Genomic DNA, 72,089 nt, shown 5'->3' with positions numbered 1-72,089 from the left:
ACCAAGATAAACCATTTCAAACTTTTTCCACCATTAATTTGCTCTCTAACCTCTACGACGTGGAAAAAAAAACTAATCTTGCGGACAAATTCAAACTCATATTAAATGGGAGTCAGCGAGGCACTTGACACCCAATAAAGTGCCTCTGATTAACGTCTGCTAAAATTCTAGTAGGCTTTGTCTGACATTTTTGCAGTCACATTTGACAGTAAAAGCCGCAGTCTGCAGAGAGCGTCCACAGCATTTGAGCGATTCCATTATTCAAATGCGTCAGTCGGGTGAACTGCACAAAACTGTCACTCAACAGTGATGTTAGTAAGAACTTGATGTCCTTCCAAATTTGATGAAAAGATGGATCATTTCTGGCAAGTAGTAGCTGTTTAGTGAGAACAATCTACCTTTTTCTTCATCTTTCTGGGCTATGGGGTAGTATGGCAAGAGGGACACATTGTCTTGCAAAGAAAAACAACTTCAAACAAAGTGGAAAAGAGTTTTATGATTCGATGACACCAAGGCTGAGCTCTTACGCCAAAATTGCAAAAGGTGGGTTTGGTGCAAACACAGGACTGCTCATCACCACAAAAATTAGTATACCGGTAGCTGCAGTGACGCATGGTGGCTGGTGGCGGCGTCATGTTGTGGAATTTTCTTTTTTTCTTCAGCTGGACCTGGGGCCTTAGACGAGGTGGAAGGAACTAGCAACAATTCCAATTAGTGACTACTTAAATACTTAAATTATTAAGGAAGGTCATGCACTGGATTCAGTTATGCTTCCTTTCTCTTATAAAACTTGAAACCCCCATTAGATTCTATTGACTTATCTAAGCTTGCGTCCCATTTGTCTTCCTGCTGCCTTATGAGCCAAGAGTTCTACAGGAGTTCCAAGCACTTATAATTCCGTGTGGGAGTAAGAAGAAAAAAAATCACGGATCACAGTTGATGTTGACAGTAGTAGCCTGGAGGAACTGCTGCTTTAGAATTTTCTGCAAATGACCTAATCATTTTCTCCTTCTTAGTCAGTCATTCATCTTTTTTTCACAGACGCTCTGAGAACTCGTGCCTGCTTTCCGTCAACGTGACGTGACCGGCAGGTAAAAGCACTTTCCAAGGGACCACTCTGTAGGTGATTTCAATTATGCCATAGATCATGTTTTGTTTTGGGGTTTTTTAAATGTCATCTCTGGATTCATTCACAAACATGTTTTAAAGTGGGTTCGATATCCTAATATTTGTGTGTTAACCCTTTATAATGCCAGCAACCGGACTTGGTCATCTAAATGTAGATTCACATTGGCTCCCTTTGAGCTAGCACAACCAACCGATAATTTCCCCAACCAATCAGCAACCACAATTTATGTCTTTAATGAAAAATGTTTATATTGTTACATTATTTCCTCTCTCTCTCTCTCTCTCTCTCCCCCCGTCCTTCCGGCCGTGTGTGCGTCCGGCCGTCTGTCTATTTTCAATGCAGGGTCATGGGAAGGTTTAGGATGAATTGTGTAGAGTCACTAAGTCACCCATTATTCTGCCACTTTTTTTTTCCTACTTTCCAGCTAAAAGATACCCAATGACAACATAAAGATTCACTTTAACTCATAAGAATCCCTCAACACAGTAGCGAGTCCCCCGAGGCCTTCCCTAAGTGAGCATTCAACAGAAGGTGGAGCGTTCCGCCATGTTTTCGTCCAAGTCGAACCACACACACACACACGACTACCTTGTGCTGCTTTGCCGGAGGAGCTGTCAGCCTGGCCCATGTTTTATAGCTTACTCCATAGACAAAACACCTCTGCGGCAAATCCCCTCAACGACATCTGCTGCCAATTTAGTTGAAGCATTCCTGCAGCCTACTTAATATTCACAGGGGTCAAGATCTGCCTGGATGGGGTTGGTGGTGCTGGTGGTCAATGGAGGGGTGATCCCTGGGTCCGGGCGTCCAGACAGAGTGAAAAATGAGGGGTTAGCAAAGAGTGATCTGGAGGAGGCGGCTGCTCGAAACAAGAGCTAATTTGCTGGGATAATAATAGTGTTCATGCCAGGCCAGACTGTGCAACCACACAAGAAGTTTGCAACATGGCCCCGCGAAATCAAAACACATTTAATCATCATGCAAGCAGCTATTCTGGAGATGAAGACTCATTTTTGGTGAATGGTGCCCAACAGGAATGGCCGATCTGAACCCCCTAACAGTCGAGGGTGTTTAAATGGATTTTTATTCAAATATCAAAGGTAAAACTGCTCCTACATTTACCCGTAGCTCTCAGCGTAAATGTAATTATTTTCATATGAAGCATTAAACTGTCTGTAAATCTGCATGCATTTTGACATCAATGGGGGGGAGGGGAAACAAGATTTTTAAGGAGCACATGTGTGCATTTAAGAGGGAATAAGAAGCTAATTAATTGATCTTTAAACCCGAGGCCCTTTTTAATAGGCCCACACAATGCCCGTGTGGATTATTGAGGTAAGCAGCAAAGGAAGCAGATTTGTTTGCAGGCGCATTTATGAGAAATATATTTTATAGCATGGCGTTTTTGTTTAATCCAGAAGGAAATAACCTCTAAAGACAGAAATGGTTACACTGTATTTGTTTTCGGGATGCACTTCTCAATCATGGGAACATTTCAGAAATCTTCCAGCTTCAATAACTAGCATTACATGTCAAAACAAATGGAGTCTATCGATCTTTTACATGATATATAAACAAACCTGGTCTGTATTTTACATGACGTGTCCGTATTCTCACACATGACAAGACGCTCTTTGAGCAGTTGACCCAGTCTAGTGGCAACTCTCCTGAGAGAGAAATGCCTTTGCTGCACCCTGTTGCCATGGCGACTGCATCAACATGTCTCTAATCGTGCCGGTTGTTATGTATAACACGCGTGTGCATGGTGATGAGCGGCATCATAGTTGATATTCATACTGTCCTTGTGCAGTGTTGAAGCGCATGCATGATGAATGCATGCATAATGACAGGAAGAAAAGCAGAGATGGGAGGTTGTTTTCCCCCACAATTTACGGTGGTTCAAAAGTGTCTTAATTTAAGCAAAGTACCCCAAGGTTCAATAATTACAGCATCGTATTACACTGTACACGCTTTGTTTTGACAGAGGGCCAGGGGGCGGGGTTCATGTCCCATGCAAATTAGCCACTCTTCACGCCATCACCCATACTGGACCCCCCCCCCGTTTGAAAAAATGTTAAAAATGACTGATGCAGTTATATTATTATGTTAACAATTTGCCAGCGTCTATTTCGGGACATGCTATAGATACTACATCAGTGTGTGCGCATTAACGAAGCTTCTGGCTCGCTAGATAACACACATTTGGAACATACAAGGAAGCATGGGAAGGAAATAGTCGATCTAGCAGAGGTCACGTGCTGCTTTTGAACCCATGATGACAGGAACACATGGAGTTGGCCTCTAGCAACACACACACACACACACACACACACACACACACACACACACGCATGCGCGCACACTGCACTCTGCTCTGATAGTCACTGGTGATCCTATTGAATGTCCTGTCATTGTGGCATCAACATTTGGGTGTTACCAGACGGCCACATGGCTGACCAGTAAAATCTTATCGACCAGAATGGCTGTAGGTTAGACTTTAGCCTTGTTGTTGTTTTGATTGGCTGGCAGAGCCTTGATGTGGGCTATCTGCGTTAGTGCTTCAACGGCTTCTTGCATGTGCAATCGTTTGAATGCAATATACCTTTGTAAACTTTTCAAAAGTTTTTTAGATAAGTATAAACCACAATTCCAATGACATTGGGATGTTGTGTAAAACGTAAATTAAAACCATATACACTTATTTGCCAATCCTTAGGAACCCTTATTCAATTGAATTCACAACAAAAATGTTCAACCTGATAAAAATAAATATATATATATATATATATATATAGTTTTTGGGGGGTGCGGGGGGCAAATATTCACTCATGTTGAATTTGATGTCCGCAAGGCTGCAACACGTTCCAAAAAACATCTGTGAAATTGAAATTGAATTCCTGAAAAAAAGCAGAGCAATTTGGTGACCCAGTTCACATTTGCAGCAGGTGCAGTGTGTTTTTACAATGTGCCTGTTGTGGACACACAGGCTTGCTTTTTGACTGTAGATAATAGCGGTGAACTGATCAATCAATGCCGATTTCCTAAATTTTTAACAACATCCTTTGATATTTTCACACCAACAGGGTCAGCTCATGAATTTTTAAGGGGGGTGCCCATCATCAATATGTAAAACTAATGCATCAGAACAGTGCAGTTTTCCACAAAGTGACCCATAGACTGATGAATGAGATTATTAACTCATTCAGTACCAGCCAATTCTGGACCAAGTCTGAAAAGACATTTAAAACGTCTTCGGGAGTGAATGAGTTAAGTTATGTGTCAAATTAAAGCAGCATCTGCAGTTTGCAGAACTAACCAGCTGCACCTACGTCATACTCGGCACGCTGCAGCCGTCCTGACTCATCTCACTTGTGTTTTCCTTGGGGTCAGCGAGCCATGCGTATCGACCGCATATTGCTGATGTGCATGCACGCCGACTGCAAAAACACCCCCACACACTCAAACACATGCACAAACTGTTGCCGAAGAGGAAATCAGCTATTATTGTTTGAAAAACAACTCGGTGCAGTTAATTAGCTGATAAGACGCCACTTTGATTTACTGCGGGGACTATTGCCTGCGAGCGCAGTCTCTGTTCAATTAGCATAATGTTGAATTTTTAATCAATTAACATCCTGAAGGAGAAATGAGAAGGTGTTGAGGGGCTCCAGCGGGAATGTGCAGCCAAGGACAATTCTCCGATATTTGCATATGGCTCTTGTTTGCACTTATTTTACATGTACAGTTCCAAAAAGAACACTAGCAAAACTTCCATAAATGCTTGTCTGGAGTAATTCTACATATTTACTGAATTGCTTCTGAAAACCAACAATGGTTACGAACGGAATGTTCCATCTTCTTCTGCAGGTGTTTAATAAGGTTTAAATCAGGGCACTTCAGAACAGCCTGATGTTTTGTTCAGTCATTGTTGGATGTAGTAAAGCAGCCCCAGAACTTAACTGAGACCAAGCTTTCTGACTCGGGGCAGAACATTTTTCTCCAGAATGCCTTGGCAGTCTGGAAGTTATGATTGTACTATGCATGTATTTAAAATACTGTGTGCCATGTGGAGCAAAGCAGCTCAAGAGCATCACTGACCCTCGTCCTTGGCTGCATTTTCCCAGAATATCATGCATATTTAATTTTAATCTCCTATTACACTACATTAATTGTAAAACATATTCATTTAACATTGCACCATTATCTATTCATTAAAAAAATAAAAACAAAACAAGAATCTCTTAAAATATGAGATTAAAGCTGCCCGCAATGCTTTGTGGTCTACATTACCTGTTGAGTAAGCACTGACAGTCACTACTTTTTGAAGGGCATCGTGGGTCATTTTGAGTGCACTCGATTTATTCTCTGGACATTCCGACTCTCCTACAAAATGGCTTGACCTTTATATAGTGCACGATACAGGGCACAGTGTGGGCATTCGGACACAGCCCAAATGTAAGGGCACCTAAGACACCCAAGTCTTCCATCTAGTGGTCATTAGTGATATTACAACTTCAAACTAGAGTCATCCCTTGTATATTTGCAGTTTGGCACCCACAGATTTGCAGATTTGTTTTTCTTTTTCGATGATGTTTTCATATGTTGGATTTTTCCTTTTTCTTCGGTGGGTTTTGCCCCTTTTGCCCCTGTTTTTCGTGAGCAAAACAAATATACAGAATGTTTATTAGCACTTCATGAAGAATTTTCTGGGTTTGTAAAGGAAAATAGTTAGTTAGTTAGTTCCGCCCGCTCCTATTTGGAACATTGGGCGACGAGCCTCCTCCATTTGTTCCGGTCACTGGCGACCCTTCTTGCTCCATGCCAGCTGACACCCATCTCACTGAGGTCTTCTTTGGCAGTCTGTCTCCACGTCTTCTTTGGCCTACCTCTCTTCCTCTTTCCACCCTCTGGCATCCAGTCCATGGCCACACTTGCCGGTCTCTCTCTTGGCAGCCGGAGTACGTGGCCGATCATTTTCCTTCTCCTTTCAGAGACAATGTCTGACAGTTCAGCCACTCCTGCCCTCTTCATCACCTCCTCGTTGGTGATGTGGTCTCTCCATGAGATCCTCAGGATGGATCTCAGGCAACGCCGATGAAAGACATCTAACTTGTTGGTAATGTTGGCTGTCTTCATCCATGTCTCACAGGCGTAAATCGCTGTTGGGATAACCACTGACATATAGAGGCGTAGCTTGGTGGTCGTAGTGATGGCTTTCGATGACCAGATGTTGCGGAGGCGTTGGAACACTCCCGCAGCTTTACCAAGTCTACTGTTGACGTCTTTCTCCACACCACCTGTATTTGAGATGTTACTCCCAAGATATGTGAAGCTGTCGATGTACTCTATGTCATGTTGGTGTAGAGTGAGTGGTTGAAGGTGCTGGTGCTGTCCGACGGCCATGGCCTTGGTCTTTTCCTGGCTAATTCGTAAACCGACCTTAACTCCGTGCTCATGCAGATTGTTGGTCAACTCCTGGAGTGCGGGCTGGGTGTGACTTAACAGAGCCAAATCATCTGCAAATTCCAGGTCAGCTAGTCTGCTCCCTCCCCACTTGATACCAACTTTTTCCCCTGTGATGGCCTTCCTCATCACAAAGTCAATTATGATGATGAAGAGTAGGGGTGACAGAATGCAACCCTGTCTTACACCAGTGACAATGTCAAAATCATCAGTTGTGCCACTGTTGGTTTTGACACAACAGGTTGAGTTGTGGTACAATGACCTGAAGATGTTGATGTACTTGAGGGGTACACCATACAGCTGGACGATCTGCCACAGTGACTCCCGGTGGATGCTGTCGAAGGCTTTCTTGAAATCGATATAGTTGATCATGAGTGGTGTCTGAAGTTCTTGGCACTGCTCTATGATGTTTCGAAGGGTAAAGATCTGTTCGGCGCAAGACCTTCCCTTCCTGAAACCGGCTTGCTCTTCCCTCAAGATGTTATCCACTTCATCTTTAAGGCGATGTAGCAGGACACTGCAGAATACCTTGCTGGGGATTGACAGCAGTGTAATGCCCCGCCAGTTATTGCAGTCTGCGAGGTTTCCCTTCTTAGGAAGCGTGACAATGACCCCACGTCTCCAGTCGGCAGGAACCTCTTCAGCATGCCAAATCAGGTTGAACAGGTGGGTAAGGCTCTCCACAACAGCGTCTTGGCCGTGTTTCAACATCTCGGCAGCTACCTCATCGAGTCCCGGTGCCTTGTTGTTCTTAAGGCCCTTGATTGCTTTGGCAACCTCAGTCTCGGATATCTCTTTCGATGTAATATTTAGAGCTGGAGCTGGTGTCTCTTGATCGAAATTGAAGAGCACGGGAGGCATTGGTTGGTTGAGAACCTCCCTGAAGTGTTCCAGCCATCTTGCTTCTTGCTCCTCGTCGCTTAGAAGTGTCCTGCCATCCTTGCTCCTGATTGGCACGCTAGAGCTGCTCCCGGAGTTGGTTAGCTCCCGCACGATCTTGTATAGGGTCGTCGTGTTGTTGTTCTCGGCTGCTTCCTGTGCCTCTCTTGCTTTCTCTTCTAGCCACTGTCTTTTATCCTTCCTGCAACTCTTCTTCACTGCCCTGTCCAAGCGCCTGTACTCCTCGTCTTCCATCCTCCAGCTCCGGAGCCTCCTCTTTTGTTCTCTTTTTATCTTGGCCACTTTCCTTTCATCAATCAACTTCCAGGTGTTGTCTGTTATCCATCTCTCTTTGTTGGTACCCCTCTTTCTGCTGATAACTGCTTCTGCAGTTTCAGCAATGGCACAAGAGAACATACTCCACTGCTCCTCAATGTTTGCAAGGTGTTGTGATACCTTGAGCTTCCTACTCAACTCCTCACAGAAGCTTTCTGAGATGTTGTTATCCTTTAGCTTGTCCACTGCGTAAGGTCTCTTGGGCTGCACCTTTTTCACCTTCTTCAGCTTCAGCTTGATTTTACTCACCACAAGGAAGTGGTCTGAACCCACATCTGCACCTCTGTGGGAGCGAACGTCGAGCAATGACGAGCGCCACCTTGTGTTGATGCAGATGTAGTCCAGTTCGTTCTGGGTCCCGTCACCAGGTGAAACCCAGGTTACTTTGTGGATCCGCTTGTGCTCAAAAAAGGTGTTGCCAATGCTGAGGCCGTTGGTACTGGTTAGCATCAACAGTCTCTCCCAGTTGTCGTTCGTGGAGCCTGCAGACCCATGTGGTCCAACTGTGGCATTCAGGCCCCTTCTGTCATTATCCAGTTTTGCGTTGAAGTCTCCAATCAGCATTTTGATGTCATGTCTGGGGATTTCCTCAAGCACGGTCTGGAGCTGGTTGTAGAAGGTGTCTTTATCGTCCGCTGAGGCAGCTTCGGTTGGGGCATAGACTTGTACGATGGTTACTTTGGCATATCTGGTGTAGAGCCTTGCTGTAATAATCCGTTCATTCACCGGCTTCCATCCAATCAATGCTTTTGCTGCACTATTGGAGAGGATGATGCCGACTCCATGGGAATGGTGGTCTTGCTTCCCAGAGTACAGAAAAGTTGCTCCATCAACCACGAGACGCCCTTGCCCCGTCCACCTCATTTCACTAACGCCTAAGATGTCCAGGCGATAGTCCCTCATATTCTTCAGCACCTGGTCCATGCGACCAGACTGGAACATTGTGCGCACATTCCAGGTGCCTACTCTGGTGTTGGTTTTGGTTCCAAAGATCGGGGTCAAAGGAAAATAAATAAAATTAAAAAATCTGAAAATTAATCAAGGGAAGGGAATACTCACAGTGTGGTCATCAGTTGCCCATCCCTGGCATAGGATGCAGAATTTATGCCTACGACCATTGTTTTATTAACGGGCTCAAATTCACCTCCCCACTTCTTACCACTCAGATGGTTGCATGGGTAATTGTGCTAGTGCAAGCTTGCCAATGGGCACACGCATGCTTCTCAGCTGCGCGAGCAGATATGAAAGCCAGCAGAGGCAGAGCTGCTGATTCGGGCTTTTATTCCGAGCAGCTGCAAGTCTGCAAGCTTGACTTGCACTAGACTCGCCATAGTGCCTGATGGCTAACAGCAAAACTTTTGCAGAGCATCCTCAGATGCCCATAAAACGGTGGAGTTTGGCCAGTGATGTAAAGGAAATCTGCTACTATGTTTAAATAGACTTCGTCTAATCTGGGCTGGCACATTATTCATTCACAGCTGGATGCGGCCCAAATACTTTCCAGTAAACTTTTCTCCACACGAATGTTTGATTTAGAAAAGCGCAAATGTTTTTTTGGCAGCCGTGATCCTGTGGTTCAAAATTCAAGCATGTTCAATTCCCTCAACCGTCATAGACATTTAGGGCTGATATACCCTCGAGCAAGGGACCAAATTCCTCCAAATACTCAGTAGAAAGCTGCCCACCGATTCAGTGCATCAGTAATGATGTTTTCATGCTGTGTTCATTAGTGGGTTGCTTCGCACATCTTGCCATGACTGTAAATTGTGGAAATAGCAATATGAAGATCTGAATCAATTTTTCAGTCAACCACCAAGTTTTAATCATGTGCATCATGACCTTTAAGTGAAGTAAATCCAAAGTACGTATTTATTTTTCATCGAACAAAAATAGTCATCGTCTATGGTACAATGTACTTAAGAATGTCATCTTTATTATGTGATAATGTTTTTTATACTTCATTATTTTTAGTGTACACTATATGTTGATTATTATTTGTCATGAATGTTTTGATTTAGCTGAACTATTTGCTTTTAAAGAAATAAGTTACAAAAATACAATTTAAAAAAATATTCATTCATTCATTTTCCGAACCACTTTATCCTCACAAGGGTCCCGGGGTGTGCTGAAGCCTAAACCAGTCATTAGGTGAGGTACACCCTGAACTGGTTGCCAGACAATCGCAGGGCACACAGAAAAGAACAACCATTCGCGCTCACACTCACACCGAGGGAGTGTTCAATCAGCCCGCCATGCATGTCTTTGGAATGTGGGAGGAAACCGGAGGACCCAGAGAAAACCCACGCAAGCACGGGGAGAACATGCAAACCCCACATAGGAAGGCCGGAGCTGTAATTGAACCCGGTACATCTGCACTGTGAAGTCGACGTGCTAACCACTCGACTACTGGGCCGCCCTAATTTAAAAACATACTGTAATGAAATAATGTTTACTAATTACTTCATAATATTCAATCAACAAAAATCAATCAATTCCAGGACTGCTTCATCTACTTGAAGCACACTTATGTGTTTCTACCATTTTTCCAAGTCACCCTTCTGCTGATTGGAGAATCACTTTGATTTGGAGTGGGCATCTGACAGCCATTTGGTGATCCTGGGCAATTGCAAGACAGCCCTCATTCCCCCTTTAGGGCCACGGGGCTCTCCGAGAGGCGGCCAATCACTGGCCCTGTGTGTAATTAAAGGTCAGCCGTGGCCATCCGTTGTCGTCCGTTTCCATATTTGTCTTCTGGCTCCCCGTGCAATCAGTCGACTGCTTCTCTTTCCTACTCCAAGTGTGACTTCCAGGCGCACAAATGGACTGAATGCTTCAATGAGGAAGCAGAAATTTGTGACTTATTCTACCAATGGAGGATGGAATTCAGTGCCCAACAGCACAAAATATCTTGCATTTTGCACAATGATCTACTGCAGGGGTGCCCAAACCTTTTGGCCTGAAGATCTACTTTTCGATCAACTAACCTCCCGGGATCTACCCTTACCGGCACGCGCACGCGCACACACACGCACACGCACACGCACACGCACACGCACACGCACCATGATGAGAAACAGCCTGAAACTGAGGCATGCGATGAACTTTTGCAGCCTGTTAACTATCGTAGCTCACACGTACGGTTTTAAAGTGCTTCCCTGGGCCCCCCTAGATTCCTATTCTTTGCCCGTGCCCTCGAGGAATTGTACACGAAGCAAACTCTGAATGAAAATAATGACGATAAAAGATAGAGCGCAACAGCTCTGATCACAAGCTGCAATTGCAGACTGCTGAGCGCTAACAACTTCCGGTGACATAATCATGCGCCATCGTAAATTCAAGATTTACCTGCTTTATTTTATTTTTTAAATATTTTTTTGTGAAAATGAGACTGATAGGATGATTAGGGTGCAGCGTACACTAACAAAAAAAATATATATTACTAACATGTACCAAGACACACAAATGGTTGTTTGTTTTTTTTCCTCCTCGACACTCCTCGGATCTACTTGGGACATGTCTTAGATCTACCGGTAGATCAGGATCGACGTAATGGGCACCCCTGATCTACTGCATGTCACACTTTTTCTATTCAGTCTACCAGTGATGTTCTATTTGCACAAACTGGAAATGTCATTGCTTGAGATGCCAGAGAAAATCAAATCCATTTTAATCATCAAATACTATTTATCCTGCTCATCTAAAAGCAAATGCACTTTTTTTCTATATTTTTCTTGTCATTTTTCATCCATTTTTGTCCCTTTTCAATGTGAGTCAGTCGGGTAGCACCCGAGTGCCTTCCATTGATGAGCCTCCACTAAATGAAACATGAATGTTTTTGGAATCTGGACTGACCTGAGAAAAGCCAGACATGCACCGGGAGAACCTACAAACACAGAGATTTCAATCAAGAACCCCAGGACTTTGAGGTTAACCAATGTTGCAAATGAAATTACAATAATAACTTTTTTTTCTTTAATCCAATTGGCACTCAATAAAATTTCATTTAATGTGCTTGTTTTATGTATGCAGCCGTGAAAGTCATTTGAAGTAAATGACAGTAATCTCTTTCTCTTTTAGTTCATCTACTTGCTGACACAGTGAGAACTACTTTGTACAATATTTATTTTCTGGGACTGACCATTTGCTTGTGCTCTGTTTATTGAACAAATCTTTCTTCGTCATCTTTCATTGGTATTATTTTTTTTCATGACGAAAGAACTGAGGAGACTGAAATGAATACAGTCCACCTATTTGTTGAGCAATTGGTAAGCTACTCAAATATAAGTGGCGAGATCGTGATAGAATGGAATCTACCTGATGGAGACCCAGTGTTGTTTCCTGTCACGTTGCGTGGTGGTCCCCAAAAAGCAGGCAGGAGGGAGGAGCAGGGTGTACTTGACGAATTGTATTTAAAACAAGAAAACTAAATCCAAAACAAAGTCCAAAGTAACAAACAAAAACCATGACTTAAACAAAAACTATCAATAGCCAAAACACTACTAGAACAAACATGACAGCAGCAAAGGAACAGCAAACAAACAAACATGACAGTAGCAAGAGCAAACAATGACCCGACACTGAGTGTTCGGGCTGGGAGTCCTTTTAAAGCCCTAATTACCTATGACCAACAGGTGTGCAGCTGCCGGGGGAGCCCTACAGTGCCACCTGTTGGTCCCTAAACCGAATCATGACATTACCGATTTTGGTTTGCAGTCTCAGACAGGAACACCTGCACGTCCTCACAATGTCGTCTTGAAAGGCCACGAGGAGATAAGAGGGAAATACCTTCAAGTCAGTGGTGGGATTGGCGTAGCTGTCTGTTCTGTCTGCCTGACACTGTTAATGCTTTCGTGGTTCAACGACAAAGTGACGCCTACTGACAGGTTGGACTCAGTCATCAGAGACACGGGCTTTTAACTGGTCTTAACAAGATAATACTGCACGTATTATCCCCCATACCATCATGGGCAAATTGTTGCTTTGGGGTTGGGAGAACTAAAAAATTGGCAAAGCTAAGCGCGTCCTGAGAAAAACAATGCCATGCATGCCTTGGATAAACATGTGTTTTTTGTTGGGCATAGACCTCAAAAGCCTCGTTTCCGCCAAGTTGAAAGATTCACTTCAATTTGGGAAGGTATGCATTTAAAATTTAGTTAAGGAAATTGAGAACAGATCCTCAATTGCAATGCCGACCTGGCCTGAGACAACAGAGTAAAACAAAGCCAAAATGAAAGCAATACAATGCATGTCATCACTGTCAGGCGGAAACCCCTTACCTCCCAACATGGTCAATCTATTGTTTTCACAAATCGATTTTATTGGTCTGTCCCGACTTCATCTGTTATTTTTATATAAAATTAACTGACTCAAGTGTTGAAAATATCTTGAGAATAAAGCTATTTCAACTCACAAACGCTCAAAATCTCTGAAGTGCGATAAAATTCCTTCTCTTTCCTCACATTGTGGAAGCCGTGCGGTAGAATTGAATGTCTGGATGTTTTTTAGACAATTGCATGAAAATAGCATGGGTGGACTGGTTTGTATGGCTTTTGCGTGATGGTAATCGATAAAAACGAAGCAAACAAAAGGCATCTCATTTACAAACCACACGCAGATGGTGAAATGCTTTACAGACCACACTGCCAAGCAGAATGCTGATGGCATTTTTGCATATTTATTTGAGGTAATATGCATAGCTTTGAAATTGCCCACCTCCATGCAAATGAGCCTCATTGATAAACAATATCAAATTCACTAACACCAGCGCTAATTTCCACATGCAGTTTGAGTGAAGCCATTAACAATTCTAGAAAGCTTGATGTCAAATTGGCGCTCCTTTGTGGAAGCCTGATCATGGCAGCAGTCGCACAGAGAAGGTATCGTCATGCCAGTCACATCCGCTCTCCAGACACGCGGTTCGCGAACTGTGTGGAAGGCCACATCTGGGGGAGGAGGGATGCATTTTGTGTGAAGGGATCAAATTGCGACCTGCAAAGGGCTGAATGACAACTTGTACATTCGAAAATTCGTAAGTTGGGACACTCGTGTCTTGAGGTACCACAGTACTTTTTTTTGAACTTTAAACTTGGTTTCTCTTTTATTCATAAAGGTGCATCGCAATAATTATTTCAGCTTCTGAGTTCGACATACAAACAAATTGGCGGTGTAATGCACCTCACCTGTGTTGACACCGGCAGCTTCGTCAGCGGTGACGAATCGTAAAATAGATGTGGGGAAAGGCGGCGTGGTTGGGCAAACACAACACAGGAAGGAGATGGTGAAGGGCAGCTCGAAGGAAAATGCTTAACTCAATCAGCCTCATAACTTTGCCATCAGTACAATGTTACACCCTGTTGACAGACAGGCCTTCGCTGTAAAGCTCTATACGTCCCACGAGCCCCAAGTCAAGTGTCCTCTTATTGGGAACTTTCTTTCCTCTTAAACCCGGAAACATTAGCAACCGACTATGGTTACATGAGTCTCCAGAGACCTATGGACGAGGAAACACGAGCCGCTTTTCTTACAAATTTGAAGAAAACAATTAAAGCCCCGAGGATTTAAACCGAGAGACCCGAAAACTGAGAGCCATCTCTGCAGCTCCGAGTGATAAAGTTCAGTTCGGTTTGTGGCAATATGGGATGGAATAAACCCTGAGATCGTGTTTGAGATCTTCTGGAGAGATACTGAGTCAGCTACTTTAATTCTTACTTCCATTTTTACGTTGCACTGGCACATAGAAGTAATTCTCTATCTGAATGCCTACCGCACATAACTGAACTGAACCTTACAGCTTTGAAACACATCCAGTATAACATGTACTATTTGGAAATAGCACTGCTTGGAATACGGCAACAAATACATACCTTACGAAATGGAGCTATTTGGAAGTGTTCAAAAATGCAGCCCTCGCAAAACTGAACTGAAACAAACCGCACTGCTAGGAAATGCTGAGAACGGTAATCCTTACCAAACGGAACTGCTTGGAAACGGTGAAAAAAAGCCAACTACTTTGAAGAATGTCTGCCTGACTAAATTGTACTGATTTGTACTGCCTCGAAACGGTAAAATACTCAACCAGATTTAACTGCAAACGAAAAAAGAATAAATGGAGTGTAATGCTCGGCAACGTCCTGTAATCCAAATTCAACCACATGTACACCGGTGACAATTTCAGCGAAAATAATAATTAGTTAGCTAACAAGTCATTGGCCAAGAAACCGGCATGTGGTGATATTATGTAAATTAGATGCAACTTTACACCAAAATCTGACGAAGTTCAGAGCATCCCGCTTCCAGACACATTTTCATAAATAGGCAGCGGACGAAAGATGTGCTTGTTTGTTTAATTTCACACTTCATGGGTGGGCAAGAGACCCATACTGTGTTCCTAGCCACACATTAAAAAATACATTTCCTTTTAAAGCAAGAACAGTGCTTCCTCGAGATACAAGTGACCCGATTTACGCATTTTTGGAGGTAGAAACCATCAGTTGCCTTTTTTTATTTATTTTTATTTTTTGCTTTGATTTGTGAGTGCAGACTTGTCATACGAGCCTTGTATGAGGTCAGGGAACTCAACTCACTTCACAACAGGCAGCTCTTAGACAAATACTGTCGTGAACAGTTCTTCAAAAAGTGATTCGAGCTGTTTGCGACCCCCAGTTGAAATTTACTGTCAAATTAAACTTAAAACAAGGAAAATCCCACATTTTATATTCAAAACAAACGTAGCCTTTAGTCTGCTAGCTTAATGCTAATAATAATAATAATGGGGAAATATAGGCAAATAAGCGCTTAAGTAAATGCGATTTGAACACACATTATACCAACACATGTAGATATTTAATACAACAGTACTCACAGTCATATATTCTGTATCCTCTGCGTGGAGTCGAGCCAAGTGAGAGGAGTTTATACAGCCATGGTTTGAAGCAGTACAATGGCCACTCAATTGATGCAAAGTGTGACAAAAACTGTTAAATTTCTTCTTTACATTTAAATATTTGTACTATTTTCTTAAAAAACAACAACACTTTTTAAAAGTCTGGAGCAAATTAATGGGAAGTGATTTGAGGCATGGGACAAATTTGACTCATATAATATGAACAGTAAAATTTGATAAGGATTATTTTCTGAAGGCGATGTCCCAAGTTGTTAATACTGCAGCAAAATTAATAGAACATAAGTAATTTACCCCCTTAAATACATTGCAGTACCCTTTTAATAGTTTTGGGTAACGCGATGTTGTTTAGAAGCCTTTGGATTATTCCAGGCTAGACTGGTATTGGAGAGAGCCAAAGTATTTATATTTACAATGGAGTGAAACTAAAATTTAGACATCACATGATATTTTGCGATGATTCAAAAAAAAAAAAGCTTTTACAACAGTGTCAAAATGCCATGAATAGACACAAAAAGAGAACTGCGTGCAACACCTGCTGGTCATTATGTGACACATGGGATTGATCGTCGCTGGGCTCGTGAACTTTCGCTGTACAGGTGCTCGGCTAGCTGCGTAATGTCGGTCTTTGGTGGTACCACGGGTGAGCCAACAACACTAAAGGTTTTTATGATTAGGCAGGAGTTGTTTCCGGGAGTCACTGCCAAGCCATCCAGATGTTTCTTCTTGCATCTGTTTCAGCTACACACACGCACACACACACGAATAGAAGCAGTGCTGTTTTCATATTTAAAATAATAGCAAAGCACAGATTGTTTAAATGGGCAACATGGCAAAATAGATCAGAATTGCTGAATTTATTTTTTTTCTCAAGTGGCCACTTGTTGCTGGTCATCAGGCTCAATTGTCGCTGCCTCAGCCAGCCAACGAATCACCCAGCTTTGTCATGATTATGAATTTTCCAATTGAAGACCTGCATTGTACTTATGAAACACATCATAATAGTAAGAACAGTAGAAATAATATTATTAACACTTTTATGCACCCTGTAACCCGATAACATGATAAGCTGTCCACTGCAGTAAACGTTGTCCCTGAAAGGATTAAATTAATAAATTAGCAAATGATTTCATGACTGAGGGCTGTCATGAAATCCTGTGGAAGGTAGGGGCTCAGCCCCCATGACACAGTATGCACAGGATATTGGCTGAACTCTCAACTCAACTTTGTTTATAGATCACAAAATTAGGCACCACTGTAACTAAGAGCTGTAACAGAATGAGTGAATGAACATAAATAGAAGAGAAAGCCTTTATGGCCACTGTATGTTGCAGTTGCAGCAAAACTGAGGCTATGAAATCATAAAAGACAACCAATCATAAAATTATGACAAGCCAACGTATCAGGAATAGGACGAATGTTCCCATATCTCGAGAGTTTCTTGATCCCTTTGACCGCAACGCTGCCAACTACGAGTGACATTAAAAAGCTTAAAGTCTCTTTTTTGCAGAACTGTTGACCAGATGCCAAGCTGTTTTTTGTGAAGTAAGTTGAGATGAGTTAACTGCCACCATACCACACTCACATCTCAAGTTTGAGCACACGAATCAAAGTTATCCGAATGGCGGCTCGTTTGGGTCACTCGTATCTCAAGGCAACACTGCAATAATAATCATGACAATGATTATACCGGGGGTGAAGAAATAGAGACACAGTGCTGACTTGTGAAAGTTAACGCGTGAAGAATAATGTGTGTGTAATGTGTCATGTCAACCATTACACTGCAACTGTGTCTTAGTATCTACACTGTAGAGGACCCAGTGTTTTATTTTTGTCTTCCAGCCAACCAAACATGGACCGCCAAGCCATCCCTCCCCTCAGCAGAAGTCTAGTGGCTGACAGGCAGCGACACGCATTCCAACAGTGACAGTGAACAGGACCCGAGTCACAATGCCAGATGGACCTTGAACTCTTTCAAGGGATGTTTGGCCTCGCAGCAATGTCCCCCTTCCCCCATAGCGCCCTCCACCCTCCCTTCCCAAGACCACAAACTGTAACCCTATAGCTTCATTGTCACGCTCCATATCCTCCTGCTGACCATGGGCACAATTATACAGCTGACCCAGGCTCGATGATATAACCTCGGGCGTCTTTTGGGGAGTGCTGGGGATCAAGGGGGTCCACCTCTTGTCGATCATGACGTGTCAGCCCTGCGTGCGTGTTAACCAGACACTTCCCCGAGTGGGCCCGGTGGGGATTATGGGTAGGAATAGTGTCTCCAATGCAAGGCCTGCTCCATTGCAGCATGTTCCCATAAAGACCCCTTTTGATCAACAATGTGATGATTAAAAAGGGGCAATGGGACCTCTCTGAGATTTGTATTTTTGCTTTTTTTAGTGATGCTCACATGTATTCTTTTAATGGAAAAAAATACATAAAATATACAAAACACAATCTAGTATTTTATACTGTGGGGGAAAAAAAACAAACAAAGGTCAATATTAACATAAAACCCGAAGGCTTCTGCTAGAAATGACAGGAAAAGTCAACTAGAGCAGTTGAAAAGTATTTGAGGTTATTCAGAGGCATTTTAAATGCTGGCAGTTGCGTGCTGGCTCTCATTTAACATGGATTTAAATGTGATTGGGGGCGGCCCGGTGGTCTAGTGGTTAGCGTGTCAACCTCATGTGTTCTATCCTGGCTCCAGCCTTCCTGTGTGGAGTTAGCATGTTCTCCCCGTGCATGCGTGGGTTTTCCCCAGGTCTCGGGCCCTGGTTTCCTCCCACATTCCCAAAACATGCATGGCAGGCTGAGTGAACACTCAAAATTATCCCAAGGTGTGAGTGTGAATGCGGATGGTTGTTTGTCTGTGTGTGCCCTGTGATTGGCTGGCAACCGGTTCAGGGTATCCCCCACCGACACCGCGACCCTTGTGAGGATAAAGTGATTCAGAAAAGGGATGGATGGATAAATGTGATTGGTTAATTCTGAATACAGCCACATCATCAGTTATGAGGGACAAGGGGGCTGGTCTTTGGTGTGCACAATTGACAATGGACTGGCCATTCGGGAATCTCACGAAAATTCCCACTGGCCTGCATGTCATATTAATGGTGGAAAAGGTTTGGAAATGACTTGTCTTGTTCTCTATCTCTCTCTCTCTCTTTCTCTCGCTCTCTCTTTTTACATCACAATAATCTGGCAATTGAACACGGTTGTATTGAATTTTTATATTCACTTCATGCATCTTTAAAACCTCATTAGATTTATAGCTGCACAATATTGTCGCTGTCCAACGGGATTTGACCTCGGATAAGCGGAAGAAGATGGATGGCGGGATCTATTGTTTTCAATTTGCCAATGTTTGAAATTATTAAAGTATTGTCACTTTATTGATTGCATGACATGCAGCTGCATAACACTGTTCAGTATACATAGTTACATTTTTTAAGTCACCACAATTATGGGTTACAAATAACGCGTAAAGCATGACTGTTTCATGTGGAAAAAACGGCAGTAAAAATAACTCTTAACACACCCCAAACCACAGTATGATTACTGGAATAATCATTTGGAGACATTCAACAATCGGATGTTTAGTGACTTTTATAGGAGTTGGGAAGGGGAGGAGGGTGTTATATTTTGGCCTGAGCATCGATATATCTGTGTGTATACCCGCTTAAGTTACCGGTAATCATATAGCCACTATTTTTTTAAACATGACTTATTTTCAAAACATGCAGGAATGAACTCCAAAAGCATTCTGTCAACCACTAATTGATAGAAGTAACAAACCATGCCAAACTAAGCTAAGCTAAATTTGGAGGGGATATGGGGGTCTGCTGCTACTTGGCAATATTGTCTTTTTGGACCATCAACGGTTAACTACTGTATTATGAATTTTCTGGGGGGGGGGGGGTTGTTTTGTTTTTTAACCTATTCTATCAGCTGCTCAGCACCTGCATGAAAGGGACCATGTCATTTTGTTTGCTTTTCTTTTCTCAGCCAAAGACAACTCCACACCATATTTTCTTAAAATAAGATTTTTAATATTACTTATTATCATAAAGATATATTTACACACTTTACAGAAATAGAAAATAAAAACACAAAGCTACGCATGAAAGGAAAAAAAATCAAATAAAATAAGTACTCCAAGAGCTAAAGCTTATCTTTTATAAATTAGAAACCAAAAGTTCAAATATGTACACAGTATTTCAACCATTTCTGATACACTTGTTTTATTTTATTTGTCATTTAATTTTGCCCAGTTCAACATCAAAACAGAGACAGGGGACTGTACATTTGGCCTGGTGAGTAATATTGCGCACACACCTTAAAACAGAATATAGGAGTAATACATTGTCTTACTGCTCGAGACCTAGTAACACTGTTATGCCAGCCCGCAAGTCTCCCCGCGCGGTGGGCGTAACGCTTTTCACATGGATTGAGAATGTGTCACAATCAGGGCAGGAGGGGGGCCTGTGTGCTATTCTAGGTGTAGGCAGTCTCATTTGCCAAGCTCCGAGATAATGTCAGTTCATAGTCGTTTCCCACGGGAGAAAAAAAAAACTAGTTATCCTTTGGGTGGCCCTAACGATTTGAATACACAGGATTAAACGGTACCCATGCTGAAGGCTGACATGATGTGTTTCGGTAAAATGATGGAATGTCTAGTGCGAATTTCTGTCTCTAATTTTGCATTATTTTGTAAGCCGAAGTATTAAATGATACTGGGTTTAAAACAAATTTGCTTAGTGAAACTTGTGTTACTTGACGAATAACACACAAATCATTGTAAATTCTCACTCCCGATCAAATGAATATGAACAACAAAAACGTGGGGGCAAGGTGTCAGAACAAACATTTTCGAGAAGGAAAACATGCTAACAAGTGCATAGGAACATTACTCGGTCACAGAGATGAAGAACCGGAGAGAACAGTGAGAGACAAAGTAGGGTTTCTCTTGTGTAAGTCTTGCTGGGGAAAAAAACCATTAGGGCAAATGGTTTAGCTCCTCGAGCATAATGTATTGGTTTACCATTTCAGGCCGAGCCCGAACATGCTTGTCCTTCCTCACCACAAGGCCCATTAACCTGATGTGCTCTGGGCTACGTTCTACAAAAAAAAGAGGATGCCTGAAAGCTTTCACGTTTCCATGACATATTGTGCTGCAGACTACTTTTCTATATTGTCACATCCACAAAAGATACAACGTTTCAGACTGTAGTCAAAAAGGTAAGCTTTGGACAACCAGCTAGACAAAAAAAAAAACCAAAACAAAACCAAAACAGACAAGATAAAATCGTCACAACACACTGGAAAACCATTTCAAACCAAGGGACTCTTGTTTTCAGGGTGTATTTTTCCAGCAGCATAATGTAATTGCAAAAGTGCAGCCTGGCGAGCCCATGCAGAGAGGCCTTGGCGTAAAGCCACGCTTATTTGTTGAGATTACTTCAAACCGTATACTTTGGATCTGTGTGATACGTGTCTTTGAATTTTGGATCCAGCAAGATTCCAAAAGCGCTGACGTCGGTTTGCTCCGGTCTCTTGAAGGGCAGCGCGGCTGGTGCAGATGGTGAGGATACATTCATGACGAACAGTGCGGATACAGACGTTCGGCTCCATTTACAATAACTTCCGAGATGGGGTGGGGGGGGGGGGTGGCAGATATCAATACGAACCCCTTGTCACGACTTCCAACATCAGGACTTTTGTCCCCCAGCTATCTTCCCCCATCATAGAACACCTCACACCCGAGGAGCGTTAATGAAATCTACATCTCTGTCTGAGAGGATATGAAAAAAAATAATTACGGCGGAACTGGAATTATTACGCTTCACAGTGCTCCAGGGCTGAATACATTTTCGATCATGGTATAATCTTGGCAGTGTTGACTACCACGGTGTTTTTTGGTGCTCTCTTTATCAAGGCTTATGAGCCTATTCATTTGATGAAAATATTTGCATGAGACACAGTGACAAAGAGCGAAACTGAAACGGAGGACTGGGCTTGAAGTTAAAAATGTTATGTAAACTACGGTACAGTTTGCGCTTTGGTCCTCAATGCCTAACAAATGGCGATGAAAGGTCCTTGTGTTTGACACGGTTACACACTGAACCAGTGACGGAGGGCATTGAGGGATTGGAGTTGAATGCTGGGGTTCCAGTCTAAGCCAATTTAACCAACAAATTCAGTCTACGTGCTCCCGGTCAGCCTCGAGCAGATCCATCTGAGAAAGATTAACTCTGAGTTTTAATGAGGGTAAGGATCAAAGCCTCAACCACCTGTGCTGTGGAAGAGCTGGTGGACTGGCAAGGCAACTGTACCCGACTCGAAGTAGGCAAAAGATCACCTCTGCAAAGGGCCCCGGCGTGGATACATGGTTATATTGTACTACACGCAATGAGAATAATGCTGTTTACGAAAATATGTCGATTATAAGCTTTAAATGTTGCGAACTCTATGATTGTTTTATATGATAGACTGCTCTAGTAAAAGCCTCTATGCTAGCACCCTGAGGAAAAAAAATAAAGACCGAAACACAAAGCGAATAGATAAACAGTGATGTATTCCAGTATGATGCAAAGGCATATTGTTTGATCAAAGGTTTAAAAGTCAAGATAGGATTAGACAGCAGGACCATTAGTAATGGACTAATCTAGATTTGGCACATGAGCCAAGGAATAATGGAGTAAAGGTGGGTGAGTATTCTGCGAGATTTCTCATTTGTGTGGCTTTCTTATAAGTAATGCAGGGCAATAAATCCAGGCATCAAGAAGATGACTGTTTTTGAAGGTGTAGAATTCAACTGATCCAAACCAGAAGTATTTTGGACAAGGGTGTAGTGCCATTCTAGTTATTTTAGTCAAATCGAAATTATATAGGTCAAATTTGAGTCACCCCTGACTTGAAATGCATGTCAGTGTTTCAAAACTCGAAAAACAGAGGCAACTTCTTCACAACCAGTCAACATTTGTGAAGAGGCTCCATTATTTGGCACTTTATTAAAAGGCATGGCGGGTCTGTCTGTGGCGCAGACCGCCCCTGCCAGTTAACAGTCATGTGGCAGGAAGGTACTCGGCTTTTGGAGTCAGGCTTGAAAATGAGATTTGAGTTTTAAGACTTATTTGAGTTGATGCATACTGCTACAGAGCTTGAGGGCATTTCCGAACACCAAACAAGCTTCAGATTTCAGAATCTCCTAAACATAGAAGAAGTTCTGTCATCTAAAGAGACCATTTGGATATTATGTGTGACACAGTTCCAGTTGAAAATGAAGCTGTATGTGGATGGCATTCGAAGATGCAAAGCACAGTCAGATGCAACACTCCTGCTTTTATCATCGCGCATGAAGTAGTAGAAGAAATCCAGACCTTCAAATGATGATAAGAATAAGAATGATCTATACCTAATTAACCATTGTATGATTAGCGCCTTCTTCCTTAACCATCGCCATTAAGCTGCTACAAAGTGACAAAATCGGGGGCCACAGTAACCTCAAGTTACACTAACTGAAGGAAAACTACACAATGGAGAAATGGCGGATGCTGTAAGAGAGAGAGTCTGAACCATGTCATGCTAAGTGTGTAAGACACAGCTATGATCGTTGTCTAAAAGGTAAATGATAGGAAAAGAAAAAAAAACAAAATTTGCGAGAAAACAGAGAGCTCAAGTCATTTAAGGTGACAGAGGAATAGATTCAGATAGCTAGGGGCTCAAAAACTCCCCCTTCCCCCCGCCCTCCAATCATTGCCTTCTCTCATTCCTCCTTCGAGCTAAGGATTGAGCGGCTTGTCCTGATTTTTTTTTTTTGTGGACAGAGTTGCTTGAAGACCCAGCAGGTGCTATGGACATCACTCTTCAGGCTGGGCAAGCAGAGGCCCTTTAGCAGCAAGGCCCCCCATGGCAAAGGAAGAGCATAGAAATCAGAACCTGGGGGAGGGCGCTTAAAGCAGTGCCTACAAAACAGAAACACAAAAGTATGATCGGCACGTGCCTTCTTGTTTCTTTCTTTTTTTGTTGTTGTTGTTCATGACTCACACAGACATGTCAATTTCCCGTCCCGTTGAGCGACATCAAACAGAACTTTCTTTGTGCGGCACCACGTGTTGCTTTGAAGAAAGAGTGATGTAAAGCTTTATCCAGACATGTCTCAACCAGATTTCATAGGGCCTTTAGTCAAGAGTTCCACAGTATATGTCTCATCTACCACACAAACCCAACTTTATTCTACACCTGCGACACAGGATCAGCGCGTCTCCAAAAGGATATCTTTTATCTTCCTTTAGCGTTTTATCTTCGCCCAGCCTGTGATCATTTCCCAAGATTCCCTATAAGTTTGAGCTCTGTTGCATGAAAACAAGTTGCTTTAACTGATCAGGGCCCATTCTTTTTTCTTTCAGGTTAGCATAGTTCTGCAGTCATGTAATGCCCACTGAATTGACGCGCATGGATCTGATCTGCGTAGAGTTGTCTACCTATTTTGTTTGCTGGGTCCTCATAATGATGTCACTACAGCTGCTTGAGGTCATACCCCTTATCCATCCATCCGTTTTCAACACCGCTTATCCTGAACGTGGTTGCGGGGGGTGCTGGAGCCTAACCCAGCTGACTACGGGCAAAAGGCAGACTACACCCTGAACTGATCGCCAGTCAGTTGCAGGGCACATATTGTGACGAACAACCATTCACACACACAACCACAGAGTGGAACCGAACCCCTTATCCCAAAGGAGGACTTGTAGAACGCCTCTTCATTTTTGATGGGAAAAAAAAAAAATCACTGGAGCATTAAGCACAAAGCTTTCTCACAAAGGCCGTCATAGGGCTTCCAGAAATCGCCCGTGGCTTCAAAATGTGTAATATCCTGTCGTCCGTCTGGCTTTTCGACGCTTGGCTTTTATCAAATTGGCCGAACGGAATGTTTGAATGTGAGAGCTTGCGATCAAGAAGATGTCTTTCATCACACATCTGGAACATGTCAGGATGAGACGTTCACATTGCCCGTGGCGTCTCACAGAATAAAAAATGATCTGTCCAAAGATCATCGGATATTCGGGTGGCGAGATACTGCTCAATGGCACTCAGAGGGTGGATGGGAGCCACCAATATTTGACTCGGCTGTAGTTTTGGATGTGGTTGTGATTGTACATTCTTGGCGTTGAAGTCATTGCAGCCAAATGGACTCATGGATGCAGGAAATATATTCCCTTTTTGTCCTAAAATTGAGGAATACACAGTGATGACTTGATATCCGAAGCAAATGAGATTTAGTCTCTTTTGGGGTCCTTATTCCAACAATTTTACTGGTACTACCAGGCTAGTTCTACGACCCCACCCCTAGCCACCTAACCTTTTCCTATAAGTCTGTAAATTAGCAGACTTTGATCTAGAGAGGGGTGTTAAATGATGTTTGCAGAGACAGCGTTGTGATTTACTGAAAGGGAATGGCCACTTTCTTATTGTGTTGCAAACACTGAGCAGTCACAAATGGTTCTGAGGGTTCTCACTTTTTCTCTTTTTTATGGTTCGACCAAGAATACCGGGTGACTAAGGTTCTGTCAAATGCGTGTTATTTCTGAATGTCACTCATTGTTTAGTATTGTTCTGCGCCCTTGAGAGTCCTGAATGGAAGGCACGATAATCAACTTAAAAGGAACTACGACTAAAAAATAGAAAAACACAATGAAGATCATAATTCTCTGCGGATTGTAAAACCTCCGCCTCACCGTTCACATTCCTCGAAACTGATTAACCATGCCAAGACATCAACAGGCTGCAGCCTCAACTCACTTGAATTTATGGTCGGCCTCTGCAGGTCAGTGTTTTGTTTTTTTGCATGGAACCTCCTGGGGAGTGGCGGAGTGTTCCTATGTTTCTTAGCACATTTGGGAAAGATGCCCTCATGCATCTTGTGTTTCTGAACGCATACATACGAACATGTTGCTGTTGCTTTACATTCAGACATTGCGCAATGTGCAAACACTGGTGAGTGCATAGGCCAACCATGTGTATACACTATACATCTGATCATGTGGCCTCAGCATGTTTTAGTTTCTCGGTGACTCCTCGTCTGTTTTCTTTTGAAATACAGGGAGTTTGCTTTGGTTCAGCCCAGAAAATCAAACTGAATAGGTGAGAAGTAAAATATTGTCTCAGATTTTTGATCAGGGATTTTTCACACAACGGCTTGTTTGGCTTGACAGCAAAGTTAAACATTCTTTTAAGCACCGGAGGTTTAGATGAGAAACCCAACTCTCGAAAGTGTTATCTCTGTTAAAGTTATTTATAATTGACTCGGTCCGCTGGACAGAACCCATTTATTCCAGTGCAATCAACCCAAAGGTTAAGTTTCTAACAATATCAATCTCCCATATGGTTAAATGAATGACATTGCCGAAGGACCCACCTCTGTCACACAATAAAGGCAAGCGAGTTCATTAATCTGTTGAGACATGCCCTTTCTTCTCAAGTCAACAATAGCATTCTTTTGGTGAATTCAGACTTTCCGGGACTATTGTGACATTTTGACTGTTTTATGCTCAGGAACCTTTCAAATTGACTGAACGCTGCCCAAGAAAGGTGACGAGCCTTCAACCTCACCTTGCTCTAGAACGGCATTGGGCCCTTGTGGGAAAGACGGGGCCGTGGGCGTCTCCTCTTCCAGCCGGCTGGCCTGTGGCTCTGACCGCCCCTCGAAGGGCTTTGCTGCACCAGCTTTCTCACTGGAGCTGCTTCCTCCAGCTCTCTGCCGTGATCCATGGAGGCCATTGGACCTGCAAGATCCAACACAGATATATAACCAATAAATTCCAATCACATTTTGATGATGCTCTACTAACCGAATGTGGAAAAAAACCCAAGGAGATAACGGGTGAGGCCCCATGAGACATCTATAGGTATTTTCATTTTTTTGAGCCTACCCCGCATCATTGTTCATCTACTGTGTGTGGCGGGAGCTAATAGAGAGCAAATTTAAACAGCTCATCTCTTGTGTTTCATGTCACGGTCACTCTGCCTGTAGATTCTAATAAACACCTCACAGTGACAGAATCTTGCCGAGGTGGACCCTGTCGCTTTGTTAGGTCCCAAGATTAGAAATGAGGCTGAGTGTGTGTGTGTGTGTGTGTGTGTGTGCGCGCGCGCGCATGAACGCCGGAGTGTTTGAGAGTAATCCCAGATGTTCTTAGCCATTGCTGAAGTCTGGCCTGGTTTGTGTAAGACCCTGTGGTCCACCTCTGTTGTGCCTCGGAGTGCTCAAAATTTCATAAACTGAAAACTCACTGATTTGCAATGGGATATTTATGGTAATCATTGACTCCATATCAAATTTATATCACCCCATAGGACACATGTACTCTGGGGTGTTTACTACAACTGAGCTGAGCTGAGGAGAAATTTTTGTAAGGATTGATGCGTTTCTATTCCGATTTCTAATTTATTCTTATTAGAAACCAGTTCAGTCTTCCATCTGTTTCCTTTTTTCAATTTTAGTTCACCCATCGCCCATCTCCTCTGCATCCCTAAGACTTCTTCAAAACAAAAACAGAGAGAACACCAATTCCTACTGGGCACTGTCAAAAGCTGATTCAAAGTACTGACATAGGGGTCATGACATTCCTGTTTGCTCAGAGACACTGGCACCATTTTTAGAGCTCCCAAAGTGTGACCTTTGGAAGCTTTACAAGGGCTCGCTTGAGGACACAGCTTGAGATAAGACACAGGGTGGACTGCAGAGGTGAGGCTGGAAGGGAATCAGCAGCTCAAGTCAGAGAAAACGTTTGCCTGAAGTTTAAAAAAAAAAACCTGCTGCATTTTTCATAGAATTGACATTACTGAATGTTAAGCAGCTGGGATGTTGTTGTTGTTGTTGTTTTTTGGTTGGTTGCTTTTTTTTTGCCCAATTTTTGGTGTCAAGTTGCCAACCTTTCATTAATGGGTACGTATTCTACCAACATTTATACCTGGCAAGTCTCCTCCGATACACTTATAATTTGTGCTTTGGTGAGATACACACAGCAGTTTCCTCTCTTAAAGTCAGAATAAATTCTGAATAGTGATGCCATTCTAAACATGGACAAAATATCTGCGTGTCTGTTTTTGTATTCAACTAAAGAGCATTACGGTCTCTTAATATATGTCATTGTCAATGCATGCATAAAAGATCCAGCCTTCAACGAAAAAATAACCACAAACCGTGATATTTTTTTCTCGTGCAAAAAGGTATCAAAATTACCATTCAAGGACAGCACAAAACTGCTGAGTAGCAAACTAACTCTAAGTGCAAAATCAACTCACCGAACATTTGTATATGCATGTCATTCCAAAATTATTAGGCCTACTCCTGTGTAGGGTGGGAGAAGACTCAGTGTAAGCACTACCAAGCGATGTCTTCCATCGAGTGCCGAATGGTGACATTACAACCTAAAATCGTATCCCTCGCATTCGTGAGGTATAGGGATCTGGCCAGCCTTCAAATCGCGAAGATCCGCATATAATTGATGCCCAGTGAAATGTATGAGATTGTTTTTGTTTGTTTGTAAACGCTAGAAATTCTTCAGAAAAAAGAGATGATAAACCACAAATATGAATTTCCCAGGGAAAATGGAGGTTGTCCATCCTCCCAAAACAGAAAAAAAAAACAGCACAAAACAAACAAACCTCCCAAAAATAAAAGTTTCAACAAAAAAATTTTTTGAAAAGAAGCAGCTTCATAATTCACACTTGTCAGTGTTTTTTCAGGTGATGTGAGGCTTTAAAGGGTCAGTGGGGGCTGCATGTGGACCACCAGTTGCCCATCCCTGTCCGAGGGTGTAGATTGGTAGATTGATTTTGAAGGTGGACCCCCCCCCCCACCCCACACACACTTAGCATTCATATATAATGCGAGTGAAAGCTTCATACTCTCCAAACATTCTTCTGTAAGGTCCCCGAGGTTGATTTTGTGAGTGGTTAGAATGGCTTTTGAAGCTTTTTCTATGATTAGCAACCTTCAGCTGCACCATCTGAAGAAGAAATGTCAAAAGAACAACTGGGAGCATTTGAATGGCATTCATGAACTGTGTCACTGAGCTCGTTCATTGAGTATTTTGTACGTTATCCCTGAAATGCCAGACATCTCGAGTTCCATTTCCACACTAATCCCCTTTAGCAAGCATATTACACGCTATATTTGTGGCAGAACACTAGGCTAATTCACAGACTGGGGGAGGGAAAAAAAATCTCTGTTGCACATTTCCGCCTCTAAAGCCCATCTTTACCGCAAGGAGCTGTAATCTGCACATTATCCTTTTGTTATTGTTCCTCGATGCAGAATAAAAGAGGGACGTTTGCATATTCTTAAAATATTTTGATCATTTCTTTCCAATCCATGAGGCTGAACGTTAATACACGCCTTGTTTAGCTAGGTTTTAGGGCAAATTGAAGCATCCTGGAAGGATTTAGCCTTTCGTCTGGTGAAGAAACTCATTATCTAGGCACAGTAAAGTCACCTTTAAATCACATACACAACATGCTTGCACCATTCAAAATTTTTAAGGTGTCCACTTGTGCCTCAAAGACACCTGAGGAGTTGGCAAAAAAGACAGACAACTACATAGCTAATGGTGGCAATGACGATGTTTCTTATAGGAAAGTTTGAATGGCACTAGAAAGATTATCACAGATTTTGGGAAGAAATACACATTCTAAATATAACATATACCATCATTTAAAGATTTGGTATTGCACTTACAGCGGCCATCACACCTTTATGTCCAGTGGATCAACAAAATGACACAATCAGGCCACCAAAACTCATCTGCAGTCCCAGTTACTGATACTATCTCATCCCAGGGCTGCAATGAGACAATTTAGAAATCCACCGGCACAGCAGCCTGTCAGCAACCGCTGTGCACTGGGAGGAACATATTGGCCAATCTCAATAAATCCATTCCGTCAAAACTGCCCAGTGATCAGACTGGCAATATAGATAAACACGTGCAACCAGTGAAGAAAGTATTACAGTGTGACTTATTTGACAGACAGCAACATATCAGCCCTGTGCAATACAGACGAGAAACAGGATATGGATTTTTGGTTGTTGTCGTGGGAAAAAAGATGTGTGTGTGTGTGTGTGTGTATGTGAGAATATATATATATATATATATATATATATGCACCTAATGCATAGTTTATCTCCACAAACAACTGAAATTGGAAACAGTCCCTTTATTATCTGCTTTAATATTTTCCCAGGAGAGATGCCCGTGTTTCTCTTAAGCTGCAAAAGCACAAAGCTCGCCGGGTAACATATGGCTGACATCAAGAATCCTCTTAGCTCTTCTCTCTGATGACCTTGGACACCCTCTTCTCTCATCTCTGAACTCTTATCTTCCCGTTGCTAATTCTCAAATTAAAGTTTCATATATGGAGAATTTGAAGAATGTCGGTTGTTTCAGCGGAGATGGATACAGCGTGCGATGGTAGGATGCAAATTACGTTTAAGTAGGGTGGCGAATAGTTGTCAGAGCAAAAGATGAGCTGCTTGATTCTCCGTTTTGGTTTCGAAACACATCCCGAGGCGATCTGTTTCCTTTCTTCAAATGGCCTGCTGTCCATCTTATCGCGGTTTGGGTGCAAAGAAGAATGCTGACAGCTCATCCTTGATGCGCTGTCATCAGCATCACAGCATTAAGGCGTATAATATATAACTTCCAGGGAAGGAAAACGACCATTCTCTGGCTTAATGCCAAGTTCATCAGCTACCCTCATGACTGGTGAGAACAAACTGCACATCACTATGCCGTCAATGGGCCCGAGCTGCTTATGAATAGTCGTAAAGCTGATTTGTGTGAACCGAGTGCCAAAACAACCACAAAACAAACGACTGCGCTCGTAAATGGAGCGACAACACACATTTTTCTGTCATTCGAGCAGCAAAGATTAACAGACACAAGACGGCGAGAGAAACAATAGCGGCGAGCACACAGAGGCCGCTGTGTTCGGAGGTAACGTGGCAGCAAATGTAAACAAGCACCGTAAACCGTGGCCACCGACAGTTAATCCACGTTCCATATTCTCCCATTGATTGTCGCTCGGATTTTAATGGTCGTTTGTTTACCCGCCTTGCTCGTCGCTCTGCTGCGTCCGACCAAGTGTGAATCAACCGTGTCGCAATCGCATTGATCAAATCAAATCTCACGGTTGGATGAGCTCCTCACAAGCGATTAATCTCTCTGCTGCGTTCACTTTACTCTAGTCACATCGTTTATCTGACACGTCCGCGACACAGACTATAGATTAAAGAGATGTGTGCGTGATCAAACTGTGAGAAGAACATGGAATGTTGCCATCAGGGTGTATGTAACTTTATGTACTGATTTTAGGCACCGCTAGAAATGCAAAAATACTTTTCAAGCAGCTATTTGACAAATGCGGCGTGGCTATAATGCCAAGCCAAGGTGTGATTTGGCACTTTGGCATGTTAGTCAAGAAATACACAAATAAATAAATACAAATACATTTAAATTCTTATTCTGTACGTTCAAGATCAGTGATGCATAACTGGTGGCCTGCGGCCGTGTTTTGCTGAGTCACTCCAGAGTAATCCACCATCATACCCCCCAAAAACGTTTTGGGGCCCAAATTAGACACATGTTTCCTCTGCTGCAGCGGACTCCAGCATACACATGCGGATTTGTTTCCAATATTTTAATTTGGTTTTAATTCTATTCAGATTCCAAAAGTTTTTTATTTTGTGTGTATTCTGGTTTATTTTTGGGGAGCAAACCCCAGTGTTTGGTGGAAAATGCATATTGAAGGGTTATCAACATCTATTGTAGAATTTTTTTTTTTGGAATTTACAACAAAAATAAAAACAAAAAAAAATCCCAATAGATTTCAGTGGCCATGAATTACACATGGATTTTCACACTGTTGGCTGGCCAGCACATTTTCAGTCCATATTCCAAATGGCCTTTTTGTCGTGCATCCGGTTAGGAAGTGCGTGGTCCTACGTGGTCTCCGAGTAGCGCTGATGAAAAATTGTGGCCTCCTCCATCATTTAAGTAGAACATCCCTGCATTATGATCATGATTCAGTTGCAGTGGAATATTCAATAGGAACGAAAGTCAACACTTCCAGCTGTTTAATTCCACTCCCATTTGTACTTTATTGTCAAACTAAACTGAGAAGAGAATTACATGTTGTGTATTTAAAACAAACATATCCCCCATGATAAAAATAGTGGTTCACTAGATCATACAGTACGCCGGCCCTCGGAACAATGAGTTGATGACTACAACACTGGTTCATAAATATAATAGGTGTGATTCATCCCGAGCTTACGAACTATGGCGGAATGATATTAATTTTGCCTTTGGTGCTTTTGCAAAAGCAATATATATATATATATATATATATATATATATATATATATACACATGTATAAAAAACGTTCAGTGTTTGGGTTGGTAAAAATCAGGGCTTACTCCTCTGAAATGGGGCATACATTTGGTATTTGATTGAATTTGAAATCCCTTTGATAGAAGGATAAAAATGGTCAGTACAAAGAGTCTATTTTGGTCACACAATAGAATTGAGTGTCAATGATTGTCTCTCTGCAACCGCACAATTACAATTTGTTCCTGACAATTGTTGATGATGATAAATAAAGAAGAGAAGAACACGCTCTGCGGCCGCAGCCTATTATATGAACAATGTGCAAACCTTCTGGGTAAACAAACATCATTTGCCATCACTGTGTAGAGGAAGAATGAGTTCCCTGGAGGGTGTAGCCATGGTTATCGCGTGACGTCGGAGGAGCAGACCCTCTGTCTCTACCGTTTGCCTCCCTTTCTTCATTAACTAAAAGGAGGTGAGTGGCATTAGCCGGTGAATCCACACCGTTAGCAAAGACGCTAACCCGCACAGTCAGACGGATGCGGATGCTTGCCACCGAGTAAGCGCATTAGCGGATGAGGATGATTTAGCCGGGATGAAGTGTTAATTGAGTTCGAAGAATCCAAACATTCTCTTAGCCTTTAATAAGCCCTCGCGCTGTCACAGCTTCGCAATGAGGGATTTGTCAGCTCTCGCCGCAGTTCATCCTGCACATACGGGAAGGTGTCTAAACAAGTAGGGGGCTCTTCACAATCCAACATTTAGTGTCTCATCACAGACGCTCATCCCCTCACCTCCCTCAGTAATTCTGGGCCTCGGCAGAAAGTGGTACCAATTGCTGACACGTTACCATGGCAGCCACCATGCAGACGCTCAGTTCGGAGCAAAATCAATCACACTGTCGGTTGAAGTCATCCAAATTATAATCCAGGGGTGTCCAAACTACAGCTCGTCATCCTTTTTTAGCTTTCCTTTCCACATGCTGCAATTAACAATTGACACAGCCTATGTTGTTTGCTAGCATTGCATTAATTGCTTTCTGCACTTGGTGGCAAAAAGAGCACATTTGTTCTCATCTTTCACATCGGCAGTCACGCAATTCTAAATCTTGACCGCTGTGAATGGGTCAAGGTCAGATTAGTTCAGGTTGTTCTTAATTTTGTTCAAAGTCATCAAAATCTGCACTCACACCGACCCCCTGACTATACATAAAGTCTTGAACAACCTTGAGCATTCAGCATTTCCTAAACTGTTTCTCAAATTGCTTAGAGTCATGAGTCATATAATAATTCAAATGATGAGCTGACCAAGCAGTTTAAAATGAAAATTTGAATCTTCACACACTTACCTTCATGGCTGACCAGTTCCTTCTTTATCAAAACATTAAAGTGACATATTTAACAAAACAGGGTTACTCAAATATATCTTACCTAACTATTTTCACATGTTAGACTTCAAAAATATTTTGTTATTATTGTTACTGTTGTTGGCTCACTTGTATGAGCTTCGATTTGAAAGTCTGGACTACTTTCAATCCTGGCTCCCACAAGTGAGGGAAGGGGCGGAATTTTGCCAAACTTCTCAGACTATGCATCATTCAAGAGTGTGAATAGATTGTTTCCGCAAGCTAATTTTAAAAAATTACTTTTTATATCTTTACCTACAACAGGGATGTCAAACTCAGTTCCTGGAGGGCCGCTGTCCTGTATGTTTTCCAAGTCTCCCTGTTGCAACACACCTGATTCAAATGAACAGGTTCAATGTGAGGCTTCCGCAGAGCTTGCTGATGATCTGATCATTTGAATCAGCTGTGTTGCAACAGGGAGACTTGGAAAACATGCAGGACAGCGGCCCTCCAGGACCTGAGTTTGAGACCCCTGATTTACAATGATGGATGGATTTTCGCATCTTCAGACCAATTATTTTTACTCGGAGCACAGTGCCCGCTAACCTGAAATTTTAAGGGTGCAAGGACAAAATTTAAGGCCACACATAAATCACAAATCACCTTGCAGAGTGAATATTCACATTTTCACCTTATGGAAATGAACTGAATCTGATACACGTATAGCAAGTTTATCAGCAACACCAACCAAAAATATTCACAAACAACTATTGTTTTTCTATATCAGCAGGTGTACTGGTAGCACCAGTGCAAATAGATGATGAATTTAGTTGCACTGCATCAAATTTTATGGGCAGTCTGCACCTCTGGCACTGGGAAAAGGAGTTTCGACACCCCTTTTCTAAACTCATAGATTTCATCAACGTGCCAGCATACCTTACAGTTGGAATTAATCTTATCTGTGATGTTAAGCCTCCTCTGCAGCCTCAGGGGGATTTGTTTTGTGTTGTCTTTGATTTTGGCTGGGAGCTGTTTGATATGCAGCATTGTTGTGCTGCGATAATGCTGCGCTTGTGGTCGAGCTGAAGGCCGCCTTTGTCCATTAGGGCGCCAAAGTGCATGAAAAGTTTTTCCCGTTTATTGCAGCTTTCTAACTCAACCCCCATAATACCCACAGAGTGACGGTTCAGAGAAAATTCAGATGAAAAACAAGCAGCCCGCTACTTTCTGCAGATGTCCCTTTGAGTCAGCCTGCCTGCCTTGTGCCCGAATTAGAGAGCGTATGAAATGATGAGGTGTGAGACGGCGTGCTCACCGATGATCAGAGCGCTGCCAGTTCAAAGGGCCGCCGGCAGCAGCACTGAGCCGGCTAATGAAGCTCTCGACTACCCTCGCTACTTGACTCTGCCTGTCGCTTTATTCCCAGTCACACTTCTAGTTGGAAGGGTGAATTTGTGGCTACAAGGTTACTGAAGGTTGGGGGCCTTTGTGCTTCGGCAGCAGGACTAAGTAACTCCTCAAAACTTTTCTCTGGCAAAAGAATCTGAATTCGCTCCACCTGCTGAGAGCCCAAACAGCAGTTATCGAAGATGGATCCAGTTAAAGTCTACAGTCTTAGAAAAAAAATACATAATTACCACCAAAAGTAAGACCGAAGAAATTGAAACAAGACCAAAGTGATCCACCAACGAGGCCGGCAACCATTCCTTGGTTGTATGGATGGAACCAATGTGGTAATTGTAGTCTGTGTGGGTATATGTGATTACAGACTGCTGTTTAAAGTTCTCATGAAATGTCTCATATCCTCCATTTTTCACTTCGGGATAGGCTCCAACACTCCCGCTACCCTCGTCAGGATCAGCGGTTTGGATAATGGATGGATGAAAAGGTCTTGACTCAAAGCAGTTGTTTTTGTGTGCAAATAGCTGTTGCAATATGGGGATTACAGGAAATCCTACAGAAACTATGAATTACAATGCCCAGAAAATGTTTTTAAATGCCTGTATTAATCGTTTATAATAACTCTACCACAAGCTGTCATCCCAAAACACTTCAATGCCATTTAAAACTCCTAATGTTGCGCTTCAAAACAAATGCTTTGCAGATGATTTACTTTTGAAAATGAAGCACCAAAAGGGCAAAGACTCTCTGTAACTTCCCCTAACAACATCGGCGAGACTTTGCTCCTCCCCCAAAAACCTAAGATTTTTGTCTCTGTGTCCAGATGTATCACCTCAACATACTTTTCCGACACCAATTACTACTTTCTGATTGGCCAGAGCATTGACTGCACTCTGTAACGTAATTGAAAGAGCCCCATGAATGGGAATAGGTCAGTTTTTCACAGAAAAAAACACATAGGTGAACTCTTGAGATTTAGCTACATGTCCCTTTTTGGCCTGAGAAAAAGGAGTAATAGTTACCATGGAGAAACGGGTTTCACAGGTTACGCATCACAATTTAATGCTGCAATACAATTACTTGTGCTGCTCTTTCTGGTGTGTCTTGGCCACCTAGTCGCAGATACGAGTCATGCACACACAAACAAAGAAGAATAGTACTTCTTCCTCTCCAACTGCAAATAAAAATGAAACTACAATTGTAAGCCGCCCACGAATATGATGTCATATTATTCACTTTTTGCAGAGGATAAATAATATACAGTATGTCTGTGAGTATTGTCATATCATCCATCCATCCATTTTCCGAACCGCTTGATCCTCACTAGGGTCGCGGGGGGTGCTGGAGCCTATCCCAGCCATCTCCGGGCAGTAGGCAGGGGACACCCTGAATCAGTTGCCAGCCAATCGCAGGGCACACAGAGACGAACAACCATCCACGCCCACACTCACACCTAGGGACAATTTAGAGCATCCAATCAGCCTGACATGCATGTTTTTGGAATGTGGGAGGAAACCGGAGCACCCGGAGAAAACCCACACAGGCCCGGGGAGAACATGCAAACTCCACACAGGGAGGCCGGAGCCGGAATCGAACCCGGTACCTCTGCACTGTGAAGCCGACGTGCTAACCACTGGACTACCGGGCCGCCCATTGTCATATCATCTCTATCTAAATGTGTTGCTCCATCATGTTTGTTCAAATATCAATTGCTTCTAAAATCACAACATTTGATGAGAAATAGTTTTTGTCAATGACATTTTTTGTCTTTGCTAGCATTAAGCTAAGCGTTCTCTGCTAAGGCAAAGCTAGAATGTGCAATTGTTGTTTACAAGTCAAAGCAAAAAAAACTACACAGAATGAAGCCGACTATCTCGAAAAACTCGTAAATCGGGTCACTTGTATCTCAAGGCACCACTGCACATTAGTGCAAGTTGGATCTTGAGGAACAGGATTGCAGTCCCACGACATCCAGAATTCTGAAGCTGTCTGAGAGGCTAATATCCTTAAAAACGGCATGTCAAGGTCAAGGGAAAACACGACCCCGCCCTCTCCCTTTCTCTCTCGCTCTCTCTCTCTCTCTCTCTCCTGTGTCATCATCATCCCACCTCCCCCTGGGCTGTGGACCGGCCTTCTCCCATTTGACAGGCTGGAGGAAGAGAAACAGGAGGGAAATGTCACTATGCAGGGGCCTTGGCTCTCCCCACAGCACCCTGTATATACACTTGTGATGACAGGAAATAGCAGCCACGTTGCATCAGACTGCGTCACCAGAGGAATATTGTTGGCTCAGATGCTTAACCTGGGCACAATGGGCTTAAGATGCTGTGTTGCTTTGAACCATACACGTGGATGTATTTGTACTTATTAAACCGAACCCAATTATCTTTGGAAGTCATGGTTATCTATAACTGACATGGATGATTGTGTACATCAAAAACAGATATGAATAAGATGGATAGAGATTTAAGATTACTTCGGTGACAGCCACCAGCGTTGCAGATGAACCACAAGGTCTCCCTTGGAATAAACTGTTTCCATTATGTGGATAAATGTTTATAAATGGATTTGCTAATTTTATAAACATCTGTTTCCATTCTCCTGGCAAGGGGCCCGGTAGTGATCCAGGGGAACCACCTGTGCATAGGCTAGACCTCCACTATTATTCAGTGGCAGGTCATTTGACTGACAAGATTTAAACAGTGAAATAGTCACCTGACATACAACAACACATGCATTCCAACGTTGCAACGAGTCTGATGAATAATGCACGATTTCATTCTCCGGTGAGTGATCTCCAGTTACATGGGGAATGGGAGGGATGCTGAGATTTTCAAACGTTTCATTCAAAGTGAGAACACTGCGAACATGACAGTTTGAAACCACTTGAGAGGCGCCACAATAGCTTCGTGATGGAAACACGTTGCCCAAAGCTCCCTGTCACACCACAACCCCCGCGGGGGAAACTTGAAAAATTGAGACCGAATCCCACTACAATGGGGAGATCTCCTTTCTTTGCCCGCATCTTTATTCTCGTCCCAATTCAGACTAAGAACAACCGGCTGTGCGTTGATTTTTAGCCACATCTGAATTTGTGAGCCTTGATGAAAAATATGTATGGGCTTCTACCAAAAACGGCATGCCAAAAGCAGTTCTTTGACGTCTTTTTCAAATGAGCAATTAAAGCACCTGCATTCCCAAAGAGCACAATATTTATTCTGTGGTAGCTTGTTAATAAAAGTGTCCACTCAGATCTTGATCAGGAATTATTTCTGCCAGGACTACTGCTATAAACGTATAAACACGTAATATTTAAACAGAGGGTCGTAAATAATATTTTCACTGGGCACTGGTGGAAAGCGGTTAGTGCGGTGACTATCTGGCTCTAATTAAGGGAGAACGGCAGGCCCGAAGGAAAATTTCTGATGATCACATGAGGTCTGGTTAGCCAGAACCTGACCCTCTCCACTCCATACGGCCCCATGCCCAGCTCAGGTTATGCCCTCTCCATTTTAAAGGGGGATTTATAAGTTGAATTGCTGCCCCAACTAATCTCATATCTTTATGTACTTGGAAATGAAATAATTCCCTGTTGAACTTGAAATGCTGCTAATCTGTTTATAAGTAAAATAAATGATAATAATAATAATAATAATAATAATAAGACTAAGTGACGGTTTATAATTCTAAAAACTTGCAAGTTGGGGCACTCGAAAATCAAGGCATGTCATGCTTTTTTTCAAAATTCACCCAAGAACCGGAATGTGGCTGAAAAGCATGCCACATGTAAATGGGCGACAATGTCAGGGTCAATGGCGAGTTTGGATTTGTTGCTCAGATGACAGGGGCAGAACATGACAGGCATCTTTACCCATGGAAGTGACAGTTCATAGCCTACATTGTCTACAGAAGATTTTTATATGATCTGTCTCCATGTGTTGCTACATCATTTGTGTTCAAATGGTTGCCAGCCAAACGCAGGGCGCACTTAGAGAAACATCTTACAATCACACCTAGAGACAATTAATTTAGTGTGTTCCATTAACCTACCTCTGCACCATGATGCGGACGTGCTAACTAACTAGTTGACCACTGTGTGATATTACATGAAAATACGGTGCACTATCAAGACATTACGTTTGCTTGCTGTCAGCAGTAAATCCCTCCATGCACCAGGGCAAAGCACCAAACTTCACAGGTGCTTTGTATCGTCATTTAGAACCTGCTTCCAGCCCCTTGACCCCTCACTGAAGAAAGGTCCTACCTGTCGCTTCCTCACATGTCATGGAAGCTCCTCAGTCCCGGTACGGTGCACACACCCAGGCAAATGTCATTTAGCACTTAACTAAACTTAACTGCTGAGTCCCAGCAGAGGGTGGTCAGTGTATTAAATGACAGGGATGATGCACGTTTAATATTGATTAAATGAAACATCAACCCTTCAACGGTTGGAATGGAACAAATCACATCTTTCTGTGTTCAAGTATTTTTGAATCCTGTTACCAAAAAAATGTAACGTACCTGACGCACCACATGGCTCAAGATATGCAAGTAACTTGAAGCATCAAATCATGATGCAAAACCTGTAAAATATTTTACTTTCTATTAAATTATGTTATTAAGCCCTTGCCTCTAATTATGATAAAGCGCAATATTAGAGTGTGATTCATTTATTATAAAACACATTTCAAATATTGTTGAAGTTTGGAGCAGATGAATGGGATTTTCATTTCATTGCAATGAGGAGAGGTGATTAGCGATATGAGTGTTTTAAGTTATGAGTATGATCATGGAACTCGCGTCTCAATGAACATTGTATGCCCTCCAAGGTGCGAGACTGCACCACATATCCACAAAATCAATGTCAGCTTTCTGCTGGCTAGAACCATCTGTGCGATTATCGATGAGACAACCCTCCGAGCTCCCACATAGCCTTGCTCCCAGTCCACCCTTTTATTTTAATGTTCCTCAGCTTTTCTTCTGTAACTTGTCTTTGCCCCCGCCCCCACTCCACCCCCCTCTTTCCGCTGCATCTGCTCTCCAGGGAATATCTAAGTGAGTAGATTTATTCATTCAAAGGGTTCTGAATTGCAATATGGCGACCCGGCAGTCACATATGCCAAAGTCTTCACGAATCTCCTGGGTGCGTCGACCCAAAGGTTTGCCTTAAATCCCGACCAAATGCCTTATGATTTTTCTCAAATGGTTTCCTTAACTCCCACTTGCACCGGAGCAGCGGTGGGTGCCATTCACAAAGCTTGTGTCAGCCAGTATTATACAGACGTCTGCATGGCTTTAAAAATGTGCTCATTTGAGCCCAGAACGTCTCCATTGGGAACCCATTCTTCACTTCAAACACTCGGCCACAATATTGGGTACACCTGGTCTCAATCCCATGCCATTCAATGCAAGAGCTGGTGAACAAGCCAGCATTTACAAGGACGACGATGATGAAACTTGGTATGAATTGTATCACGCTATTGGAAATTGGATTTTGGCTAATTTTTATAAATGTTTTCCTCTTAAAATAGTACTCTATAGCAATGTACTGTAAAAAAAGAAATAACAATTAGCTGGGATGTAAACCATTAAACAGTTTGTGTATCATGATTTAATGTTGCAATCAAATTCATTCAGCTGCTCCTTCTGGTGTACCCAACTTGGCCACTGAGAGGCAGGATATTACTGTACAGTCATGCCGATACAATCAAAGAAGAGTGCTACTACTTGAACTACTTATAATGATGCAAAATGATTGGAATTAAGTTCACTGCCACCACATAGCACTCATATGTCAAGTTTGCGTACATCAGTTCAAATCTCCAAGGTCCGGTCTCTCATTTCTCAAGGCACTGCTTGCTGTACCATACATCACATATTGCATCACCATTTCTAATATATTTTTTAGCTACATGAGAAGCAATGCATTTTCACAACAACTACAGTGATAAACACTTTTAAGTAATGCTAACAATACTCATAATATAATTTCTAGCTCTTGTTTTGGATCTCCTTGGTTAGAGGTGTACCTAATGAATGGTTGTGTATGCGTATCTTGCCGAGTCAATTATTGGCTGCCATGCAACCCATTTTGCTGGCTCTAGTTGAGGAAAATTGTATTCTTCCTGCAGTGGTCTAGCTCTGACCCACTATGTTTATTAGTGACATGATATCCAGTGCATATGTTTCACAGCACCTTCATTTCTCTAATAATCCCATGATAACATTCTTCCAAAGTGCTGCCTCACTTTCATACAGCACTTATAAAGATATTGCTAGGCATCTGGAAATGTTTAGCTGCATTTGTTCTCTCCTCAGTCACCGTCAGCACATCCAAAGGCACAAACACCCCCTTTGCATTTGCACGCCCCACATAATGATTTACACTTGCCAATCAGTCCAGACCACGCGCTGTTTTCTGGCCCCTTCTGAGATGCCTCACTGTTTTGGGCTGTATTTTGACCTGTAACACTCGGTTGAGCACATGAACGCGCTGCGGTGCGGTGCCTTATGCGTGCATCCAGCCCCAACAATACATCAAAGTTTCATACGGAATAATAGCAGCGCTGACAGGCTCACATGATATCGCCCGCTTTCCAGGCAGCCGATTTCTCGTTCAGATAAAAGCAGACTACCTCACCTGTGTAACCCAGCTCGAACAATTACATCTGTGTGTGTGTGTGTGTGTGTGTGTGTGTGTGTGTGTGTGTGTGTGTGTGTGTGTGTGTGTGTGCGTGTTCCAGCTGCCATTATGTGTTGCTATGGGATGCAGAGAAATGGATGGCTGCTCATGCGACAGACACAAGGAAGGACTGTTTACATCTTAAGACTCAGAGTGAGAAAGAGCGATTGGCCACAGGGATGAATTATGGATACCTCATGTCTAAAGCTGGAGCTGACTCTTGAGCCAGAGTGCTTTTCAAGGAAGGGTAATTGAAGTGCACAGCGAGAGGATGGCAGTATTACATGGAGAAGGATGCTCCTTTTTTGTTCGATGATTTTGAATTTTACAAGGTGCTCAGCTACCATTTCCACAACACCAATTTAAGCTGAAAATTAATTGAGTTCTTTTTTTTTACAAGTGTCTTTTTGGCCATTAGTTTTCATGGCAACAGTGTTTAAGAGAGTGAAAACATTTTAAAAGGCGCCCTAAAGTGGAGCTTTTCAAAAAGAGATTCTCAATGAAAATGAAGCCTTATATGGGCACTTGACAAGCAAAAAAAAAAAAGGAAAAAAAAGACGAAAAATAAAAGCAATGTTTTTGTCGCATTTGTCCTTAGATCACTTCTCAAGTGAGGTGATAAATATCTGCAGTGGATACAAAAATTCTACAAATGCCAGGTTTTTGTATTACAAAAAAATGAGATCTAGTTATATAATGTAAAAAAATGTTTCATACCATGAAGGTGACCTATAACGTGTACAAATCAATAGATTTAAAAAAATCATTCTATGAATGCGGTTGCACAAGTGTGCACACCCTCTTATGGGACGTGTTTTTTGGGAGTCAGCACACATCTGACACAGTTTAAAGATAAAGCATCCTCTGATTAGCCCACAATAAATTTCAGCTGTTCTTGTACGATTTTCCAGGGTTTTTTTCAATGTTTTTCCAAATGTTTTTGCAAGGTTTTGTTCAAATGAATTTTAAGCAGAGCTGTTTAACATGTCAAAACAAATATAAACCAACAAAAACATGTTTTGTAGCCCCCTAGGGGCTCCAAGTAGTGACGTAGTTTGAGAAAGCCTTTGACAACCTCCAAAACATGGCAAATTCTTAATTTATTTATTTATTTATGGGGGGGGGGGGGGGGGTTAAAAAACACGGTTTTATGAATTGCACTTTTTTATTGTTGTCCTCAATTGATTTATTCCCATAAAAACAATTGTTGACTAATTGTATTCAAACCATCACATAGTGTTCATTCATAAACTGAAGTCGATGACGATTGGCCGGTCACATGCTTACAGTGTTTTCAGTCGGTTTCGCAAGGAAAACGTTTTGTCAACGATGCTACCATTGTTGAAACCTCTCATTGACAAAATGATGCTTTCCAGTCAATATATCCTCTGGCTTAAACACCACCATGAGTATAAACCTGAAAATCTAGTCTCACTTCATAATTCAACACTATAATTCCTTGGATGCAGCTTCCCTGTGCATTTTGCCTTCTTTCACACACACACACACACACACACGCACGCACGCACGCACACACACACACACGCACACGGCTTAGACAGATGCCCAATGAATCGGAAGAGCATTTGTCTCAAGATAAAAGACTTCACACCCACTGCCTACATGGAAGAGCTTCTTCTGACACCTTTCCGTGACGGTGCATGCTGCTTGTGCCGAGCAGACACACTCCAGCTAGTATCCCTCTCCACACCCAGCACCGTCGCAACACACTTGCCTCCCTTCAGCTCTACCAGCTCCCTTTTTTCCCTTCCTCGCCATCAATGGAGTTCTGGTACTATACGGTAGCAGCCCGGGAGTTAGGAGGGCTAGGAATGGGAAGCACATAAGCGGCATGACTGGAACAAACACTAAGACGGATAAGCAGTGGTGAAAAGCCCTGTTTTTTCACCGTGGAGCTACGCGAGGTGGCGAACATGCTTCGCCACACACAGGGGTGCGAAAAACGACACTGGCCATGATGCTAGATAATTGCTTCTCATTTAGTCGTGCGCTCAGTAGCATCGGACAAAAATAGCGTGTGTCGCTGTACGGAAAATGTGCAGGGAAGCATGGGGAAGTGGAAGGTGCCGCTCTGGCGGATCGATATGCAGAATGGAAAGCACCCTGGTTGCACAGCCTCTCTTTTCTACCTAAGTCTATAATTTCAGGCATGTAGGCTTATCACTGCAACCAAAATGGACTCAATCACACCTCACGGTCTAAACCCTAATCACCTAAAGCCTGTTTTTGTCTTCCCAGCAAATGTAGTTGGGAGGTAAGTGGTAATCCCAAGAATGGCTTGGACGTTTACACAAGGCCTAACTGTTGTTTTTTCACACCATAGTGTTACCTGCATCACATCTGTAGGCTTGGCCCATCACCACCCCCCCCCCCCCCACCACCCCAAAGAAGCCACCCCTAAACCCTCCCAAGGCAATACTATGCAACATTACACTTTGCAGGCATCCAGATATAGTCCAACAGTGGCTAAAGTGGCATTTTACGGAAATTTACTCTGACAAGGCGTCAAGACCGAATCCCGGGAGAGAGGATCCACGCATCCGGGATGTGTGTGTTCCCCTCACCGACCCATCCAACAATTGTACAGTCCTCATTACCATCACCACAGAATGCTTCTATAGGCAGTGTGTTGCTCTACTGCACAATCAAAGTCATGGAATAATCATCATGCAATGCAGGTCAGATGGAACACAAGTCGTCAATTTGTCAGATTACCTCCTGGGCTTGTGGAACATGTGCCATGCATAGCATACATTTCATAACAACACTCTGCCATGCATCCATCACCCGACACAGACAAGCCCTCAGTTTTCCATTTGCAGCTTGGCTTCACATCAAGGTGAGACGGGGGGATTCATGAGGGGACGATAATGATGCACCTATGCCAGGAGAACAACATTCAAGTTGAAGCCTTGTGAACCACCGCAGTGCAGTACTGTACCCAGCCAGGTGCTCCTATAATCCTGCCGAGAGCCCACACATGCTGGGTAACTGATCAACCAATCATACAAACACAGATCAGCCTGAGCATGAGCACAAACAGGACAGAAATAGAAGAAGGAGGAAAAAGAAGAGAAGGTGCATGAGCGGTGCCTCGCTTCTACTCACCAGCACTGGCAGAACACAGCAGAGACACCAGGAGCACAATCACCAGCGTCAGAATCTTCACATTCATTTCTGCACTCCCCTCTGGCTCGCCGCTAGTCGCTCGCTGATATACTGTAGTGCTGTGTGTACGTGTGTGAGTGTGTGTGTGTGCGTGTGTGTGTGTGTGTGTGTGTGTGTGTGTGTGTGTGGATGGGAGGGAGGAGAGAGAGAGAGCAAGTGAGTGAGACTGTTTGCTCTGCTCTGTGTGTGTGCGCGTGTCTCTGTGCGCGTGTAAGAAATGAGTGTTGTCTAAATCTGTATGTGTGTATCCTTGTGTGTTATATGTGACAGGACCACTCCAATGACTGGAGGCACGTCTCTATCCAAGCTCCCCCACAGTGTGTGTCAGAAAATGAGCAGCCAAGTTCAGCGGAGCTGTGAGTGTCTCTGGAAGTCCTGCTCGCCTCGGATAAGGAGGCTGTCTGGTCATGTGGCTTATGTATCTCAGACCCACTAGGTCACAGAAAAGCCACCTCCCCCCCAAGTCAGTAAGTGTGCATGGGCTGGGAGTTGGCAAAAAGGGAGGGAGGGGTGTGAAGAAGAAGAAGAGGAAGGAGTGTGGGGGGTGCATGCAGGTTTATGATAATAGGCCAACAGATGCTCTTGTTGAAAACTCTTTTGAAATTGCAATGCAGGGTGACATGCCAGGAATTCGGGGGAATGAAAATATGCTAGCAAGCTATCGCGGATGAAAGAAGGGAAGGTGCGAGATGAGCTTCCTGCTTTTGTATCGCTAACCCTCGCTCCATTCTTTCAGCAGCGTGCCTCCGGCTAAATAGGTATGGATGGCTTAAATCACCACGCGCCGTTTGAAGTCGGCCACCGTGACAGTTGGTGAGTCACTGCCGGAAAATACGTATCAATTATTGCTCCCCACCTCCTTTAAGCAGTCATTTTTTGACATTTATTATATTCTTTTCGCAAACAAAGGCCGATAAGAGACCAACTTATCTCATTTTCGTTTGTTTACCACACAATAAACAGGAAAGGTTGATTTTTATTGCAATGAATTGTGAGAATTGGGAGTTTCCTTATCGCATCGTGCCATGTAGCTACAACAAGGCCACGGGCTTTCTGCCTCCACTATCGGTATTTTTCCCCCCCACTAAAAAATGTTTTCAAAAATGAACAATATGTCAAACATTAGCAGTGTTTGATTTGCATCATCAGGCTGGTCATCTAGTTGCTGTTGTCGGGTCGAAACATGGAAACATGTGGCAAACTCCCAGTTGAACTCAATCTAATGCTATCCAACACAACTCACAAATGCACCTTAAGCCGAAATAAAATTTTTGTTTAGGGATCCACTTGGAACAAATGCCAAGACAGAATGAAGTATCCAAAATTGCATTTGTTTGCAATCAAGTTACAGAAACCCATTTGCCCAAAAAGGACAAATTGAATCCGTTATTTAGGCTACTCACTGAAATAATTGGAAACTTAGTGATCTGACTTAAGAGTCTTTCAAGTTATGAGTTGTCATTTGATTGAGTTTTTACTTTGACTTGCAAGCTAAAATTTGAGGTACAAGCGCTTCGACTCTGTTCACTTCTGAACTTCTGAACACTTCTACAGAAAAGAAACTTCAAACTGTTTGCCATGGCAAGTTGTCCAAACCCCAGTCCTGCAATCAAGTTGAGATGTTGTATAAGACGTAAATAAAAACAGAATACAATCAATACAATACAATACATCCTGATTTCTATAGTCATTTAAACTTATATTCAACTGAACACACTACAAAGCCAAGATATTGTTCAAACTGATGAAGGTTTTTTTTTCTCTCTCCACCCCCCCCCCCCCCCCCAAAACGTTCTCGCAATTTGAATTTGATGCTTGCAACACAGTCCAAAAAAATCTGGGACTGTGTCAAATGGATAAAATATATATATATATATATATTTATACTCATTTGGAACACTCTAAGGGTGAACTGATTGATTGAAAACAGGTCAGTATTGGGTATAAAATGAAGGATCACTGAAAGGCTCAGCACATTAGTTGAGCTCACTGCCTCCATACAGTGTTCGTATCTCAAGTTTGCAAAGCAATAAAAATCATCCGACTGACAGGTCATACTGTATCTAGAAACAAAAATCTCAAACCAGGTCACTTGTATTTCAAGGCACAACTGAACTTGGTACATTGGTTGATTTGTATCAATTTGATGTACATTGGAATTGAGCATTATCATGATCATGAACCTTTTGATTCATCTTTTGCATTAGATGTTACATTGTGAAGATGTACCTAATTAAGTGAGCTCAAATGGGATCTGCTCACATTTGGGGTTGTAAATCCGAGTCCCCAAAGGCACGTAGTGACACTTGATTGATGGGCCGCCTTTGGGTCCCACCCTCCGGACCCTAACCCCCCTATCAGCGAGGCTTCTTTTATGTGTTGTGACTAAACAGTCACACTTTAGTGGTGTGGACCTAAGAAGAGGGGTCCTGTGTCCCTCAACTCTCCAACTCCTGTGTCACAACAACCCGGCCATTGTCTGCGCCAAGGGTCCCGTAGGGGCAACAGTGGCTGTGCCACCCACTGCAGATACAACAGGAGGAGCACCTTCCATTTTTACACGCAGCACTTGAAGGCAGCCCCTGTTCATGTGTTGAGCTCCTCTTGGGGTCCCTCAAGATGCTTATCTAAGCCCTTTTTCTTAGCCAGGAGATAATTAGCTTGGTTGCTTTTAGAATAATTTGTTCACGACATCTTCACAAATGTGCTCACTGATCACTGACAGAAATCCTTCCCAATCGTCGCTAATGGTGGATAGATGGGGATTACGGCGCCATTACCAGCCCACTTAGTAGTTAGGAGTAATTCCAAATTCAATTTAATCCAACAGTCATGAAGGATTGTAAAGCGAGCCAGCAGAGATATTTCAAATGAACAGTAATGTGCTTGAGTGGGCTATTAAACAGTTGCGCCCAATCCAGGTGTTTGAACACCCCCCGCCCCAACCGTCGCCCCCACACCCACCCACCATCTTAATAATTCATGACTGTGGCCTTAGCAGTCATTAAAAAGTTATATGGATATGGATGAGAATATGGCCGACATTGTAAAGTTGGCAGTACCAGCTCAGACATTTGCACTCTATTAGCTTTAATTGTCTTAGCTCGGAGCAAAGCCGTGTAATGAAACTGTAGCAGATGGCGTTTCCTCACTGTGTGTCGGTGGACGTCTGCCATGACGTGAACCCTAAGCCAGGGAATGGCTGCGCGTTTACATGCGGGGGAGCGGGGTGCTTCGGGTCAACAGGACACGGGTTGAGGTCGGAAGGCAGCAATAGGGCCAAACATCTGCCTCAACGCAGGAAACACTTGGCTGTTTACAGGAAGCGCACATGAAGGAATGTCGTGGATGTCTGCATTTGATGACCTTTCCTGATTCCTGACTTCTTCATAATAGACATTCCTCAAGTAACACGTACTGTATGATGCGAATGGCATCTTTTTCCTCTTTTCCAATGTCAATGTCCGCAGCAGGAATCGTCAACAGGTGGCCCCTCGATTCAAGCGGTGGCTAAATGAAGCACATGAGCTCATGATTGTACACAAATAATTGATTTTTCCTGTTTATTTTCCGCCTCCATAAAAAATTGCAGATTCCCGGAAATGTTAATGAAGAATTCGGATGTTTGTTCGTATTGTTGTTTGGCTGACTGAAGACAGACGTTGATGCTGTTGTTGAGAAAAAGTGAAAAACCTCCACCACTGTTTGGAGGGCGGCATTTGGATATCGAAACAGTGATGACTTGTAGTCAGGTCTTTCATGATGTCTTTTGAGAAATGATGACACAATGTCATCTTCTCTCGAATGGTTGTAATTCTGCTTTTTCCTGATGAGACGGGAGATTCATTTGTGGTGTTTTGCACTTCTGAGGGCGAAACTGTGTCCCCTGCTTTCATCTAGCCATGAAATGTCTTGGAGGACAGCATAGCTTCTAAAGGTCATACAAGTCCATTTTAAGCATTTGGTGACCAGTATTCCTCTAAAGTTGCACGAGAACTCGCAGTCTTTTGCAAAGCTCAGTTCATCGAGGATCCCCCAGCAGTCGAAGCTTTATGGCAGCAGAACGAAGATATGACACAGGACAAGCCTGAGTCATCGCTGACTATTTGAGCAGAAAGAAAAGTTTGAAGTGTACTATTGAATACAGTTTGGATGTCTGCCCGACTGTGTCAGGAAAAAGCTCCCGCAGGAGAGGAGAGGAACAGTTAACATATTTTACATGTGTATGATGGTAAATAATGAAAAATGTTACTGTACAGTACTTAAAAGACCACCTGCACAGTTAATAAAAGCTTGAAAGGACTTATATCATGCAAAATCCACTTTTTTTTTTTTTTAGCTTTTAGCCATGTTAAAATTCTAATTTCTCATCAAAATCACCCCCCAAGTAGTGTTTTCCTCCATTCGCCCATCTCTGAGCATTCCTGCTACACCTGCGCTCTGATAACCAGCTCCAGCCAATCCAAGAAAATAATTAGGTACTCAATCTTATACGTGTAAGATTGCGTGAGCCAAACCCGTTCCGCTGCTGCAGACCAAACACACACCCGCTTTCTCTGAGCCAGCATCGAGATGCTGGACAAATATATCTGGGAGAGAACTGCTACGAGCAGCCATCTTGGACAGTGCTTAAGTGGATTGGATGGGAGATTAAACCTTAAAACTGCCGCAATTCCCACAATCATACGTGCTGGAGAGGGCAGAGCTGTCAGTAAATTAAACCGCGAGCTAAATGATCATGTGTTATTCGCGCGCTTTGTTGTCGAGCACGATACTGTATGCCAGACGTATTTTGTGGTGCAAAAATAAACTTACTTGTTAAAATCATTACTATGTGCATGGCGCAATGCTGTATGAAGAGTGTCACTTGACTCTGGATCAAGGGCATCAAGCTCCATAATATGTTCTTTCATCTTTACTAATTAATACTATTTCCTGTTTAGTCGGTGGTGCTCTCAGCAGCCTGCGTTAGGGTGATATCATGAGCGAAGCTGGGATTACATGAGCCAGCCGTTTTATTTCCGGATGAGAAAACTACCCACCAAAATAACTCAGATTTCATGAGATATCAAATCACCATCGTGCTAAAGGAAACATACAATTACATATATGCCTGGAGTTAACTGCCTAAAGATTAGCATGATATAAGCCCTTTATAGATGAAAACATTTTGAGCCTGATAGAGAGTCGTTCAATTTCCATCATTTCCTGACGGATGAATTGAGTCTAAATTTGACGAAAGGTGGCATGTCATTAGCCATATCTGTCTTTACAATAAGAATATTACTAAATATTTTAGCCTATAAACAGAAAGAGTCTCCAATCAATCTCATATACGCGTTTTTGGAATGTGGGAGGAAGCTTAAGTTCCTCGAGTAACGCCATTCAAGCATGAGGAGAACATCTGAAATCCACACAGGAATGCCGAAGCTGACATTCAAAACCACTGCGCCGTAATTTGCGTCACTCGTATCTCAAGGCCCGCTGTAAAATGAACACATACACTTCCATCCCAATGAGCGTGGACAGAACCTGCTGCAGACCCTCATGCGCGTGTCAAAGGCAGATATTACAGAACAACAAATAGCCACTGAATCAGTCTAATCAGAACACGGGATCTCATGCGTGTATGTGTGTGTTCAGGTGCCAGGTGATAGCAGCACCATCCTGTTCCTCCGCTACCGTTGATTGCCTCTTCACTTGTCAGCAACCATCTTAAGCTCGGCCTTTAACCTCACCCGTGTGCGTCGGTATGCGCGCTGCGGTGGGGGCAGCCGGTGGCAACGTCCCGGCTTCAGGGAGCTCCTAACAGCCTTTGAGGAAAACACACCAACCTCGAGCTTCCCCCAGTGCTGGTGTCCTTGTTTCTCAGCAGATCCAGCCTTGTTTTTCATTGTAAAACGGCATCAAACAGTCAAAACAAGCTAAAAGCAAGGAGGCGTTGTCTCCAAAGTGGCACTCTCTCTCGCTGTCCAATATTGTTGCTCTTATCAGACGTGTGATCGGTTTAGAAATGGCTGATTTGTTTTTTGTGGACGCTTGAGCGTGCCAGGGCCTGGGCTCGTCGACTCAGGCCGGGACGGAGAGATGTGACGTGACAGACGAGAGATAAGCAAATGTTTTGTAGGGAGGAGGTACTAAGAAAAAAGACATGATGTGTCTTTGAAAGAGATTTTGTGCCGCTCAAGTGGAGGCACTGAAGAAAACAGAGCTCATTGAACCTTCGACGACATCCTCTTAGGCCTTCCGCCTTGAGCAGCAAGACAAAGGGTCTTTTTTGTGGTTCGACATAAAACATGAGCACCTGAACTTGTAAACCCTTTTAATGTCAAAAATGGGGTTTTATTTTATTATTCTTCATGATTACTTATTATTACAAGCACGTAGAGGCATACTGCATTCCATTTCAACGGATTCTTGCCATGACCTGTGCTCATAGCTGATGTTGACATTAAGACATGAGGTATTTGTTGTTCTTTCATCCAAAATCTTTGTTTTTCAATCATGTTTAGGGGTGGCACTTTGCAAAACTAATGTGAATTGCCAACACTGTTAAAGAACATCGTAAAACCAAAGGCCAACCAGGCCCCACTACCTGCACACATCCGATGTATTCATAAAGTGGCTACATTTCTGCATCACCATGGTGAACATGGTCACAAACAAAATGCGGCAAATCCATTTTTTTTCTTGTCTGTGACAAAGTGTAAAGAATGAATGGAAAACAACTTGCCGTCGTGATGAACGCTTTCAGTCAAGCGAGCAAGAAACAGGAGAGAAAAAAAAACTTTCCAAAGTGGCTTCTTTTGTCCTTTTGTGTTCTGTCTCGTTGTAAAACTTGTCTTTGTTTTCTTTCCTATTATGAAACCTCGCCGTTCCCTCGCAATCCCACGTTTCAACATCTCCCTTCTTTTTTTTCCCCTCCCCTTCTATTACGATATGAGCAATCAAATACACTTATTATCCAAGCATTCTTGGTCTATAAAGCCGAAGCGGCGTCTAGTGGCTGCTTCATCTTTAGCTGCCTTATGGGCCACTTTATTAATGACACAGGAGCTTTTTTGTGCATTAGGCTCAGTTCGTTGCTCTTTTATGAGAGAGAGTCCAGCTTACCTGGCTCCATTAACCAAGATGGGAGGCATTAAACCGAATTTTAAAATCACCTGAATGAGGAGCACATGGGGAGCATCTGATCGGCGGTGAAATATTCCTCAAATTCTCTTTTTATTCTCATTGTATTTGACAAACACGAGAATATTTATGGGTTCCCCTCTCAAAATAAGGAAATATCACGCTATCTCTTTATTGTGTTGGCACTCAAAGAAATTCATATCCGACTGTGAAAAGAGTCTAAGGGGGGGTGAGGGGGGTTGAGAAAAAGAGGAGAAAGACAAACAAAAGGCAGCAAAGGATATGGTGTCCTTTGTACTTGACATGCTGCTTGATGAATGGACGTCTGTGAAGCAGTCACGTCTCCACAGAGGACGTTTGACCTCCTCGCTAACACAGCAGCCAACATTTCCTCTATGGAATTTTATTTCATTGTTTTGTTTGTTTGTTTTGTTTTGTTTTTATGTGGGAAGTGCTTCAAATGAACGAGTTCTTGGGAGGTACAAGCCGCCATCCGACCATATTCTTCCTTTGTCTTGCAAGCATAGACTTGAGATAGGAGTGCTGTACGGTGGGAGTGAACCCAACTCACGATACCATAAGCCAACATTCAGCAAATAGTGAACAATTCTTCCAAAAAAAGAGTCTTCAAGCTGTTGTTTGACATTCTCACCTGACGTTGATTGTCAAACTAAACATGAAACAAAGAGAATGACACCTTGTATATTTAGGACCAGGGATGGCGCTGTCGCCCATCAGAAATCTCTGTAGCCCCAGTTCAACCTCTCCATCATTTTATTGGATATTCTAAAATTTATAAATTCTATGGAGCTGTGCCACATGCTTGAGTCTTCCACTTAGCCAGCTTAATGTTATTCCTAAATACCAATTATGTTGCGGTGCTATAATTCAACATGCTATTATCTGACATCATCTTCCACTGTAAATCAATCTTTGGTGCGCATTTTAAGCTCAATCCATCAGAGGTATATACAACTACAAAAATAAGAGGAAACAACGTCTCTCTGAGCATTCGTGGAGTTGCTGTTGTGAATCTAAAATCCGAATTGTTCAACATAAGTGATTTCGCCGGAGTGTGTGCGCGTGTGTGTGTGTGTGTGTGTGTGTGTGTGTGTGTGTGTGTGTGTGTGTGTGTGTGTGTGTGTGTGTGTGTGTGTGTGTGTGTGTGTGTGTGTGTGTGTGTGTGTGTGAGAAGGCTCTGACTGCATGTCACTGAATAATATGGAGTGCTTCTCATTGAAATACAAAACATTTTTTTCTCTGGTTAAAGTTGAAATGGATTGATGGCATTTACGTTTAAAAAGCCGTTTATTTATCTTTAACAAACACGCTTCGCTGTTGTGTGCCGAAGTGAGAAGACATATTTTCATTGTACAGGAAATTTAACCCTTTCCAGGACAGTGGTCACTTGTGTGGGCGGCTATTAAAAAGTTGCTTTCTCCTATATGAAAAAAAAAAGGCAAATCTTGATGCAGGTTCCAAATATTAATTTCATATCAGACATTTTGGAGTCCTGGAACATATAAAATCACATTACATAATTTCCTGCAGAAAATTGTTTTGAATCTCAGCTGAATGGATTGTGTTCAACTTTGGAGTTCCAGTACAGCATATGGTACAGTATATGGCTTCACTGAAAGCCAGGCGCTGTCTTTTCTGACACGAGATGACACATGCAATAAATGGCTAGTGAGCGCTAACTCGCATTAACACACGTTCACACACACATCAACGCAAAGTGGCTGGAGTGTTTCAATCCGTAACCCTGTTGAAATCTTGAAAACCTTGGCTGGTGCTTTATTGCAGAAGAAAGATACACATGCCTAGGCATCTGTTAAAGCAAACCTCCAGATATGTTTCATGTCATTCCAATTCCTTGACTTTGATTCAAATGCTTCAGTCTACCAGCCAATGTAATGATGTAAAGATGCTTGCACTTGTTTTGCAATGCAGATTCACTTACTTTTCTATCATTGTAGTTTTTAATGGATGTTGCTTTAATACTCAACTGGCACCAAATCCTCATTCTAACGCATGTTTCATTTTAGCTACTACCACAGATAAGGAGTAAATATAGATATGGCATGGGTTGTGAAATTAGATTTTATTCAAGCACATTCATTTGTTTGCTCATATTTTGAATTCTGTGAGGCTATTTTGTGAAAAAAGGGGGCATTTATTTATTTTTACTTGAGTTTACATTGCAAGAATTCAACATTTTTCTTAAAGATGACATAATGTGGAAATGAAAAATAACAGTGTAGAAATAAAACACTTGCTTTGACTTTTTTTTTTATCCTTAGATCTTTACCAGCCATCTTTTTCCATCCATCCATCCATCCATCCATTTTCTACCGCTTATCCGGGGTCGGGTCGCAGGGGCAGCAGCTTCAGCAGGGAAGTCCAGACTTCCGTCTCCCCAGCCACTTCTTCCAGCTCTTCCCGGGGAAATCGGAGGCGTTCCCAGGCCAACTGGGTGACATCATATCCCAGCGTGTCCTGGGTTGTCCCCGGGGCCTCCTGCCGGTGGGACACTTCACCAGGGAGGCGTCCAGAAAGCACCCTATTCAGATGCCCGAGCCAGCTCATCTGGCTCCTCCAGCTTTTTTTTCTTTTCTCTAAAGTAACTCTGTCCTGGTTCTCCTTTCATGCAGAGTTTCAAATCTTATGAGTCTACCTGAACTCGCAGACATCTAATCTTGTCCGCATGTTAGCACAGCAGAGCACGTGACGGTGACCAACTTTTAAGGCAAACCGTCTGCTCTGTACTTTCACGGACAACTTAAGCCAACCAGACTCCGACCACATTTGAGCATGATCAATGTTTTTATAGACTGTGAGGAGTAATAATCGGATGATTTGTTTGCATTTACAGTAGCAGGATATGTATTGATCAGGTCAATAAACTATTTAATTAATTTACTTTGTCTTCAAAGGTGAAGTTGCTTGATTCATACTGCACATTTCATACACAAGGTAAGTTATTGTGCTTCACATCGTTGAAATACAATTTTTTTTTCACGTCTTTTCTTTGGGATAAAATACAACATGCAAAGACAAAATCACTTAAACAGAGGTATTGTAAAAATATTTTTAACCTGAGTTTGAAAGTATTTACTTGGGCCTAACTTCATTTAGTTATAGAGCTGTCATTAAGTTCATGTTGTGAAATCGATGAGCCTCAGTGAAGTCAGGCGTTTTCACAAGAGACTTTGTGATTGGATAGTGCCACTCTGCTCCAGCTCCTCCCTGCCATCCAAATATTGTTCTTGTCATTTGCAAAAAAGTTGAAATTGTAAGATTTGAACAGTGGGTTTACATTTATTCATGAACGTCATTTTTTTTCTGGGTTTCTTTCATTTTTCTTCGTGATATCCATGTCGGAAGGTTTCGCTTTGCTTCGTGGCATTAAACAGAAGGAGAAAAGGTTATTTTCATGATTGCAGCAGATAGTTGGACAGATTCAAGCGTCATCTTGGGTCTTTGATGCCAGGTCGTCCCTTTATATGTCTCCCTTTTCCAGGAAATCCAAGCAGATATGAGTGAGCTTCTCACAGCTGGATGCAAAATTGAAATGCGAGACTGCATAATTGCAAATTTGATTGCCTCAAATGTGCGCTGGGTGCAATTTTCCCCAAAGCAAATCTTTTAATTTACGAACTGCCAACCGCTGGTGGTAAGCGAAAGAGTGTGAGTGAGAGCGAGACCGCCCTCGGCTTTGACTGAAGATGTGCCACCGTGAATGAACATCCCATTTTATGTGAGCGCATCAGTTTTTATTGAAGCATGTCAGCTTACGCTAGAGCCAGAGACAGCTGTATGGAAATAAGACTGGATAAATTGAAGTGCAACACAAATTTAAACAAGGACACCGTAATTTGCTACAGTGTACGACTAATCATTCCTGAATTTACAAATACTCAACACACATGAAAAACTGAAGAGGTAGTACAAGTGCAGAACTCTACTAAGCCCCTCCCCCAAAAACTGGAACATGGACGGACATGGATTGCGGTATTTTTGTTTGTCTGTAATTTCTGGTTTGGACGGAGCATGTTCGGAATGGATGGACGGTACTGTTGTGACTCAGTGTTTCTGACTGGGTCTTTTGATACTAAATGCAAAGCGCAAAGAAAACAAAGAAAATGTGGTTTTCCCCCTAACCAATAAGAACTGCCCTCTTGCAAAGGATTGTACTAACCAACCAAACGAGGTTAGTTCAAGGAAGAGGATACGAATGTTATACATGGCTCGACGGTACAATTTTGACTTAAAGATAGTTTCTACAATCCTTGTTTGTTGATAATTCTGTCAAATGAACACTAATACAATACTACATAATACTTTTTGAGATCGAATGATTAAATTGCAACCTAAAAAGAGTTTTGATCTTGATGAAAGCCATTGTGATTTTCCAACTACCGGTAACTCATATGAACTGCTCTCATCGTTGCCCCCAATTGTCCCGATGCAAGTCCATCGTAATGCTGAAATAAATAAAATAACAATGGTGCATTGATATTGATACACAAATGGACCGACTTTTTCAAGATATGAACCGTCATCCAGATGATTTTTGTTGTTGTTGTTGTTGACTTGTGACTCCAAACTTGAGATACAATAGAATTAATCGTACAAGGCACTGGAACAGTGTGACAGCTATAAAACCTCTTCAAGTGGGGCTGAACCGACAGTTGGGGACAGAAGTATTTCTTGTCAGTCTGCAGTTTTGTAACACTGCTCCAATGTCAGTCATCAAGCCATACGCAGGGAAATGATATTCTGACAAAAACTGCTAAGCCTAAGCATTCAAATGCTGAATCTCTCTGAATGATACCAAAAATGAAGTGTAAAGTGACTTTTGAAACACCGTCAGTCATTTCGATCCCACCAGGTACATTTCAATTTCATACGGATCTGAGCAATTGACTTGATGAATTATACAGAACATTCCTGCCTGTTGCGATTGTTCAAACATAGAGTCTTTCATTTAGCATTTCTGATCAAACGTTCTTTGTTGTACCATCGTAAATGTTTGAAATCAGTCAGAGCGTGTATGCAACCAACACCCAGAGGCCAAACAAGCTTGGGAGGTTGACACGAGGGTTGGGGTGAGCCATCTGTGTGCTATTTAGCCCGGTCCCAGAAGTCCTGGCTGCTTAATTCCAAAAGTGCCATTATGTGTTGGCCATTGAAAAGCTTCAGATTTCATTAGGGCACAGGAAGGGCCACATTACCCTCTGGATTAATGTCAAGTTCGGAGGTTCAGAGTTGCAGGATTGGATGGCATTTATGTGACTGCTTTGACCTGCCTGTTGAAACGCACCCAAAGTCATTAAGATCAACGGAGAGCTGGTTCAACACTTAACTAGCTCATGAATTATGGAATTTTTCTTCATCACGTATATTTGTGACACTATGGAGGTCTCAAAAAAAATCTCTTATGAATGATTCTGTCAATTGGGATCGTGGACCTCCCTATGAGAAGCGTTATCTTCGCCCTTCAAATTCAACATTGCATCATCACGGTCTGTTTCTTAGCAACGTGTGCTCCACTGTGGTGATGGGATGTGGGCTGGTTGTGTTTTATCATGCCGGCAATTGCTCTGTCAAGAAAGGTGACACGCGAGCTCCCTTACGTCATGAGGAGACTTCAGAAAACAAAACGAAAATGGAAATGAGTGGAGTACAGACCTCCACCAAGGCCAAACAATCCTTATTTGGATTAGTGTAATATTGGACAACATGCAGCGCCCCCGTGCCCCCCTTTTGCATTAGGTATATTTTTTAATAAAAATGAATCCGTAATATCCTTGGGGAAAAATATTGAAAAACACCGAGGGCCATGTTTTCATGCCAAAGTGCACATCATGTCACCTTCCAGCATAGGTGTCAAACTCAGATCCTGGAGGGCCGCTGTCCTGCATGTTTTCCAAGTCTCCCTGTTGCAACACACCTGATTCAAATGATCAGATCATCAGCAAGCTCTGCGCAAGCCTGACATTGAACCTGTTCATTTGAATCAGGTGTGTTGCAACAGGGAGACTTGGAAAACATGCAGGACAGCGGTCCTCCAGGACCTGAGTTTGACACCTATGTTCCAGGTCCAGAGAGTAAACCCTGCTCCAGAGCTACCTGCTGGTTGAGAAGAAGCACCTGTGGCTAAAGACAAACTAGCAGGATTTACTTCCTGGACCTGTATTTGATACCTCTGTCAAATAAGAGGATTTGCATTTTGGCCATCGATATGTCGTAAGTTTGAAGTGTGTTTGTTTTAATTAGCAATTTGTGGCTTTGCGCATAAAAAATTCATTTGCACTTTGGATGCAGAAGGGTGAACGTCTCCTATTCGTCTCCAGAAGTCTCCAGTTACACCACAAAAAGTCAAAACTGAGCATAAGATCATTTCAGAGCCTTATTCCACCCAGGTCGTCATGGTAACAGTGTCACAAGTGGATATTGTGTGCTGTAAAATTTTATCCTTTGTTTCTTTTGAGAGAATGTTAGAAACATTTTAGTCACACTTCTCTTTTGAATTGTGAAAGAACATTCAATATGTTCTTCAATATTCATCATTCATGTAGAATTTTTGAAAAATGTCCAAACATATAGTATTATTACATATTACTATCACAGGTAGGAAAATCAATTGCCTCCTTTGTCTAGATTGGAACTAAATTAAGAGCGGCATTCCTTGGTCGATGCGCCAATTCTTTCCCGAATGTTTGTGGGAGTTGGAATCATTTTGTCACAAAAGATTTTGCGAACCTACCTTGAATGATGGGCATTTGATGGAAATTGGTTGTGTATTTTTTTTTTTTTTTTTTTGTGCATATTCCTAACCAAGGGACATATTCTCCCATTCACGCTAAAGTCACTTTTAAGCACTTGGCTTTTGGGACCATTTTCCCGTCCAGACTTATGACACACCCTCCAAACGTAACCTGGAAATTTGTGCGCAACCACCAAAGCAGCATTACTCCTTTAAGCTTACGGGTGGCCCTAAATTGCGGATCGTGGAGGAGAATGTTTTTTTTAAATCAGACTATTATTCTTATGACTGAACGCATGTTTGGAGAATGAATGTACTATAACTATGCTTAAAAAAAATGAATAAATAAAACACACCATTCCAACTGGCAGTAGAATCACTCCTTGCAGTTGTAGGTGGGAAAAAAATTTCGCTGGTGCAAATATTCTTCCCCATTAAATATCACATCTTAAGTGCTGTAATAGCTGCCCCACTTTCATCACTTCAATCTCTCCACATGCAGTGCATTCGATAGCTTTCTGCAAATCACTTCACACATGCAGCGTCATATGTTGTTGCTCAATCCAAACTTGAAGAGCAATATGATGTTTCACCTTCTCGGGGCGCTGGACTTAATACAGCTTCTGGAGTGCAAAACAAACATGTGCTTAAGTCGACCGAAAAATGCACACCATGCCAATTTGACAGGGAACACCCACATTTTAAGGTTGCTCGACCCAGAATGCATAACTGACATGAAGGTGAATAAATAACGAATTTAAGTGGAAGGGCGACTGAACCACATGGGATAATATGGGACTTACTAACTAACGTCAATACAACTAAGAAAACATAACCAAGCTGGGTCCTCTTACAGCTAATCATCTGTTGTGCGGCCATGTTTTTTAATCTCATTTTACACACCTCTCCATATCCACAATATGGAAATGCACGAAAAACCCGGTGCCCTTCCAAGTGCCTCTGGGTTTCATCAGCATTCTTCCCGGGCCTGCTACCAACTGTGAGAACTTCTGAGGTTCTTCATCACGAAATGATGTTGAGCAGCTGTGATTCACGGACCACACTGCTCGTCGCACTCTTATATGCTGCACCCTGCCTCAACAGTGCACTACATGCACATGCGGGATCTAATTTCAGAGTTAATTTTCTACAAGTTGAACTCATAACATCTCAAGAGGCGGCACAATATAAATGTTTGACAGGTTGTTTGGACTCCTTTCATCTGTTTTCCCCTCCATGCTCAACCTGTGGACTGATTCACATGTTTCTGTCTTTTTTTTTTTAATGCAGTCCACGCTGTTGTTTACACAAATGGGATGCCAACTTCAGCCAAAACCAGCTCAGTCAGATCAATATTTGTCACACGTGTAGAATTAACAACACTGTCGGGATATTATTATTATACATTGTGGTACATTTGGTGCATATAATGGTTTTGTTTTTGTTGTCGATCAAAGGTCATCATCGAGGCCACACAGTGAGAGGTGGGCAGCGCATCTGCCGGTATAAGTTTCCTAAGTAGCCATCAAAATGACTTGCATCCACTGAACACAACATAAAATGCATGAACTAATGCGAGCCTGCACCAGAACAATGTGTGTCATATATTCTGCCTTTTATAAAGATAACAATGCTCAGTTTAGATTGAGGGAGTGATTTAGCAACATTAATGATATGTTCAAAATCAAACATGTTGTCTCTCGGGACAAGTTCAAGGGAACAGCGGGAATAATGTCATCGATTCTGTGATTTACGTGTCATGTCACCTGCTGATAGACTGGGAAAAGACTTTGTGTGGACTAAAAACACAGCCTTGACCCACTTTGAACAACAACGCTGCACTGTGGGAAAGGAGCAACACAGGCAAACTTGATGAAATCCACCTGAAAGCTGAGAGGCGCAGAGCGAGAGTCGCTTGCTATTAAAAAGTGGGTGCCATGACGGTATCAACAAGTACTCTTCACGGCAATGGAAAGACCCCAACGATGACTACACACTGACTAAATTTCAATAGGAAGCCTCCTCGGAGAATCATTTGGAGTTGTCACTGCTCAGGCGCCAATTACCGAGCCGGTCCCCGTCGGATGGCGTCAAACTGAAAGCAGAAAATTCAATGGAAAAAGTCGGTGAAAGAGATTGGAGGAAAGAGACATTTTAAGAAGGGACACAAATGTTGTGGCTGGGGTATAAAATAACAACACAAATGGCAATTTGTATCCAAACTTAACAAAGCACACACGTGATGTGAATCATTACGAGACTTGGCATCAATTCTGTCTTGCAACTGACCGAACTGAATGCCAAATCTGCAGAACTGGCGAAAACTGTAAACAGGCCTTTCACTCATTAAATTACAAAAAATAAACAATAAAAATTAATGTTATTATTTGCACAAATGTGGTGAAGCTGCAATTTCAATTTCAGTGTCGAGGTAATGAATAAACCTCTTTTAAAAAACATTTGTCTTTTGGCTTTGAGCGCAGCTGCTTGTTGTAAATGAACGAGCAGCCATCGTGTTTTCCCGAATCGCTAAGCGCTTGCAGTCCATAACTTACATCCTGTCCGCTGTTTTGACGGCATGCCAGGTTTCTTTTTTTTTACCCAAGACGTGGGAGCTTGAGAGCTCTCGGGAGCGGCAAGATGGATAAGACCGCAAAGTGCCACCATGTGACATTGGAGCGAGATGAGTGCGTTCCTTACAAGCTCACACATTAAACAAGCGGGAGATTGCCGAGGGAGGCAAGGGGCACGTCCACTTTCACGCAGGGTGCACAGGACAGCTGCTTTGTTCATCACCAAGTCTCTGAAAGCCAGTGCAAATGATTGCCCCTGCTGGAGAACTCATGTTTACTGGGCGCAAACTGGCTTCAAAGGAGAGTGAATGCTCTTATTTTGGATGCATTTTCTAAATATCTGCACAACCTAAGCTCTTCAAGACAACATAGAAGGCAGAGTAGCATTCAGTAGATTATGTAGGGAGGTTATAGGACAAATGGACAGTATCTTTTGATATTCTGGGCTGCAGGGAGTTGTGGCACAAATTGCAAAATGACAATAACAGATACCTCTAACAAATGTGAGAGAATTGTGTCCATCCATCCTTTTTATGTTTGTAGCAAGGACATGCAGTATTGGGAGGCTCTGGAATGTTCTAAAAAATGTCCATCCATCCATCCATCCATTTTCCACCGCTTATCCGGGGTCGGGTCGCGGAGGCAGCAGCTTTAGGAGGGAAGCCCAGACTTCCCTCTCCCCAGCCACTTCTTCGAGCTCTTCCTGGCGGATCCCGAGGCGTTCCCATGCCAGCTGGGTGACATAGTCTCTCCAGCGTGTCCTGGGTCGTCCTCGGGGTCTCCTGCCAGTGGGACATGCCCGGAACACCTCACCAGGGAGGCGTCCAGGAGGCATCCTAATTAGATGCCCGAGCCACCTCATCTGGCTCCTCTCGATGTGGAGGAGAAGCGGCTCTACTCTGAGCCCCTCCCGGATGACCGAGCTTCTCACCTTATCTCTAAGGGAGAGCCCGGACACCCTGCGGAGAAAACTCATTTCGGCCGCTTGTATCCGGGATCTCGTTCTAAAAAATGTAAATTATTATATAATGTTTTTCATTTTTAGTTCTCTGATCCCTACTATATTTTTAGCTTCTTTTTATACCCAATAATGATTTCATAGCCAAAATAGTTTGTTTTGCGTGTTTCCCGTGCAAATACATTGTTAAGACGCTGAGTGAGGCAGCGAACAGCCCGCCTCACCCCGGATTCTGCACCAAACGCAGTAATTGAACAGAGTACCATCGATTGGAAAAATCACTGTCGTGCAACAGAGGAGGCTAGTGACAAGTGCCTGTTCCTATCGATTATCATGACGTCTCCAACATATTGTTTTTTTCAGGCATTCTCAGGGCGTCGATTTGGTCGCAGCTGTGCTATTCAAGCAAAGTCCGGTTGCGATCGTTTCAGCGCCCTGAGAATGAATCTACCTGGTTGAATGAGAATATTCAGAGGCATTGCTTTCAGACACTAATTTTACATAGTGAGACAAATAATAGTTTGTACATTATTTGTGTTCCATGTTTAGTGTTGTTGATCGCAGATCGAAATACAAACTCGGGCGGATATTGCCTCACACAAAATAAGAAATACATTCATACAAAATATTAAACAATTTTGATGTGTCTTTTGTCTTGTTCCAGGATCAAGATGACACAAGGCAGTTGGACTCCCCCATTTTTGATTGTGGCATGAGATGAGCTATTCCCTCATGATTCAAGCTTTTAATTAAGCTCCTACAGCAAACTACAACAAACCTGAAGCAGTTGTTTTGGTTTACATATAAAAGAAAGAGGGAAATATTCCTGTCTATTTCCCATAGTAATAACTAAATAAATAAAACAGTTACATGTATATTTGCGTTTATAGCGCAGTGTTTTCCTGTTCAATCCATTAGGAGGCTACATATTTCACCATGTTTGAGTTGTTGACAGTCAACAGATGTGCTGAAACTTTGATGAGTCATTTGTCATCCTGTACTGCATGTGCTTTCCTGACAAGTTTAGTTTCTGCTACAGCAGAGTGCTTCACGGTGCCCGTGAAGAATACGTTTGGATGTGATTCTTTGCATTGCAACCATGCAACCACTAATCTATTTATCTTTTTGTCTTGGCCACGAAGTGCGCGCAAGGTTTTTCCCCTGTGGCTCAATGTGTCATAAAATGGAACATGCATTGCAACATTTAGCGCTTGCATATAAATGCTGACGGTAGGAGGTCACCACGACTCCTTGCCGGCTGCCTCTTCCACAATGATGCATTTTCTCATTGGTCGGCTGTGCATTTGGTACCTGGCCCTTGATACCTGACTAAATCCACCTCTTAATACCGCCATCACATCGATTCACGCGATGACACGATTATTTCCAAAACAAATGTCACAACATCTCGTGTGCATCACCTGGAGCATATCAGAATCAGTATTTACTGAACTCTCCCTTACTCAAATAACATGACTTAAACATACAACATTTTGATACTCCCCAGAGATGCTAGTTATTGAATTAATAATGTGTACAGATGTGTTTTGCCAGCAGAAGTTGGCCAGAACAAGTTTTGCTCCTCCTGACCAGAGGACGGAGAAAATGCTGATGTCGTCAAGCCAGGTTATAGCCAGGTTATATCTGATGGCCCCATTGATCCTCAAAGCCCCGGGCAGATTAGATTGACATGGCAGTACGTAGAGGCTAAAATGTGATTGGACAAAAAGTCGAGCAACCACATGTACGTGGAAGCAATGTGGCCAAGAAAAATCCTTTGAAATTATGAGAAGTGACGGTTGGGAGCAAGTTAACACAATTTCATGGAACAAACACTGGAATTAAGTTTGGAAATTTGGGCCAGTAGCTACTTCTGATCGCATTAAGGCCCGCAGAGAAGGCCTTAATGTCCCTGACCACCCACCACTTTATTTCCTTGATTGTTCTTTGCGAGTCAGGAGTGATATTTTTGTTGCCAAGGTCACCTTTCCTGGTCTGCTGATAGTTTTGAGGCGAGATGGTGCTTGCGGGTGGCATGACAGTTAACAAGCAGAGACATTAGACACTGCAGGGACTCCAGTCAAGGTCCAGAGGAAAGTAAAATGCCACTCAGGGCTTTTGTGACATTTGTAGAGCACTGAGCCAGTCTGAGAAGGTTCAAGCGTCAAGTGAGAAGTGAAAGTGGCAGCCATGAATATCAATATCTCACGTTAACATATACGTGCAAGATTTATGCAGACTGCTGATGAGCGCATTGGGCTTCTGTTTACTTCGTCCAACACTGGAGGTCATGTTTTTAACCTGTGTTTCTGTTATGTTTGTTTCCAGCACAGCCAGCAAAATTTGCAAACGGTTGAGAAATGTGGAGCTTCAGTATGGTCCAAGAACCAATTTCTCAGGGACCGGAAATGACCATGTATACTCACAAATGTCCCTAACAGTTTTGAATGAATCGGTGTAAGGCTTCAGCACTGTGACCTAATAAAAATGTTACACATTTTGATCATGACCTGGATTCTGATCCAGGATCTGGATATGGATACATTTTGGATAAGATTTAAATTGTAGCTTTGGTGTAATGCCAGGATAAACTTTTACTCTTGTATTATTGAGATCCATACACAGATGCGAAATCTGAATCCGCGACACTTTTGTATTATGGACATTAAAACGTTTTGACCAAGGTTTAGGTATGTACCTTTCTTTGATCTACTTAAGGAACATGTTGATAAATACTGCCCATTGTCTGGATTCTCACTGGATTCTGGAAATAGATCAATTTTGTAACAAAGACGTGCCTCATAAAACTTTGCAATCAGATTTTGATCAGTTGATTGTGATCGAGATTGGGTTTCGTAATCTTGGTACAGATCAATTTTGCAAAAGGGATCTCACAAAGTCCAAAGGCAGCAAAATCATTTGTTAAGTGCAATTTGGTGAGTACCAGTAGTTTACTAAAGGTGTTGATGGATTTTCATGCTCATTTTGCCCCCCCACCCCCCATGCTCATTTTGTCAGTCAGGTGGGAGTGCAGCCATGGGAGATTATTTTTTGAAATAGTTCTTCTTTTTTTCCCCTTTTTTATTTTACTGGCCTCAGTGGAGCAATGTGATTTTCAAATGCCCTTCTAGGTGAAGCATTCTTTTGATTACTACCTGCTTATTTTTCGGATTACCCACCTCATTGGTTATTTATGTAAAATGATAAACATTGAATTTAGGAAAACTGGATTAACTGATCCACAAAATGACTGGATTTCCAGTATGACATAATGTTAACCATGTGTCTAAATAAAGCAGTTTTCATAATCTGCCTTAACCGAGTCCTTTCTGTACGACCAGTTTCATTGTCAAAGTGAATGTTTCTCCTCACAATTGCAGTGACATTTGAATGAGGAAGAGCAAATCCAAGATGGAATCGTATTCCTCTTGGAGTTTTGTTGGAGGCTTGTTGTTGCACTGTGGGGGCTTTCTCCTTAGGGCCAAAAAATCTATTAGATTTACAGGAGCTTTCAACTGTGTCACATGACTTCCTGGTTGTCAGCTAAAAAGTGCTGATGATGTGAAAGATGGGAAATATTAAAATAATTGCCCGGGAAGCAGCAGAGACCGTCTGTCTGGTGCTGTTGCAGAAGTGTCATGACATGACTCATTTAAGCCCTTGTTGAACTAGAGGGGGCCCTCATAGAGCACAAAAGTCCACGACATAACCCATCTCTCTACCGTGGAAATCCCGTAAAGTTGTATGATGCGGAACCCGCCAAAATTTCTCAGGAAAAGTACTCCTTATCGACAGAAATCCTTATAATGTCTCTGTTATTAGTCTTGTTGAGCACACAGGTGCTTCAAATGCTTGTTATTGTTATTTTTGCATACCTTTAATTTGCACCCAAATGCAAGGATGCAATGTCTTTTGAGAACATTATGTTCACTTTGTAATCTTTATCTAATCTAAAGTAGATCATCGTTTCCAATTGTCTTTAATCCAACAGTCAATTGATCCCGCTTAACCGGTTAATTGTCTAAATGTTTGAATCCAGACAGTGAATAAGCGGACCTCCCTTAGTTTCAGCTCCCGAAGGACTTTCATGGGGGCCGTGTTGCCCGTCATCCGTCCCATTGTACCAAAACCCAAAATATCCACTGAGTGTAAATGGACTCGTAGTCAAAGAGGACGGATAATGAGGCTCAGCTGTCCAGTCAGTTTCACTCATGTGTGTCCCCTAATCTGCTGATGGCTCTGGAGAGGATCAGTTGTTGGGGATTTGAGGCACAGCCAGCTAGCAGAGTGCTTGGCGGAGGTCTGGTCCGGGATCTCAGTGTTCAGGGTGGGTGTCGGTGTTAGCGGTTGCCATCTGTTTCCCAGGCGGCGCACCAGGCAGAGCGCACTTGAATGCAAAGGCATGTTGCAATGACGCCATTGCGGCATTTCGTTACAACTCTGATTTGTTTTGGATGGGTTTGAATTCAGTTGCCTCTCCGATCCGATTCGATGACAATTTCGGCTTAATGCCTTACACTCCAACAGTAGTACCGTCGAATTGAGTACAATGAAATAGAATAGAATGCAACTTTATTCTCACTGGACAGGAAGAAGGAAAACACACATTTATCAAAAACACACTAATTTAGACCATACCATTATTCACATTTGGGTGAATGTCGATATAAAGATATGGCTGTAGTGCAAATATTGACATACCTGATATATTTATTGATCTTGATCAGATCTTGTGCATTATATTGAACTTACTGTACATGTAAAGCAATGTGTCATCATTAGCCCTTACTATGAGGTGGAGGGCAGATGCTTTTCACAGCTCGGTGGCAGAAGCCGTTTTTCTGAAACATGGTTCAAGTCTTAAACGTTCTGCATGTGGCATTTTCCAGAGGGAACGAGGGGAAAAAAACTTGAGCGTCCGTCAGTCTGCCAGTGTAGGTGTCTCAGAGGGTTGGTAGTATACATCCAGTGACCTACTCGAGAGGTTTTCCATCCTGGATCCGTAGAAGATTGTTAGCAGGTGTTGGAGGAGCTGGGCTTGGTGTAGTTTCCTGAGGAAGTCTAATCGTTGACATGATTTCCCCACCTGTGGACCAGCTGAGGTCTGCTGAGATGTGGACTCCGAGGAACTTGAGGTGGAACTTGAACTTGCTTCCCACCCTTTCCATATCCTCTCCCGTGATATACAAGGTGGTGTGCTCAGTGCTAATGGATTTCCTGAAGTCCATGATCATCCCCTTGTTTTTTACTTTGCTGCATTCATGTCAAGATTGTTGATTTCACACCAGCGCAACTCCTCTCTGTAAGCTGACTCATTGTCGTTAGCAAAACTGATGGTGGTGTGGATGGAGCGAATGGGAGAGCAGCTGTGTGTGAAGACGAAGAAAAAGACTCAGGGCACATCTCTGAGGTACCCTCGTGTTCAGGATGAGAGTGGTTGAGGTACTGTTTCCGAACCTGACATTCTAGGGTCTATTTCTAGGGAAATCCAGTTTCCAGGTGCACAGTGAGCTGCTGATGTCCGGATTGCTCCGCTTTTTAAGCAATTTATGGGGTAGAGCTGTGTTCAATGAAAAGCTGAAATACAGCAAAAAGCATGGATAGCAGCGATGGTCGCTCAGGCAGCTCACCGAGGTCTTCCTAGGTACTGGGAGACAATGGTGGCTCTTTTAAAGCAGGTGACAACGACAGACTGCAGCAGCGAGAGGATAAAGATCGTGCGAAAACCTCTATTGGCTGCTCTGTGCGTGCCATAAGAATTTAAGTGACACATCTTGACAATGGGAGAAGCTTTGTCTTATGGGAGGAGATTCTACGTGCCTCGCATGGGATCATTGCACGTCATGTTTTGGGGCAGCATGGTGAGCAAGTGGTTTGCATATCTTCCTCACAGTTCTGAGGTTTTGAATTTGCATCTCAAGTTTGGGTCTGTGCGTGTGTGTGTGGGGGGGGGGGGGGGGTCACTATGGCAACAACCTTGATGCCATTCTCTTGATTTCAAGCTCAAGCGGTTATTTTCAGGTCAAATGACCGATTATTGTTGCTTTGAATTACGAAACAAAATTCAATGGACTTTTATTAGTTTGCATCTTAACTTATGGTCGTTTTCCATGAAAATATTGCTAAAGACAGACAGGATGAAGAGCGGGCATTAGTGTTTTGGTGACACTGGCGAGTTAGCACAAGCGGCGTATCGTTTTCTATTTGTCTTTGTTAGCCAAATAACAAAGGAATGTTATAAGATCAGTGGGGTCTCATCACTCAACCTTTTTATGAGAGGACCCCACAAAGGGGGCAAATCACTCTTCCTCGCTGTCTCCTCTGTCACCCTCAGGAAAAGCCAGCATGGCGTAAATCACCTTGGCGGCTCTGTGCTTCCAAGCGGCCAGTGTCATTTTATAGGCTTTTTTTTTGTGCTCCCTGCTCCGTAACCACGAGGCTTTTGAAAATCGTGCTGCTTTTTAAATGTTGAGTTTTCGGACTTGTCGATTGGGATCAATGTAGGGATGAAAAGAAAACCCGTGGTTATTAAGGAGAGCCTCCGTCCAACCTTTGTCCAGTGGCTGAACCTTGCGGAATCCTGCTAATACGTTTAGTACGGAAAGTTGAGGCTTTGTTGCATTCTTTCTGGCCATACACATCAATGTAGTTGTGTATCATACTTTAAAAGAAGTGCTGTGTATTCAATGCTCTACTTCATTGAGAACCCAGTACATACTTATTCACGTGATGATTTTCAACATTTTAACAAATTGGCAAATGTGTTCTTATTGCTCTCAGAGTGTGGTGTAACCCAGATGACCGACACAGTACACATTGACCCGTGAGAGACTGCTGGAAAGGCATAATAGTATAAGTAGCAGTAACAGCAGAAGTAGTAGTAGTAGTTGTAGAAACTACATAGAATAAGAATTGTCTAGTCTAATAGCTAGTCTGTCATCTTATCGAGTAAGAATGTGGTTATGTACCAAAGCATCAGGTGGCACTATATCCTCTCACGATGAAGTCCTTTTACCTCATCATAATCCTAACCTAGTGTTTACCAAGTATTTGGAGATGGTGAACTCAGCTCAACTGACTTCACTCTAAATGTAAACACAAGAGAATTAAATCAAGTGTATTTAAAACATTGGCTTTCAGTCAACTCTTTCAATGCTAATTCTAAATAGCATCCGTGTTGTGATGTTCTAACCCTTTAGGAACCGACTGAACGCCAACGATGTGGTAACACATGTTACTAGATAGTATAGTCGCAGTCATATATTGTTTATCCTTTGCGAAAAACGACGAATATTAGTGCCGTACTGTTGGGCTGAGTGAAGCTGAGGAATCTCAGTGAACAGTATGTCTGCCTACCTGTCTTCTCCATGATAGGCCGAGGCTGGTAAAAGATTAGCACAATGGCCATTCTATTAACACAGTGTGAAAAAAAAAACTGTTCCATTCGCTTTAAGACCGTATATCTTTTTACACGACACTTTCATTGAATGTTTTTTGTCCAAATTAACGTACACTTTATAACATTCTTTGTTACTTTTAAGGTGATCCTGGAATACTGTTAAATGTGGAGCATTTCCATTGATTTTAATGAGAAAAGGTGAGTTGAGATAAGAGTGTTTTGATTCAAGCGTGCCATAATGAATTTTGATTCAAGTGATATGTTTCCTCTACTTTTCACAGATGCTTTATTATATTCGACAACATTAAGACACATTGTGCAGACCTATGCATGTGTTTGCGCGCATACGTCTGCACAAACCATAAAAACAGGCAGTTCATAAACTTCAGAAAAAGAGAGAGAAAGGGGGAAAGAGAGCAGGATTATTTCTCCCTGATGCCCTTTTGTTTGAAGAAAAAAGGTGTTGAGTGACAGCTGAGCTCACAGACTCGACTCAGCCAGGGTTCAACTGGGATGCCTGGCTAATGAGCTCCACCGCAGGGATTATAATCAGACGGGGAATATTAACGCTCTCGTGTGTCACTCAAGACCAGCACAATCTTGTCATTTCAAAGTGATCTTTCCCAGCTTCTGACTTGCAGCTCCTTACCACACCGAGCCATGTCTTCAAGGACCCACAGTTTCTGTTTGGCCAATGGTGTTTCAAAACAGCAGTGTTTTGCATGTTTTTGAAGTTGAAAGTATGATTAAAATAGTATCATTCATTTGCAGTCTGGACATGGAGGTCCGGGTCTCAAAGTCTCCAATAATTCCACAAAAAGTCTTTTTTTTCCCCCTGGTCGGTGGCCTGCCATGGATATTAGACTCTTTTATCTCCTCCAATTTTATAGGGGATCGTTTTTTTATCTAGAACTCTTAAAATAAGGAAGACTAAAAGGTTGTTGTGGTTGCCATCGGTTGCCAACCCTCTCAAGCTCACAAAGATCAATTTGGGAAGGAGTTATGGTGAGAAATCTCAGCATGGCTCCAATTCTGAGACCCTAGTAAATACAGAGGGCTACAAAATGTACAAATTATCTCCTGTCAGCTTTTTGCCTGTAAAACATGGCCCGTCTTTAACCTCCTTACAATCATTCAGAGTAAAGGTGTAGGCATCAAGCCGAGACTATATATTTTTTTTGTTGCTACAATTAATCGCCATCACGTTTGACCCACGCCAACCTCGCCAGCATTCACCCCCTCCCCATCCAGCTCGGAGCTGTTTCAAGAGCTAAACAGAATGAGAGATGAGAGATTGAAAGAAAAACATTTGAAAAAAGTGCACACGTTCTCAAAGACTGTGTGACATATGGAAGCCATCAGAGGTCTGCATGGACTCCCATCTGTGTCGCCGGTCCCCACGCAGGATGGGAATAAGCCAGGATCTGTGGATTTATCACAAGAGGGATTTCAATCCTCAGCGATATCTTGTATTGTGGGCATGTTGGGCAGGTTTGGCTGCTGCACAAAGCAGGTGCCCGCCAACTCAGTGGGCACAGCTGGCTTAAGCGAGGCTCACTTTCTCTCGTATTTTAGTCTGCGACTGAAACATCCTCACATCAGCGTGTAACTGAGCGTAAACGTGACACATTCCTCAGCTGTGAAACTTAAGAGGATTGTAGCAAATGAGCATTTCCTTTGCTTGAACCCCCACAGAACCATGTGTGTGTGAATGTGAATGAGGTTTAGTGACTTCCCCCTAAAAATGACAGCTTTAAAATCAATGTGATGCTACAGTGGCTTGTCAAAATATATATAAAACCACTGTTCCGGCTTGTCAAAATATATTTTAAACCACTGTTCCGGACATGCTGCTTTCACGTCATTGATAAATAGGCCACTGCTCAGACATACAAATATTATTGCCACCCCCTCCAAAATCCACTTCAGCGTTGGTTAGAAAAGGGATGTGCAGTGGTGCCCTGAGATAAACTCAAGAGGTTCAACAGAGTTCATCGATTTTTTTCTGAAACTATTTTAAACATTTTAAATTAGTTAATAGTGCAGGAAGAAATAGATGGGAATAGACTAATTATGTAAATTCATGGAAAAATACTGTTTGAAATTGACCATATTTGGATATACAATACAGTGATCCCTCGCTATTTCGCGGTTCGTTTATCACGGCTTCAGTGCATCGCGGATTTTTTCAAACATATTCATTAAAAAAAGAAAAATAATTAAGTCCGCAAAAAGTCCGCAAATGGTCCCGGGAGAAGGAGCGAAAGTCAGCAAAACAACAGCGAGTCACATAGAGCAAGATATACAGTACTACATGTACAGTATATGTTTACTGTATTTTGTTATTCATACACTAACCTAACCTAATTTATACATGTTTAAATATATTCGTATACAGTAATCCCTCGGTTATCGCGGTTAATGGGGACCAAAACCAACCGCGATAAACGAAAATTCGCGAAGTAGCGACCCCCCCTCCATATAGGTACATGTACATAATATTTATAAGGCCAGATTTAATGGTATACATTCATGTAGAAGTAAAT

At 42.6% G+C, this 72,089-nt stretch overlaps 1 protein-coding gene across 1 annotated transcript; it reads right to left on the bottom strand.

Annotated features, from left to right (window-relative positions):
• Positions 1-19,938: 19,938 nt before the first annotated feature.
• On the bottom strand, positions 19,939-45,111 carry apln (apelin). Its single transcript, XM_086138375.1, has 3 exons — positions 44,651-45,111; positions 26,316-26,488; positions 19,939-23,671 (listed from the first exon to the last, which is right to left on the bottom strand). The coding sequence occupies exons 1-2, from the start codon at positions 44,715-44,717 to the stop codon at positions 26,322-26,324; spliced, it is 234 nt and encodes a 77-aa protein (XP_085994501.1). The 5' UTR covers positions 44,718-45,111; the 3' UTR covers positions 19,939-23,671; positions 26,316-26,321.
• Between the last annotated feature and the right edge of the window lie 26,978 nt (positions 45,112-72,089).

Source organism: Hippocampus guttulatus, chromosome 2 (assembly GCF_054856545.1).
Source record: "Hippocampus guttulatus isolate MCC_2025c chromosome 2, RoL_Hgut_1.0, whole genome shotgun sequence".
Classification (NCBI taxonomy): Eukaryota; Metazoa; Chordata; class Actinopteri; order Syngnathiformes; family Syngnathidae; genus Hippocampus; species Hippocampus guttulatus.
Note: the sequence above shows the minus strand (reverse complement) of the source record. Positions and strands in the feature narration are given on the sequence as shown.

Bases quoted from the DNA above. Each gene is read 5' to 3' on its own strand.
- apln (XM_086138375.1), bottom strand. From the start codon at position 44,717: ATGAATGTGAAGATTCTGACGCTGGTGATTGTGCTCCTGGTGTCTCTG. The intron at 26,489-44,650 runs GTGAGTAGAAGC...TGGATCTTGCAG, and splicing joins GCTGTGTTCTGCCAGTGCTG to GTCCAATGGCCTCCATGGAT.